The sequence below is a fragment of the Lactuca virosa genome, chromosome 4 (genome assembly GCF_052849685.1).
Source record: "Lactuca virosa cultivar CGN04683 chromosome 4, Lactuca_virosa_CGN04683_v6, whole genome shotgun sequence".
NCBI classification, from domain to species: domain Eukaryota; kingdom Viridiplantae; phylum Streptophyta; class Magnoliopsida; order Asterales; family Asteraceae; genus Lactuca; species Lactuca virosa.
In genome coordinates, this window is record NC_136429.1 from 361,509,645 (window position 1) to 361,581,733 (window position 72,089).

The following is a 72,089-nucleotide window of genomic DNA, read 5'->3' on the forward strand; positions in this document are numbered from 1 at the left end:
GAAAAAAAGGAAAAAAACCGGCCCGACCCACTACCACCCAAGAAAGGGTCCCATGGACAAAAGAAGAAGAAGAAAAGTTAGCGGAGGCATGGATGACGGCTTCCGAAGATCCAATTGTAGGAGATAGTCAGCCTTACGGAAGTTTTTGGGAGAAAGTCCTAGCCATTTTCTACGAGATAATGGAAAGTGAAACTCGAAATGCCGATCAAATTACGTCGAAATGGCAAGATATTCGACTAAAATGCACAGAGTTTGGAGGAATCTACAACAACCTCCTAAACATACGCAAAAGCGTCTCGAACGATATTGATGTTTTCAAGGCGACCATGGAGCAATTTGAAAAAACAACGTCAACACGCAAAGCTTTTCCATATATGAAACCGTGGCTAAAATTGAAAGACACTCCAAAATGGAAAGAGCAAACGGAAGGAAGTTCGCAATCTACCGGTTCAAAGCGTTCGAGAAACCCCGATGGAACTTCCCAATAATCGGACGACCGAACACACATCGACATCAACGACGATCCTCAAGATCTTGAAAACGACCAACCTCTTCGTCGGCCCGTTGGAAGAAATAAAGCAAAAAAAGCGGCTTCAACATCTTCGAACTCTAGTGTTATGGATATGTTTGGCGATAAATTTGATCGATATGTGCAACTTCAAGAAACGAAGGCCGAGGTGATGACTCGGATGGAGCAAAAAATAATTGAAGCACAAACATCATTTCAAGAGGCACAAACGACGATCCAAACAAAAACCGATATGAAAATCTTGAAAATGAAAGCGGACGACCTCGAGGGCGAAGACTTGGAACTTTTCCTCGCGATGAAAGAGTCGGTTCGAGCCCGACGTAGGCGTATGGGGTAGTTTATTTTATTTAGACAAAACTGCAAAAATGGTCCCTGTGGTATGCAAATTTTTGGGGTTTTAGTCCAAACCACGACTTTTTTGGATTGGTGGTCCTTTTGAGCTAGTTTCTTTGCGTTTTTTGGTCCCTCAATAAACTGAAAATACTATTATACCCTTCTGATATATTTTTTTATGCTTTTTCTATTTAATTTAAATGAGAAATAAAATAATTACCTAATTTGGGGCCCACCTCTCTCTCTCTCTCTCACACACACATGTAGCCATCGTCTCTTTTCTTCTCCTTTCTTTTTCCTATCTTCCTCTCCGACGAGATTATGCCGTTAACCACCATTAGCATCACCCTTCCTCACAATCTCCATCTCTTCGCTCACTCTTGTTCTTCTCAATTCTTTCTATAGAAATCATCGTCGATGGTTCAATCTTTAAGAAAATGGGTGAACGACTCCCACTCTAATACCATAAGCTCTGTTTCCCTCTTGTAGCAGTGCGCCGAGCACCAACCATACATTGAATCACCCCCTTCTGGTGAGCCTTGTATTGGTGAACACCACCACCATTCCAAACATTGCATCCTTCCATTCATTTCCTCACTGGTGCTCGCATCACCGACGACCAAATCCAAAATTCTCCCCGTCGACCTGAACCTATCCTCTACATTTTCATTAAAAAAACTCTCTTGATTTGCAAACGATTCAACAACTTTTATGGGTTAATTTGTGTGGCGACTTCCATGTAACGAGTGGGTTAATTTGAGAGTCAAGCTTTGACAGATTCATCAAGGCATCAGTGGGTCAATTTCAGTGGTACAACATCCGTCTCACCATTGCTTCCATTGAAAATCGTATGTTCACCCAATGATCGAAAACTGGCCTCTGATTGAAAATTAGACCTGAAAATCATAAATCTAGGGGGTGAATTGAGGAGTTGAAAAACAGATACAAACACCAAGAAACAAATTGTGTTTCGATGATCTACAAAAAAATCCAACGACAATCAAGAAGTCGACAACACCGTTGGGTTCAAGAATAGAAAAGGATAGGAAACATTGATTGACATTAAGCTGGTGAGGAGACTTACATGAGGTTGGAGTGATGGGAGTCTCACTAGAAGGTAGTTGTTGAAATCGACACACACATACACACCTGCAAATCTAGTTGAAATCGACATACTCACACACATTGGTTGGATGAGTAATTGAAGGAATGCTAGCTTCAGTAGTTCTCAAATCTGCAGATGTAAAACGGGATGAAAAGGGGAAAATGAAAAAAAGAAGAGAGAGAGAGAGCCCTTTTAATTTTTTTTAATTATTAAAATAAATAAATTAGTATTAGATTTAAAAGAAAATGAAAGAAAAATGGAAAATAAATACCCTAAGGGTATTACAGCCATTTCACTATTCGTAGGGACCAAAAACGCAACGAAACTAGCTCAAAAGGACCACCAATCTAAAAAGTCGTTGTTTGGACTAAAACCCCCAAAAAATGCATAACACAGAGACCATTTTTGCAATTTTGTCTTTTATTTATGGTTGAAATTTTTAGTTTTTTTTTAATGTTTTTTTTTTATTTTAAGTTATGTAATTTTTATTTTTATTGTTATTTTTTATTTTTTATTTCAATTAATGTAGTTTTTCTTTAATGTTATTTGGTCTTTTAATTTAATGGAAAACTAGTATTAAAAAATGATTTTAATGTAATTTTGAATATAATTTAAATAAAAAAATGAGGTGGAGTGGTGTGTTTAGTGGTAAATATTTCTTGGTTAGTGAGTGGTAGAAAATGTGGGGTTGATGTGACACCCACCACATATGTGGTATGTGGTGGGTACAACGGAACGGATGGTCTTAGAAGAGGTAGATTTATAAGGATATAAAAATAATATATTTATATGAATATATTTGTATTTTTTTTTTAAATATTTAACCTTAGGAAAAAAAAGCTATTGTTTTAGTTATTATTACTTTTTTTGATTTTTTTTGTCGGTACGGAGATTTATGTAGCAAAAGAGGTGTAAAGTGTAAACAGTGTTCGGTTCATTTTTTTTTTCAGCTCTGAAAATTTCAAAGTTGAACAAATTTGGAGGGATAAACCAAGGGCGGCAAACCAGTGCTATAGCCGGCCCCCTCTCCGTCAATCGCCACCTCCGCCCTATCAATGTCCTTCACTTCCAGATCTTCAAGGTCCTCCATCTCGCCTTTCAGGTCGAGAAAGTCATCGGAACCACCTGCCAAAGGCACCACTGCTCGCCCCACCAAGCCTCACTCACCGAAGCCACCTATTTCTCCGTCGACTCCCTCGATCTCCTCAACCAAACTCTCTGAACGTCCCATTTCGGCCAAAATCAAAGAAAATGTGACTGTCACCGTGAGGCTTCGGCCCCTAAAGTACGCTCATTTCATCCGTGTCGCTTGAAGTAATAATGAATTCGTTTTCTTCACTTAAAATTGTTTGTTTTGTTTACAGTTCAAGGGAAATCAGCAAAGGGGATGAGATAGCATGGTTCGCTGATGGAGATTATTCACTACAGAATGAGTTCAATCCCGCCCTTGCTTACGGCTTCGGTCAGTTTCGATAATCTCTATTTCAGTTTCAACTAAAGGTCTTATATGCTTCAATTGCTTTTATTTCAAAAACATCGAAACACCACAAATCTCCTTTTGGACGTTACACAGAAACGCAAATGTTTCTATGCCATTGGTATACATTTTAATTGTGATCGGGCGAAGGTCAAACAACTTTTAAAATAAGCGACAAAAGATCCAACCAACAACTCAATCTATATCAGTTATACACGTATTTTGTTGAAATAGTGTGATTAGTGCAAAACTTTCAACTAACCTTTTAGAAGCAGCTAGTTCCCTTGCAATAATGGATCAGTTGTGTTCATGAGACCAACTCAAATTTTGAAAGGGATGTTGGGAAGTGGGGTGGGATCTTAAGAACTAAAGCTGCAACTTTCTATGCATTTCATGAATGATTAATGAGAATACTCTTGATCAACTATATTCAAAACATTCTGCTACAAGCAATAGCTTCAATGTTTTTTTTTTCTCTCTTGATTTTTCATTCAATATCACACTCATATTGCAGACAGAGTGTTTGGACCAGCAACAACTACACGCCAAGTTTATGATGTTGCAGCCCATCATGTCGTCAATGGTGCCATGGAAGGAATTAATGGTAATTGCTCCTTTTCTTTTCTTGAAATATTCCAAATGAAACATTTGTTTTAAGTTAACATATAGAAGCTATAAGTTTCATGCATTATCTTTCTCAAACATGCTCAAAGAAATAAAAATCTCATAACACTTGATAATTATTTTTTTGTATCCTTTATCACTTTATGAGCCATTGGAAGCTTGGAGCATACAATTTCTCAAAAAACTGAAGCTTACAGATTTGCTGAATCTAAGATGTCATAAATTGGAATTGTTTTGTTTCCTTTAAGAAAGCTTAATACTTTTTTGTGGCCTATGAAATGCCAATTCATCATGAAGTAATTCTTAACTGATTTACGTGTAATCATTTTCATATAATTGGCTGGTACCTCTTTTCTATCTCTCTCTCAGTTATAGATAAGATCTTTTATTGCTTCATTCACATACAATCTATTGACCATGGTAAAAAGTAATGAGTGTCTACTTGGATATTGGAATACTTGCATATTTTCAATATACTTGTTTACATTTGTCTTATTATGCAGGCACAGTGTTTGCATATGGTGTGACAAGCAGTGGGAAGACTCATACGATGCATGTATGCTAATATAGTATAATGCTTTTGCATTTTCTTTCTTTTTGATTTGTTCCTTTCCCGATATGTGGGACAAAATACAAGGAGAGAAATTGATGTTATTACACCATTTTATAAGATAAATGATAATTAGTTGATGCTGCTTATCATGTTTGGCCAAAATTTAGATATAAGTTGTAGTTGCTAATAAGAATCTATTGCATGTTTAGGGTGAGCAAAAGTCACCTGGTATTATTCCATTGGCTGTGAAGGATGTGTTTGGAATTATACAAGAGGTAAATGCCTCTTCTCCATTAATCATTCCTTTTTTTTTTTTTTTTTTTATATATTTAGACACTTGATTGTGAAATGGGATATGTTTGTTTCACTGATACATTCTAAAATCACTACTGTATCAGACACCTGGAAGGGAGTTCCTACTTCGTGTATCTTATTTGGAGATCTATAATGAGGTACACGTCTTTTTTGTCCCTTAGTTTTCTTGAATTTCATATAAATTTGATTAGTTTAAGACTACCAGTATACAGCCATGTTTAAAAAGTTCTTCTAAACATGTAATAGATACTCCCTGTGACCTTATAAATTAATATTTTGCAAATGGTAGAGGCCTGAAACTTTAATAATGTTAATTAGTTAGTACTGTTTAGCTGCTGCTTATGATGTCAATGTCATTGCACTATGAATCTAATGTGTTTGTTTTCTCTAGGTCATAAATGACTTGCTTAATCCAACAGGGCAGAATCTAAGAATACGAGAAGATAACCAGGTTTATATGTTGAAATCGTTATGCTGTAACATTATTTTCTTCATCAGCTCTCTGTTTTTTTTATGTCACAAACTGGTAAAACACTTGTTTAAATTTCTGAAATTAAAAGGGAACGTATGTTGAGGGAATCAAGGAGGAAGTGGTCCTGTCACCTGCTCATGCTCTTTCACTAATAGCATCTGGGGAAGGTATGCTGGTTTGTACTTGTCTTTCTTCATTTAGAAACATTTTTGAAAAGATATTATCTGTAAGCAAGAACACATGGAAATTGTTTCTGTAGTCCTTAAATGCCTTTTGTTTTACTGGATATAGATATACTCCACATGATTCTTTCATGTCTGTAATTATTCCTCAAGTAAAATAAATGGACTCCATATGTTACTAGCATTTGCTACACAGAAATTTCTGCTTCTAAATTGTCTTTCTACTTGAACTTTTGAATTTTACATACTTATATTTATTGTTTTTATTTCTGCAGCACATAGACATGTTGGATCGAATAACTTCAACTTACTCAGTAGTCGTAGCCATACTATTTTTACCTTGGTAATTATATTTTTAAATATTGATGATCTTTGTATCTTGTTTGAATTGCATCTGAGTTATGTGTCTATTTCTGTACCAGATGATTGAAAGCAGTCCATGTGGGGACAATCAGGAAGAGGACGTGACCTTGTCACAGCTGGTATTCATATTTTATAAATTATACTAATTTATATGCTTTATCTTTATATCTATCGACCTATGTTGATTTGTTTGATGTGATTCGTTCAACTCTCTATTGTTGTAAACCTAATATTCATTCTCACACTTTTTCTTGTAGCACTTAATTGATCTGGCAGGATCTGAAAGTTCTAAGACAGAGACGACTGGAATGAGGAGAAAAGAGGGCTCATACATAAACAAGAGCTTGCTTACTCTTGGCACAGTAAGAGCCTTTTTTTTTTTCAATCAAGCACTGAATGAATAAACTGCTGTATGGATAAATGAAGTTTGTCTTTAGAAAGTGCTGTGTGAACGACTGTTCTTTTGGACAGAAATGAGAGCAAATGACCATTTTACCCTTCTGTCTAGAAGCGATGTGTTACCACTTGTCGATTAGTAGTGTAAATGACAAAAAAAAAATCGAATAATGAAAGTAATAGTGATACAGATGCAATTATATATTTAATAATAACTTAAATCTAAACATAATATTTAATCACAATGTTATTAATAGTTTAAACTTTTGTACTGAACATAACATTTAATAGGGATAATCACAAAAACAACCAAAATAGTGTGATCCATTTAATCTAATGATTAAAGACCAACTCTATGACTCTTTGCACAAATGACCACTGATGTTGAAATCGGTGCAATGCAAATAGAAAAATTGCTTTTTGAATGGTCCCCACCACAAAAAAAATATTTCAAAGAAAAATCATATTTTCACAAATCACAATATATGTATGTGTATTTTTGCAATCCTTTTTAAACAAAATAAAAATTGAAGGTTTATTTTTGGTTAAAAAAGCACTTTTGCAGTTCGCAGTGAGATCCATTGCGAAATTGTTGCAACTTGGTTATTATTTATGTTCAATTGGTCAGTCATACTATATTATGGTTGTTTTTGTGATTATCCCTGTTTAATAAGTTCTGTTAAACAAAAATCCTAAATGCCAACATTTGCTTTTTCTAGAGTTTATAAAAACATTATTAATGATTAACCGGGTAGATTTGGTAAAGTTTGTACTTGGGATGTTTGTATTTTCCTTGTGACTTGTGAGCAATGATTGGTAATATTCGATTTCCAGGTGATATCTAAACTTACAGATGGTAAGGCTGCTCACATTCCTTATCGAGATTCAAAGCTTACACGTCTCTTGCAATCTTCCCTTAGTGGTCATGGACGAGTTTCTGTAAGTTCAAATATTTTCTTCTTATTGGCTATTGCTTTCAATTTCATCAACAATGTTTCTTACAAAAGAGTCCCTGGATATATATATGCTCGAGTTACACTCTAATCTTTTTAACATTTTTCTTTCTATCAGCTTATATGCACTGTGACGCCTTCCTCAAGCAATTCAGAGGAAACACATAATACTCTCAAGTTTGCACATCGTAGTAAGCATGTGGAAATAAAGGCTTCTCAGAATAAGGTGATACTAACTGGGCAATCTTTCCTTTCTTTGGAAATTTTCTGTCCTTACCTGCTGATATGTTTGATGTTTAGATTATTGATGAGAAGTCACTTATCAAGAAGTATCAGAAGGAAATTTCCAGTTTGAAAGAAGAGCTTCAGCAATTAAAACGTGGTATGGGCATGGCACCCAACCAGGAGGATCTGGTTAACATGAAACTTCAGGTTTGTTAGTAGTACTAGAAGTTTTTCCAAATGATAGAGAAATGGAAATTTAATTATTTGTTAAATGTTATCGGTACCATGTGATGTGGCAGTTGGAAGCTGGACAGGTAAAATTACAGTCAAGATTGGAGGAGGAAGAGCAGGCGAAAGCGGCTTTGATGGGAAGGATTCAAAGATTGACAAAATTGATTTTGGTGTCCACCAAGAACACAATGGCACCAAATCTACCTGGAAACTCAGACCACCGAAGGAGGCATTCCTTTGGTGAAGATGAAGTATGTTTTTACAATTTCTTTTAGTTGTGAAATATAACATCCTACTTCTCTTTCTTTCTTTTATATCATTGCATTTACAATATATATATATATATATATATATATATATATATATATATATATATTATGACATTTTACTTTGAAAAACCTACATATTATAGCATTGTACGTTAAGTTTGTTTTTTATTAGGACATAATACTATAAAAATCTATTCAATCAACGCATTCAAATTGCTTTGTATTCAGATAAGATAACATTGCTATAATTGGGTATATTTTCAATGAAAGTACATTGCTATTTCTTGCATTTTACCCATTTAAATGTCACCTATTTGTTATGGGCCTACATTTCCAGCAGCTTTTAATATTTAATAGTTTGCACTTTTTCACAGCTAGTATACTTGCCAGAGAAAAAACGGGGGATCTTCATTGATGATGATGCTGGAAGCATTGATTCTGAGTTTTCAGGACAGGGGAAGGCTGATCTTGATGAGCTGGTCAAAGATTACAGAAAGAATAGAAGAAGAGGAATGCTTGGATGGTTCAAACTTAAAGTATGATTTTCTTGTTTCCTATTTGTTTATTTAACTACCAACAAAATGTCAAATAAATAATATTCTATAAATAATCACTCACTATCAGGTATTTAACTACTTCATTCTGTTTTGGTTGCTTTCCATGTATTATTGTACTTTCAGTTTTGTTTCATGAAGGCATTGCACTTTGAGAATCTACCCAATTAAACCATTGCACTTTCATTTATTTTCTTATTAGGACGTTATACTTTAAAAATTCTACTTAACTATAGCAATGAAAGTTGCTTTGTATTTGGCTGACATTGCTTTAATTGGGTAGCATTTTCAAACTACAATGTTGTAATTGAAAGAAATGAAAGTAGGATGCTACAATAAACTAATAAACGGAAGTATGTTGCTATTTCTTGCATTTAACCCAATTTCATTAAATGTTTCGACTTACTTTTTTGATCATAGTCAATGGCAGTTTGCTTATGAAGTTAAAAATATTTAGTAATTTTGCTCGTAGTGGTTCCATTTTAAGACTTTGGGTAGAAAATATTGCAACAACAATGGTAATCTAAATGCAGATTCCTACTGTAGTGACGTATATATGGATATTCTGAAATCTGATAACTATTATAAATTTGTTGTTATTCTACCTTTTTTCTTCAAATTTGTTGTCACTTCTAATATCATATGATTTGGATTATACTTCTACAAAAGAGGTGTGAAGTTTTTGTTATCAAGGTGGACAATCCAGTAGGCGTATATTGGGTTATGTCTTTCTATTACAACCTTGTACTTTGAAAAATCTAAATCATAGCATTATCAATGCAAATCTCACTGCTATAATTTGGTAGATTTCTTAAAACATAATGTCTTAATAGAACAATTTAAAAGTACAATGCTATAGTTGGGTAGATTTATTCAAAGTGCAATGCCTTAATAAGAAAAAAAACCGAAAGTAAAATGCTGTAATAAAAAGAACTGAAAAAATTGCTATAATGCACAAGTGAATCAAAGTACATTGCTGTTCCTTGCATTTAACCCACTTATAGAAATAATACAAATATAATAATTTGGTTATAATTTACGAGTTCTTTTTGGCAGAAACCTGATCATTTGGCTGGCTTATCACCATATACTGATCTTGAAAGCTCTGCAAGCGGTTCACCTGCATCCTCCAGATCATCAAACACAAGAATCATGCTTAGTGATATGAGGGAAGGAATGAGAAATTCAGTTGGAAGAAGAGGCGATGATGTGGCAGTTCCACAAAGAACACAAGCAGGTGATTTGTTTAGTGCAACTGTTGGAGGTCGCCATTTACCTCCGGTGAGAGAAATTCTACTGTTTCATGGCCTTATTTGTATTTTTTTTCCCCATTAAGTGCTTTCAGTGTAAATGATGTTTAAAAAGTATTTGAGTGAGAAAATAAAGGCACATGAGGACAAATTTGTAAATAGTTAGGAGTTAGGACTTAATGGGGAAAGCCTTCATTCCTTGACTTTCTCTATTAAGTCTTTTTTTTTTGTGCATTAAGTAAAAAACAAAGTCATTTGTTATTCAACCTCACTTCCATTACACACAAAAGGGTAAAATGGTCATTTACTATTTCAGACAGGAACTACTATTACTGACCAAATGGACCTTCTTCGTGAGCAAGTGAAAATGTTATCTGGTGAGGTGGCACTTTGCACCAGTTCTCTCAAGAGGCTCTCTGAGCAAGCAGCTAATAGACCCGACGACTCGCAACTCCAGGTCAGCTATTTTCCCACAGTCACAGTGTGTGTTTTTGATTATTAATAAAGCCGATCTTCCAACTGTGGCATTGATGGTTGGATTATTATGTTGATTAGGAACAAATGAAAAACTTGAAATATGAGATTAGAGGGAAGAAATTTCAGATGCATCTACTGGAGCAACGAATGATCAGTTCAGTTGAGATGAATACACATAATTTAAATAGCTTTGAGACATCTCAGGTAATATGTGAATCTACATAACATTTACGATCCATTTAACTAAAAACACCACTAATATTTAAAATATATGTAAAATGTTCTATATATGGTTATTAACTTTTTTTGTTATTTCTCCTTAATATATATTCTTATATACTGATTTATTGTCTCAATGTGCATATATGTGTCTATTTAGGTTCCCTCCGAGCTTGTTACTCAACTAAATGAAAAAATATTCGAACTTGAGGTATTTTTTGGTTAAATTCTTAATAACATGGTGTTAAATGGTGCTAACAAAATAGTTGTTTATTTTATGTATGGAAAAGATAAAAACAGCAGATAACAGGATTCTTCAGGAGCAGCTACAAGTGAAGGTAGTAGTGTACTAAAAATGCAAGAAACACCAACGTAAATTTGTGTATTATTGCATCCTACTTTCATTGCTTACTGTTAGAACATTGTACTTTGAAAACTCTATCTACCCAATTATAGCAATGGGAAGAAAGTTGAAGTACAATGCTATAATGATGGATATTTTTCAGAGTACAACGCGTCAATTAGAAAAAAAATTGAAAAGTACAATGCTGTAATAAAAAAGAAAGGGAAGTAGGATGCTAATAATAGAGAAATAAATGAAAGCACATCACTATTTCTTGCAATTAATCAGTTGCAGAAATATTAACCTTCATTGTTAAAATAACTAACAACCAAGTACTGCTGTTAAGGTATCTGAGAATGCTGAAATGCAACAAACCATTCTTTTGCTAAGGCAACAACTGGAGTCTCTAATGTCAGATAACATTTCGAGTCCTCAACAACAAAGTACAGATTGCAGAAGTGCCACACTTGATCCATGTTCTCAAGAATCATTTCAAATGAAAAATGGTGGACGAGATTGGGTTGTTCACCAAAATGAAGAAAAATACATGAATGAAAGTACACCAACTAGTGTTATGAGTTTAAATAAAGTATTCTCCCAAGATGAATTCATACAAGGCAGTAGTAGTGATGTATCTTTGAATTCTCAGCTTCTTATTCAGGTTTGACTAAATCCCTTTCCTCATTTTAGCCATTATCTGATGTAAACACCTGCTGTCTGTTATTTTCATTAACATCATCACGCAAATTATAAACTTAAACTTACTTCACTCTCGCTATCAATACAGGCAATGCACTTTCTTTTACCCATAATAGCAACACACTTCTGTTTTTACTCATTATAGCAACATACTTACATTTCTTTACTGGTGTATGAGACCTATAAAATGCATTTGATTTCTTACCCATGATGGCAATGTACTTGCATGCGTTTTTACTCATATTAGCAACATACTTATGTATCTTCACTCATAACAGTAAAGTGCTTAATCCTTTTACCAGTATTAAAAGTATATAATTTAAGATTTGTAAGCATTTCACACGTTTCAGGTTATACATGGCTACTATTATAAAGAAATGAGTGTGCGTTGCTATTATGGGTAAAAACAAAGTATCTTTACCATTAATAGCAATATACGTACATTTATTTACCCATATAGCAACGTACTTATATTTCTCTACCTTTGATAGCAACTTACTTAAGTCATTTACCAATAATAGCATTATTATGTGATTTTAATATTTGTAAGCGTTTTACAAGTTTCAGATTACATACTGTTATTATTCTTAATTATGTTGGCAATAATGGGTAAAAAATAAAGTACATTGTCAATTTGTGATGGTCCAGGCTGCAGAAATTGAGACATTGAAGAAAGAGAAAGTGCAAATGAGTGAAGAAAAGGATGGGCTTATGATTTGCAGCCAAAAACTAGCAGATGAAGGTTCATACGCAAAAGAGCTGGCTGCAGCTGCAGCTGTTGAGCTCAGAAACTTAGCTGCAGAAGTAACAAAACTTTCCTACCAAAATGCCAAACTCAATGCTGACCTGGCAGCAACAAAAGAGGCCTTATCTCAAAGATCCACGTCATTTCATTCACGAAAAAATATCGATACGTGTGTGAGAAAACCTGAAGAAGGTAATGGTATGCTTATAGAGGAGTTGCAACAAGAGCTTAATGCAAGACACCAAAGAGAAGCTTCTTTGATTGGTGCACTTTCTGAAAGAGATAAGTTAGAAATTGAGCTGAGAAAGAGACTAGATGCTGCAAAGCAACATGAGGAAGATTTGGAAACCGAGCTTGCTAAAATGTGGGGACTTGTTGCAAATTTACAAAAGTCTCATACTTGTGAGCCCAAGAACATCTTGTCTGAAAACAACAAAGTTATTGAAGATAATGTCTTTTCTGGTCTTGATGAGACAAGGTCACTGGATCTGGATGAATTAAGAGTTTTGTACCATAAAGAAACACAAAGGTGCCGGGAACTCGACACTTATGTTTCAAGATTGAAGGTACATACATTTACCTTTTTTTTTTTTTTTTTTTTTTTTTTTTCCCTTCAGATAATGCAGTTTTCTTACATTAACTTAATATTTTCATTTCAGGGTGATGATATTGCTGGTTTGGACATTACTTCACTGGAGGAGCTACAAAACTTACATGTTGAGGCAATAACCAAAATCTGCCATGCAAAGGTAACACACACACACACACACTTGAATTTAAGCAATGTCTTTTAAAGGAAATAAATCCCAATTGAACATTTCTTGTTAATGCTAAATTGTGATTAGTTTTTTTGGTTGTCAATGAAGCAGGCATTGTACCGGTGATTTGATGATGCCACATTCAGTTGGAGGAATTACAAATATAAAGAAAAAACGATAATGCGGGATTTGATTTAGATGTCTGTATTTCCTCAAAATTTCCATGTACTCAGTCAGAGAATGTACATTTGCCAGTACTAAAAAGTTACATCTTGTAACAATTAAACAAACATTATGTATTTACTGGCTAAATATATATAATATATAATATATATAATAATTGCACTTAGGTCCGGAATCTGGAAGCTCTCTTTATTTATGAATCAAACCAACTAACTAGGTGTCATGTCACTTTGCAGTACAATAGGGTGGTAAAATGCCCAAGTTGGACCCGTAGGGCTTGCAAAGGCTTGCACTATCTGGTTCTCCATCACCATCATCATCATCATCCATGCTGTTAATAAACAATAAAAAGTTCCTGTTTTAACAATTATTTTCCTCTATTATTATTATTTTTTTCTTTTATAAAGAAATTATTATAAGAGAAGGAGTCAGGACTTTGGGAGCCTGTTGCAGTTTGCAGGAGTCCATCCGATCTGCTGTTTCTCATTGTCATAAATGATGATTTTGTCTTGAAATGATATGTCTGCAAATACCAAGTAAGCAACTTTGTAATTCATAATCTACATCTACACAGGATTTAAATCAAGTAATAATTAATTATTTAACTTATTACCTCCAATTACATTAATGTTTCCCAGGCCAACTTCTGAACCGTTTAAAATCCCAAAGCAGGCGTTTCCGTTTTTCTGGAACAAGGTATGCAAATGTTAAAACTATATTCTGAAATGAATTTTTATTTTTTTTAAGAGTTCACATCACTTACACTGATGATGAGATATGATTCAGGGTTCAACTGCAACTTTGACTTTTTAAACTTCAAAATTATTGGCTCAAATAAGTTTTTGACATCATAAATTGACTTGAAAGGTTTTGACCCTTTCCAACATACTGGGAGGCTTTTATCTTCATTTGTTATATAAACCTTCTTTCCTTTCATATCGTTCATAAGCTGCAGTGCACCCATAGGTTTTGATATTAGTCCCCAACATCACAAAATGGTAAAAACAACCTAATCTCTAGGGCATTCACGTCTTTTGCACAGACAATAGATTGAAAACAAATTTTTGTTTGTTCCATGTTTTTGGGTGGAACTAAATTTACAGATATCTGTCAGTTAAAAAGAAGTCAAGAATATTTTTCCCTCACCATGGAATATAGAGCTTTATAAGCTTCTCCACTAAAGTAAGTGTAGGTACTTCCACTATCAAACACTATAGGAAGACCTTTCATCCTAGTTGTTTTTCCACCCAAAAAGAGCTCAGCAGTTCCCAAAGAGTAGTGTTTTCTGAAAAATAAATAAAAAAATGGTGAAAGTTAAGTGTAATATGCAGAAGAATGAATGATGCGATGCCAAATATTTTAAAAGTAGTTAGTAACTTACTCTATTTCGGTTGTGGACATGGGTGTCCAAACAACCCCTGAAGAAGGGACAAGTTGATCACCAAAAAAAAGATATCCTCCTCCTTTTGCACTAAGACAATGACCCACAACACTTCTTGTAACACCAAGTTCCCTCAGTTGATGTAAGATGCTCGCTTTGCCTAAACCCAAACCAAGGATTCCGTCCGTGTAAGGCGGATCCATCGAGGCCGGAACTTCCTGATTGTAACCGCATCTGAAACATAAAACTACAAGTCATTAAAAATTGCAATTTTTGTCCCATTGACATCGGTCTCAGTCCCAGTCCAATGCATGCCAAACACAGTACAAGTAGAATTTATTATGTCGTGTAACAAACGAGGTGAAAAGATGAAAGATGGTCTGACCCGAATGCTAGAACGGATTTGGCTACGGTTCCATTGATGTATTGTAAGGAAAAGGAGTCTTTAACCAACACACCAATAGACGATCCATCATCCGCGTATTGAACGGTGTAGTCACACTGCTCTTTAGGAGATTGACATTGGTGTGTTTCCGGCCAATGAACAGATTCGCAAAGTGGATCCATACATTCCACGAGTTCCTTGTTAGGCTTATAAGGCTTGTGAGGTGCCTACACAACCAACAACCAAATATTAATACAGAAAAACATAACTTTTTTTTTTTTATTTATATTTTTTTTTTATTAAGGGAAGAGTTACTTACCGGGGTGCATTTGGTGCAAGGTGCATCACATTGAAGCCAAGTCAGATCACTGCCTGTGTCTATATCTAAAAAATATGATTTTGGTGGATTTCCTATGCTCAATGTCGCATGATAGTATCTGCATACAAACATTTTTATTTAAAATAATAACCTACCAAAGCCTAAACCCATAATATGTAAAGGTAAAATGCAATAATAGACAAATCAAGTTATTTCTTGTATTTAACCCTACAATTATAAACTAGCTTTCACCTCTCTTTTTGTTTCTCGAAACTCAAAATGCTTGGGGAGAACTATTCTATATTTTCCTACTTTTGAGTTCCATAATATTTTTTTTTTCTTAACAGAACATCATACTTTATAGGTCTACCTAATTATGGCAGCATTATAATTTCAATTCTTTTTCAATTGTAATATTATATTTTAAAAAATACTCGATTATAACAGTTAACACCAATGCTATAGCTATAGATATATTAAACAAACTAATTGTTATTTCTTGTATTTAACCCTAGAATCATAAAAAAAAGTGGAACTGATTTGTAAGTCCTCACAGAAACCTCATTTTGAAGTCAGGCAAGGTATGTTTGTATGTATATAAATAGGAAAAAGATGCATTCGTGCTTCAAGTATATGAAAGATGAAAAGTGGGTAAGAAATTATTAATATTAACATTTAAGCAGGAGGTGTTTAAAAAGGTAATAAAGAAAAAAAAAAAAAGGAAAAAAGCGACATGGTGTAAAGGTACTAAAAGTTCAATTATTAAACAAACCGAGAGAAATTCATAACACATGTAACAGAGGAACATCAATTGATGAAAACATACATTCCACAAGCTTCGTAAATCGTAATCAATCCCACAATGAATTTGCATAAACAGATTTGAACTAAAATCAATAATCTATAGAAATTAAAATGAAGAAAATAGGTGTGAGGTCTGCGTACCCGGTAGGATAAACATTTCCGGTGACTGGAAGGACGACGGAGGAGGTGTGATCCCCGGGCGGAGTGGCTGCTGAATAGCATCCTTGGAATGGTGCATAGAAGAGAGGTAAGACGCAGAAGAAGAGGGTTGTGATGAAGTTCATTGTTGAATGTGATTAGCCAATCGAATTTCGATCAGATGACGGGACGGAAGAAAAATATTGACGAGAGTGGAGAGAGGACTTGGACTTGGACTTGGTCTGCTTGCTTCCTCTCTACGTGTCTGTGGACACTGGAGTGGAGTCTGGACACACTTGCTTCCTGGAACCTCCTTTATTTCCACCTAAACGCGCTAATTTATTACATACCACATACGGAAATCCTATTGCTTACAAATATATAACATTTCACATTTAAAATAAATAAATAAATAGAAAATAAAAAATTAACTAGAGAGTACATTATGTTTTGTACGCTAATCTGTTAATCAACTAGTAATAAAAATGCAATCGTGACCATAAAATTTTAAATTGGTTCGTTTAAATTATTATTTCGCAACTTGTATATCGAAGCTCTAAATTTTTAGAAAACATTGACAAGTAATTTTGTCACTTTGTTTTTTAGAAAACATTGACAAGTACTTTTGTCATATTGTGTACTCCAATTTCGAAATTATTATATGTCGTGTAATTGTGATTCTTTTTTGTTGTATATTTTCTAGTTTTATATCTTCATCTTCAATATCTTCGGACGTAATTTCCACAGTTTTTCAAACTAAATACAGTACAAATCAAAATGATTTATCCAATGAAGCATTTAGAGTACTATTGTGTGTATTGGAGGGTCTTCAAAGAAAATCAAAAAAGTTATGCAATGTATAACGTTACATTGGTCGAATTATTGTATGAATTGCCTTTAAGAATAAACTATTCTAATTTGGTGGCTAATAGGGCCGGTCCGGATGATTCAAATGCCCAGGACGAACCACAAAAAAAAGGTCCTTAGGCCTAATGTCCGACAAATTAAATTATATAAACCCAAGTTTTTTTTTATTATTTTTATTATTTTTATTTTTTTATAAATGACGATAAGTTTCAGAAATCTGCTTTTCTCGTGTGAAAGTACTATTTTTTTTTTGAGAAAATCGGGTTGAATCAAAATGGTCAGCTTCAACCTCTCCGAGACTACAAGTATAATTTTTTCGAAAAAAATGCAATTTAAAACATAAGTACTTGGTGAATTAGCAATCAATTACTTTAATGAATCTAACTTTGACAATATAAGTACTTGGTGAAATAGAAAACCAATACAAATACTAGAATAAAGTTCATTCTCCGGTTTAAATTTTGTATTATATATAAATGTAACATCTTGTTCAAGATCATTCTGTGATTCAGGGCCATGGGTCGGAAGTCGATTGTGTAAAGGCTTTGAGCCTTAATGAGGTGATGTTTAGACATTTTTAAAGGAGGCAATGATGGTTATGAGATCTAAACCTTTCAATTGTGTTTTGGAGTCAAAGGGTAAAATGGGAAAAGTCATAGGCCTCTTGCATGAAATATGGATTTTTATTCGAGAAGTTTTTAGTCCAATATATTTAGATAATATTGTAGCGCTCTTCAATACATTTCCGTGGATATAAAAATCGTCGAAAACGGAGTTGGAACGAAGAAGTTATGACCGTTTGAAGTTAGGGCGGTTTTGGGTTAACCGCATACGCTGGGCGTATAGGGCGAAGTATGTTGGGCGTACTAGGGTATCCTAAGTACGTTGGGCGTATGCGATCAGTGCCCAAACCTTATTTTCGTGGTTTGAGCCTTATTTAAGCTCCTTAACTTCCCCAAACCCATTCTATTCTCAGCCTTCATCTCTCCACCACCCTTTCTTGAAACCCTAACCCTAGTTTGAGCCTTGTGAGCAAAAAGAAGGTGTTTTTAAGTGCTTTGGAGTGTTCTTGGTGCACATTGGAGATGAAGGAACTCATTGAAGAAGTGTTGGTTGCATTAGAGCTTGTAGATCTAGGCTTTGTTCATCTTGATCTTTCTTTTAGAGGTAAAAAGCTTGAATCTTGATGATGCATTTGTTAGATCTAGCTAGTTTTGGATGTTATGAGCTTTTGGTCACTCTAGTGCATAAAGTTTAGATCTTGAAAGTTTGTGACCTTGTTATAGATAAATTTGGAAACTTTATCCATCTAAACATCATATTGATTCAGATCTAAAGGTTGGAGACTTGGACTTAATGTATTAAGTTGAAAAAGATGCACTTTTGGTCCCTTTGAGACTTAAAGACTAGATCTTGGATGTTTGGACCATTCTAATGGATAAAGTTGGAAACTTTATCCATTATGGAGTCATTAGGAACCATAAAAATGTGACCTTGGTCCCTAGTTTTCCTCCATGCTTGGTCTTGGATGTCTTAATGGGTTAAGAAGTTAGGGTTTTTTGATCTTGAAGACTTAATAGCCATGCAAGACCATAAAGTTGGAAACTTTATGGTTAAGGATATCATTTGAGGGTTAGATCTGGATTTTGGACGAAAGAGCTTAAAGGATTAAGCTCTTAATGGATTGGGAGGATGTCAGTCGCGTATGTTGGGCATACCAAAGGGTACGCTGCGCGCATGTGGTCAGCCCCTCGACTTTTGGTCAAGGCGTAGTACGCCCCACGTATATGTTGAGTACGCCCAACATACTCAACCGAGTTAACCCGGTCGACTCGATTGACTTTTTACTTTGACCTAGTTTGACCTAATGACATTTTGGGTAATTTGATTTATAGTTTGAGATTTGGGTTCGTGTTAATTGTATAGATGATTGGTAGAGATAACTTTTAGAGCAGTGATCAGTGCAACTATTCTTTCAGACTGTGAGATGAGTTTTCTCACTATATCCATGGGCCGAAGACACCAATGCCGACCCATTACGTGGAATGCTAGTTGTCTCTGTGATGCTTACATGAAAGACCAGGATATGGTCCCTGACAATTGTACGAAAGACCAGGACCTGGCCCCTGACAGTTGTATGAAAGACCAGGATCTGGCCCTAGACAATTGTACGAAAGACCAGGATCTGGCCCCTGGCAGTTGTATGAAAGACCAGGATCTGGCCCTTGACACTTATATGTAATACTGGGATTTGGCCCTCGACATTGCAAGGAAAGACCGCAGGGGTAGCTCATGACACGTGTATGTTTTGGTATGTGGTATTTTGGGGAACTCACTAAGCTTTGTGCTTACGGTTTCATATTTACGGTTTCAGGTACTTTCGGTCCGAAAGGGAAGGGCACGACATGACTGCACAACATCCCCTAAAGTTTTCCGCATTGAATATATATTTCCAACCAAACAAGTAGATTAAATAACTTCATTAGACTAATGATGGAATTCTCTATCCTTATCTAAAAGGTATAGAGTTATGGAGCTTATGTTAGACAATAAACTTAACTAAACATGAGATCTATTAATTGCATTTACGTAGACTATCCTAAATGATTGTTTAGGATGAAGCTTTTACAATCCCTTTGATTGTCATTCCAGAAGACATACACTTAGAAAGTTCTTTTTCTAAGTGGGAGCAATATGGAACTGTAAGGGTTAAAGAACCATAAACTAAATACATCATAGTTTAGAGCTAGCAAGTTTTTCAATAATTATTTAACTTCTTCAAATAGTTGATCAGAAACTAATAGAACACATAGAGATGTATTTATGTATGATAATCAAGTATAGATTGATTAATCTTCCTCGATATAGTAAACTACAAAGAGTAAGAGAGTTTTCAAAAGAGAACACATACATAGATGAAAATCTCTTTGGGTTTAAAGCCAACATCTCTAAGTAAGAATCTTCTTTATTATAATAAATTGCATAGTGTGATTTGTTTATAAATCAAGACGACTCTTGTGTTTACTAGAAAACTAGTAAGAGCGCAGTAACATTTCTAGTCTTGTATTTAGTCAAATACAAATTCTTGGAACAAAGATCTATATAGATAGATCATAGAAACTTAAAAGATTTAGTAAAACTGCATTAATTGTCAAGATCTTGAAGAGTTTAAGATATAAGACTCTAAGAATACCACATGACATGATTTTGAGCATACGTCATAATACTTGTATAATGGTTGAGCTAGATAGTATGAATGTATTCCATGTTACGCATGAAGGCCAGATAAGTCGTATTCCTTGTAGCATGATGAATAAATACCAGTATAACTCAAGAATTAGTCATCATATGACTGATAGGAGCATTCTAAAGTACTTACAAAGAACTAGAGAAATATTGCTAATCTACAGAGTATTTTAAAGAAAGTTGAGTGCAATCTATTAGATATATGTAAACATCCAAATAGATTGACATGATCCTCGTGAAAGGTCTAGTATACTCAAGAGTCATATTAAAGTGATATTGCTAATTAACATATGATACTAATGGGTCACTAACAACAACTTGATATAATTGATTATTTATTAGAAATTGATTTTAATAAATATTCAATAAAACTCTTATAATTAAATTGGAAATTATTTATTTCATGGAAATAACAATTTTTATTAGCAAGTAATATTACATAATTCATATGGTATGAATTAATAAGTTGTGTACAACTTTTTGGACTAGTTGAAACCCTTTTGCCTTTTACTCAAAAGACAAAGTCTATACTTTATAAAACGTGAGTTTATAAAATTTAAACTAACTCTTCTTTTTTTATATATAATTCCGAAAATTAGAGGAAAAGAAAGGAGTCACGAGCTTTCCATTAGTTTATTCAAAAGAAATGAAACATAGGAGTCATGTTTATGACATAAGGACATATGTGCTTAAAGTGTTAAGACCTAATGGTTAATACTTTCACTTTATATATATATATATATATATATATATATATATATATATATATATATATAAATAAGAGGCTTGCATTCTTGAATGACTTGCTCCATTCCTCCATCTTAAAACCGTAACATGCTTAGAGCATGTTACTCTCTCCCTTTTGTTCTTTTCTTCAAGAATACTTGCATCTTCATGCCTTCTTTAAGTCCATATTGGTTATGAACTTAAAGCTTAAGAGTTTAAGAGTTTTGGACTAGCATCTATATCAAGTTGAGTCATTGTTGGTGTCTCAAAGGTTCTACATTCTTCATCAACTTCCAAGTCTCCCAAGAGGACCCAAAGAACTACAAAGGTTGTTATTTCTTCATCCTTTCTATGGTTGATGTTTTTAATTTTTCTGTAACTTGCAAGAAGATCCTTGGTGGGTATAAAATGTTTATGTTATTTCAAAATTAAAGTCTTCCGTTGCCATATTTTTTTAGTTTATGAAACTATTTTTGAACTAAAACCCAACAATTGGTATCAGAGCCACCTTGCAAGTTTGGTTAGATTTTTTTTTTATTTTTGGAAATCTTAGTTTTTGGAGAATATGGATAACTTGTTTTTTTTCTATAAAAATAAGTTCATACATATTTTCTATGACAACTTTATATTTGTTATTTTATATGACAAAAGTTTCATGCATCTTTTGTCATTTAAAGTTGTCTTAGAAAAACAAAGGTTGTTTTATGTGTATGTTGATGTGTATAATGTGCATAAACTAGCCAATGACCATTATGTTTGTTATGTTGTTGTGTTGGTTGTTTTTTAAAAATGCTTGTAATAATTTATTTATTCATATGGTATGTAATAAATTAAATAGATTAGTTTTCTTGTTTATTTTTGTAAAGTAATAGGTTAGTTTTTAGAAATAATTTATTTATACAAAAATGTAACAAAAAATGAAGTTGGAACCATTTTTGAAGACAAAAGAGCAATTTTCGAGTCTAAAAAGTGTGCAGGATTTTCAGTGACATTTTCTGAAAAGTGTCACTAATGCTGTTAACAAAGGGCTGTTGGACTTTTAGCGACAGTTGCTGAATTTTAGCATTCATGAAGTTTTTCCAATCTTTTGCAAGCAATAGGTGTTTACTCAAGTGGGAGCTTCTTCAACAACATTACAATAATATTTTTGGTCCCCTTAAATGTCCCTTTAGGAATGGACTTGACATTTTTATATTGGCTCACAAAAATGTTATTAGTTGGTTATGTTTATGCACATATCTTTTTTATGCATGTCTGTGTTGTTTATTTTATGCATTATTTTGTGTGGTTGATAAAATTAGTTTTTCACATGCTAAAATAATTTTGGAAAAAATAAACATCACATGGAGTTTGGTTTTTCAAAATTAGACATAAGATGTAACAAGTTATTAGTTTTAAAAATAAAACCCGGTTTTATAAAATCGTTAATAACGGCAAATTTTGAAATACTCCATTATAAGTTTTAAAATGATGATTTTTGTAACTTATACAAACTCCATATATATATATATATATATATATATATATATATATATATATATATATATATATATATATATATATATATATACAAGGTTGTAGAACTCGTTACTCGGTACCTGTTCGGCCGACTACTGAGTAGCGAGTACTCGCCGAGTACTCGGATTCGGTAATTCATGTAAAAATATTTTTAGGGAAATTATATATGTCAAAATCATAGGTTAAAATAATAAGTTGATTGAAATATATAACAAAATTAGAGACATCTGAATACACAAAAACTGAAAAACACATAATGGTCTCACTTCATGAATAATTACTGAAAATTTAAGATATATATGTAGTAATAATCACATGTGTGTGTGTGTGTTAAATAATAAATCATTAAGTATATTATACATATTAATCACTGAGTTGATCGGGTTTACAACACTGCTCAGTTCAGTAAGGGCCGATCCGGGAGTACTCGGGATTCTGTAAGTCGCCTCGGTAAGGGGCCGAGTAGCGAGTACTCGGAGGAGTAATCGGCTAACTCGGCGAGTTTTACAACACTGTATATATATATATATATATATATATATATATATATATATATATATATATATATATATATATATAAGTAATAAAATGAAGTTTTATTAAAGATATAAAAGGTTCAAATGCACTCAAACTTAATATCGGTTATTAAAATTGAATTGCGTCAAATTATATAAAAACTAGCTTTTTATATAGAACCTTTAAAAATGTAATTTTCTTTTGAAAATTGATACCATGGTTTATTATATGCATGTAATAACCATGATATCATATGTTTTTAAACTAGAATTATAAAACATATAAAGACCCTTATTTTACAAACATCAAATCTGTGCAATCATTTTGAAGAACACTCATACATCTCTTGTATGCATTAGTGTGATAAATGATATTTAACCTCTTAGTGTTGTCTTTTGATGACCGAGGTGTCTTCGTGATTTCTATAACCAAGTTATAGGCCGGTTACACAAGTTTTCAAATTGGATGATTTGATCAGAAATCTTTTGTGATAAAGGATACCGAAGCAAGAGAAATCTGAGGCATAGATGAGATCAAACATGACTAATTAAATTTGTTATTAGAGATCTCATAAATCTAGGAATTATATAGAAATATATAACTGATAATCGATATCTACTGGGTTGAATTCAAATGGATGAGATAAATGATACCTAACCATTTATTTGTTTTGCAACTTGGATCCTAGATTTGAGTAATTAATGTTTTTGGAAACTAAAAAGGTATTAATTATTAAAGATTAAATATTGAAAATACCAAATGAATTTTGTTAAAATTTTGTAGTTAAATAATCCATTCTCATTATCATGAATTGTCATTTTCTTTAATGACTTAATGAAACAATAACATTCAGTAGATACAACTTCAATGAATGTGTTCATGTCTTAAGAAACAATCTCGTAAGAGATATGAAATTGTATGCACTTAAAGGTCCTAGTCCTAAACTATTTGCTTTGAGCAATAAACCTGAAAATGATACATAGTAAAGGCATCACTGTGATGCTAAAGATGCTTCTAACATCAAGCTAGGAATAGTTATTCATGACTTCTAGGAAGTCTAGGATAACTTAAACATATATTTGATGATATAAAAGGTCAAACAATATTCCAATAAATACAATGATATTTTATTTAAAGCTAGTTTAAACATTGGAATAATGCAAGGCTAAAAGAATCACATTGTGTGATCCAGTAGGCCCATGTTTTATGGACTGAACACCTTTAAACCCAAGAAATCTACTAAGGCCCACATAGATGGATCTTGTTTCTTTTGAGAAGAAACTGAACACTGGAAGAGGATTTACTCCTCTTATTTGGAAAGAAAGTTTGGAAGAGACTAGTACTTTTTGTATCTACTAGATAGAATTCATACTTTTCATGTAACACTTAGGTACTTGGTACGTAAATGTTAATATAATATTTGTAAATAGCTTGCAGATATTTATTGAAGATTAACCAGCCGAGCACAACCAAGTTGGAACTACACTCTCGGACTTTAGTTTATTATTTATGCTTATAACATAAATTACTTGTAATGTAAAACAATATTTGTTTTGGAACAATGTATGTTTTAATTTAGCATGTCTAAATTTATGTCTCAGTTAGTTTATTCAAATGTTTGATAATTTACTCAATCGTTTTTCATAATGATGATATTCATATTCTGAACTGATTAACTTCTATCTATGAGACTAGATCTCTTAATAGAATTGTGAAGTAAATATCAACATTTTGTGAATAAAATTAAGTTCTATATGCAAACACTTTTGACTTAAACTTGTTTTAAATCAATGTAATGCCCGGTTCCTGGTATGTATTTTAAATAAGATTTATTTATTTTTGTACAGGAACTCGACGCGTTGGAGGCCCCAAACTCGTCGAGTAGGAATGGATTTTGGAGGCGGAACTTAAAGTCTACTCGACGAGTAGGGCTGACAGAATGAAACCCTATTTTTCAGGGTTTGGCACCCTATTTAAACACCTTAACCTCCAAAGGTTGGTCTCATTTACAGCCTCCATCGTCCCAAACCCTAGCCACGAAACCCTAATACATTTTTGTGAGTTTTGAGCCATTCTTGGTGCTTTATTGAGGTTTTGAAGAAGAAGAGACTTGAAGAAGGAGCAAGGAAGTGAAGGAGAAGAGTAGGTCCAGAAGTTGAGCTCCATTTCTGGTTCATTGGAGGTATAAAGTTCCTATCTTGTCTATTCAATGTTTAGATCTAGTTTTGGAGTGATTTCTCCATGTTTTGGTCCAAGATTGCTAGCTTTTGAGACTTGGACATCCCAAGTGATTACTCTTTCAGATCTGGGTTCTAGAAGGGGTTTCATGGCATAAAGGTGCAAACTTTATGGCCATGGAAGCCCCATGCAAGCTTTAAGGTGTCATTTTGGCCTTTTAAGCTCCAAAAGGCCATGCATGGTGGGAAAGTCAGGGACTTTACGTATTCATATGGTGTCTAGGGCCTAGATCTCAATTGTTATGCTTTAGTGTGAAGTATTATGGCTTTTGGGTCAAGATTTAGGTCTTAAAGAGTTAGGGTTTGAGCTAAACCCATTAAGAAGGGTTATCAACGGATAAAATTGGAAACTTTACCCTCAAAAGGACGCTTTCGGTATGTAGATGAAGTATGGGGCTTAGATTTGAGGGATAAGAGCTTAATCTATTAAGATGGCTCAATAGAACTTGTCGAATCCATAGAGGAATTCGACGAGTTGAGTCAAAGAATTCTGAGTATGTAAAGGGTGAAAACTCGATGAGTTGATTTGAGAAGTCCCGATTCTATGGATAGGAGGAACTCGAAGAGTTGTGAAAGAAATCGACGAGTTGGATCGCGATTTCAAGGTTTTATGATTCATGGAACTCAACGAGTTGATGGACTAACTCGGCGAGTTGAGTCAACCAGGATGTTGACTTTAAACAAAATGTTGACTTTGACTAGGATGTTGACTTTGACTTTGACTTTGACCAAAGTTGACCCTTAAGGGGTCATGAGTACGGAAGGATAATTAAAGGAAATGTTTATGTGTAGGAGTCTGAGAGGGGTTGATTTCAGAGCAGGAGTCCTTGCAGCTATTCCCAGTTATCGAGGTGAGTTACCTTCCAGTAGGAGTGGGTCGAAGGCACCAATGCAGACCCACTAGTATTGATTATAGTTGAGATGATTGTCTTTGTAATAGTTGTCTGGTATGCCACTATCTGTTATGCTTTATGTGCTAGTATGTCATGTTATTATGTGATAGTGGTAGGAGGTGAAATAGTCCCCGATTACCGGTTGAAAGAGACCGAAGGGGAGGCCAGCACCCAGATATGCTAGGCTGTATATGATTTATATGTTTATGCTAGGGTATTATGTGGTAGTGGTAGGGGGTGAAAAATCCCCCGGTTATCGGTTGAAAGAGACCGAAGGGGAGGCCAACACCCAGATATGCTAGGCAGTTACCGGTTGAAAGAGACCGAAGGGGAGGCTAGCACTCAGATATGCTAGGCGTTATATGATTATATGGTATGTGGTATAATGGGGGAACTCACTAAACTTTGTGCTTACAGTTTTCAGTTTTGGTTTCAGGTACTTCTTCTTCGAAGGGAAAGGAGCCGACATGACTGCAGCACATCACACCACTATTTTCCGCACTATGATGATCTTGGGATTTGTACTCTGACATTATTATGACTTGTTTTGAGACATATGACTTATGGGTTTTTATGATATGGGATAACTCAATGATGTTTTTGATAATCTGTTTTATGAATTATTAAATTAAAAATGAAATTTTTGGTCTTGGATTTTGGGATGTTACAATCAAACTCATCTTTGACATTGTTATCTTTATTATATAAATGGAATTCACATATTCCAACTTCAAGATAGAGATCTTTGAAGGAAAATAATGTAGTTTATTTGACATATGTGAACTTTATTTATATGTAAAGGATTCCTAGTGATATTTTCACTAAGGTGTAGAGAAAATAATTAAGGAACTATACACTTTGGTGTATGACTTTCTTTCTAATGAATGTCTGAGATTAAGAAAAAGATACCAAATCAACTTTATTAACAACTATATTAGTTTTAATTATATTTTACGTGGTAAAGCATCATTGTGAAATCTTGTTGAAGGTTTCAAAAGTTGAGATACAAACCGGTAAGAACCATCTAAGGCCTTAATGATAATAAAGGATGAATTAAATCTTACTTGGTATGATTTACTTTCGAATTGATAGAAATATCCTCCTTTAATCTCTGTAGGATAATACTTCAATCACTATTAATTGTATCTTGAATACAAATACCAACTAATAAGTAGATTAAACACTTTATAAGATTTAGTATGGAAGGGCTCCATCCTCATCTTACTTAATGTTTTGTGGATTTGAAGCTGATGTTGGACCAAAGCTTCTAAACCCATAATCTACTAAATACATATTTGTATAATACTCTAAATGTGGCTTAGATTATCATATGCAACCCCACCAAGAATAACTTCTCTTATTCTTGTGAAATCTAAGTTAGTAGAAATCAAACTTCTAATGACAAAGTAAGTGGGAGGTACATGGAACTTGAAGCACCTCAAGAACCATAACCTTACGTAGTAATAGTTGACACTAGTTTTAACATGGATTGTTAAACTTGAATAATAGCTATTCACAAACACAAATTGTTCGCATTAATGGTAGAAATCATCTATGACTTGAGAAATGTGGAATCTCTCATTGATGAGCTTTTATTGACGGTTTTTGGAAAATCCATCAAATACCAAGATGCTATGTCAGATCTCGAATCTGATAAATGACTTAGAGTCATGAACATGAGATGTAATCCATGTATGAGAATCAAGTATGAGCTTGATTAAATTTATCCCTATAACAAGGCTAGAAGGAGTAAATAATGCTTCTAGAAAGAATAAATTACATGGATAACCATACACATTTAAAGCAAGACTTGTAGTAAAAGGATTCTCTCATACTCATGTCATTGACTATGGTCCTCATCATACTCATGACATTGATTGTGATCAAACCTTTTTCACAAGTAGCTATGACTAGATCAACAAGGATATTATTTACTATAAATTCATATTCTTAATATGAGATAGCAAATATATTTCAAGAAACACCGCTTTTCTTAATAGACATGTACTAGAAGATATCTATATAGCTTAGCTTGGATGTTTTCTTAATCCATGTTATCCTAAACAAAATGTGTAGAGCTTAAGATCCACTTGTGGATATAAAGCAAACATCTAAATGTTGTAATCATCACTTTAATGTAAAACCACAAGGTATGTTTTTACATCAAAATGAATAGAACATGTGTGTTTACTAAGAACTAGTGGGAGCATATTAAAATTCCTAATCTCGTATGAATGAGACATACTTAATCATTTGAAATCACATTCTGACTAAGCAAGGTCGTTTTCACCTTGACTCGGAAAGTGTTTTTAAAATGAAAGACTTAGGAAGGAGAAGATACATTCTTGGAATGTAAAATCTATAAGGGATGAATAAAATGAATTTTAAAAGTTTCATGTCCTTATGCGTATATTTGCAATATCTTGAAAGGGATCAAGACACAAGATTCTTTTGGAGAATTCTTGGCATTGTCATATGGCACAATTTTGAGCTAGCCTCAAAAATACATAGCTCATAATCTTGAACTAGATGAAATGATTTATATTCTATTTGCTTGGAAAATGAATTCATCATTTACGCCATATTATACATAGGACATGGTATTTGATCATGCACTGGATGACTAAGAAAACATTCTAAGAGTACTTTAGAAGAACTAAGAGAATGTATATGAGACAATCAGTTTAGAAAGGATCTTTATGGAAAGAGCTACACAAGATGTTAATTTCTAAACATATGATAACTAATTATGAATTATATTTGGATTTTGACTTCATTATGGAATGAAGGGTAAGTCTTGTTGGAATGAGGTCCAAGCAAAACATAATGACACAATCTACTCCAAAATAAGAATACACTACTTTAGAAGTTGAATTCAAATATGATTGGATGAATGAGATCATTGAAAAAAAACTATGTTGATTTCTGCCATTCAAGGATCACATAGAAATCTTTGTGACTTCGAGAGTATACTTAATCTAGCTAAGAGACTCTCTGTCACGAAAGAACACCAATCATATTCTCCAAGACATTTAACCATACTTAGAGTAAAGTTAAGTATGGGATTGATAGTATTCACAGAATTCACACAAATTAATTTTTGTCAGATCCATTGATAAAGTCATTCTTTTGAGCTAAGTATGAATGGTCACATTTCAGCTATAAGACTTTATTATTCTAGAAATGGGCTTTTGATTTGGATTTGATATTTGGATATTGGAACATTATAACAACAACTATTAGATAATGTTATGATATATTGGGATATAGTTATCACATTAATACTTGTTGTGTTATATATTAACATGTTTAATCCATGAATAATGTAATTATTCTAAAGGTTCATAGTTGGTTATAATTGTGGGAGCAATTATAAAGTAAGACTAATATGAATTAGATTGGTTGACTCTCACTAGATGAAAGTAGGCAAGTGGTTGTAATCAAGTTTCATAGATACTTGTTTGAGAACTAGTATTGAATTGACCCGCATCAAGATCATCTTATGGATCGCTATCATGAATGATACTTGATTAAAAGGCACTATCTTTGTATCTGTAACACCTGAGATACATATTGGGACTTAAGTGTAGGGAGTATTATGCTTTGATATGGTCAAATGTTGTTCCTTAACCGGGCAGATATAAAATCCATTTTTAGGTATGGTGTGAACTCTACAAGAGTCTTATGTAGTCAATATGGGATTTGTTCCTCTTATGTGTTGACAGTTAGACATCTATGGCGCCTTACCAAAAGTTGAACAACTAATGAGATTGATCGCGATCCGTATCTCATGTTCAACATGATGTCTGTAGCAAATGGATAACTGATAAACTTACCTTATATACTAATTGTAGCTTTGACCTTTTTGGGAATTGGGCATTGATAGAATGGCAAAAATTCGTATGTTGTTGGGGGCAATGAAATATTGCTAGACGTTCACCATTGTCTATATCAGTCTTACATGAGTCTTACGCAAGTGGGAGATTGAAAGGTCTAGTATGCTCAAGAGTCATATTAAAGTGAAATTGCTAATCAACATATGATACTAATGGGTCACACTAACAACAACTTGATATAATTGATTATTTATTAGAAATTAATTTTAATAAATATTCAATAAAACTCTTATAATTAAATTGGAAATTATTTATTTCATGGAAATAATAATTTTTATTAGCAAGTAATATTACATAATTCATATGGTATGAATTAATAAGTTGTGTACAACTTTTTGGACTAGTTGAAACCCTTTTGTCTTTTACTCAAAAGACAAAGTCTACATTTTATAAAATGTGAGTTTATAAAATTTAAACTAACTCTTCTTTTTATATATATAATTCCGAAAATTAGAGGAAAAGAAAGGAGTCATGGGCTTTCCATTAGTTTATTCAAAAGAAATGAAGCATGGGAGTCATGTTTATGACATAAGGACATATGTGCTTAAAGTGTTAAGACCTAATGGTTAATACTTTCAATTTATATATATATATATATATATATATATATATATATATATATATATATATATATATATATATATATATAAGAGGCTTGCATTCTTGAATGGTTTGCTCCATTCCTCCATCTTAAAACCGTAACATGCTTAGATCATGTTACTCTCTCCCTTTTGTTCTTTTCTTCAAGAATACTTGCATCCTCATGCCTTCTTTAAGTTCATATTGGTTATGAACTTAAAGCTTAAGAGTTTAAGAGTTTTGGACTAGCATCTATATCAAGTTGAGTCATTGTTGTTGTCTCAACGATTCCACATTCTTCATCAACTTCCAAGCCTCCCAAGAGGACCCAAAGAACTACAAAGGTTGTTATTTTTTAATCCTTTCTATGGTTGGTGTTTTTAATCTTTCTATAACTTGCAAGAAGATCCTTGGTGGGTATAAAATGTTTATGTTATTTCAAAATTAAAGTCTTCCGTTGCCATATTTTTTTAGTTTATAAAGCTATTTTTGAACTAAAGCCCAACATCTCGATCGCAATAGGGTGTATCCTCATTATGAATAAAGAAAAAGTTACATGGATAGGAGTTCCATGTTGATTTTAATTATAGTTACACTATAGGGTCATGATACATTGTTTTTCGGGGAACCACATATGAAGATGCTTAAATGATTAGTTCATTTATGACTATGAGTAATCCCATTACGTGATACTAGTATCTAACTCATGTTTAAGCATCTAAAACATTCTTAAGTGTTTTCTTTACATACGGGACATATATATATATATATATATATATATATATATATATATATATATATATATATATATATATGAAAAAAAATGTTAATATACAAATATTATACAAATCAAGTTTGTCAAATCTACTTAACAAATTTCCTTCATTAGTAAAAGCATGAATGTCACGCTGGTACTATAGGAACTTGTTGTTCTAAGTGGATATATTTGATTGAAATGTAGTATTTGGATATTGGAACGATATAAACAACATATTTTGTAATGACTTGATATACTAGATATAGTCTTTTCATTAAATAATCATTGTGTTCTATATTAGCATGTTTAATCCTTAAATAACATGGTTATATAGTCGTTCTTTATTGTGGGAGCATCTATGAAGTAAGACTAATATGAATGGATTGGTTGATTTTCACTGTTATGAAAATAGCAAAGAGTTTCTACCAACTTCATAGATACTTGATTAGGGAATAAGTATTGGACATGACCCATATCAAGATCACTTCATGGATAGTAGTCATGAGTGATGTTTTAATAAAGATGGTATCTTTGTATTCTTCGACTTGAGATACATATTATGGAATTAAGTATAAGGAAATATTGTGCTTTGACATGGTTCAACATTGTTCGTAACCGTACAACTATAAAGACCATCATTGGGTACAAACAAACTATGAAAAAGGTGTATGTCGTCAAGAAAATATTTGTTTCTCTTATTCGTTGAGAGTTAGACATCTAAGGCCTTACTAAAAGTTAAACACCATAAAATATTGATTGCGATTCATGTCTCATGTTCAACATGATGTATATGGCAAAGGAATAACTGACACCACACCTTACAACCAATTATGTCTTTGGAGCACTTGGAAATTGGTATTTGCTAGATGGAACCTCTTCGTGCATTGTTGGGGGAATTGGTCTATTGTTAGACGTCAACCAATGTCTATGTCAATCTACAATGAGTCTTGTGCAAGTGGGAGATTATTGAATCTATATGCTCAAGAATGATCTTTGTCAATAACATATGATTCTATAGGGTCACACCTTTAGCAAGTTGTCACTTATTGAATATTTATTATTAATTTGATTATTATTAAATAAATATAACTCTTGTATTTAATTAGGAAATAAATATTATTTTATGAAAATAATGTTTTCTAAGGAAGCTACTAACTATTATTTCATATGATATGATTTAATATGTCATGTACAAAGTTTTGGAATCTTTAGAGTTCATTAAATAAAATAATTATACTTTGTACATGTATTAAATAAGTATAAGTGTAATACAGTCAAAATGGTCCCACTCCTGTCCTTATGGATGAAATCTTGGGTGAGAGGTGAAGCTTGCTTGCAAGCTTCCCTCTTACACACTCCATACAGTCTAAACACCTTACCTTTGACTTATGTAAGGGTATGATTCTTAGTAGTTGTGTGTAAAAACATAAAGAGACCAAAGGCTTCTCTTTTGAAGTTAGTTTTTGAATCTTTTTCTCTCTTCCTTTCTAGAAGTCGTAGCTACTTCTCCCTCCCCTTCCCTTGCTATCTTTTGAAGTATAGTGAGAAAATAGTGCTTAGAAGTGCTTCTTCTTTAGTACTTCATTGTGATAAGTACTTAAAGGCTTACGAAGTACTTCATATAAGATGAGAACTAGCATTCTTGGAGACTTATACTTGTCAGTGGATACATTATAGAGAAACTCTATTTTTGAGTTTTTGCCATCTTATTAACTCCCCAAAACCAAGTGGGATCAAAGTCTTCAAAGGTTATATTTTTTAAATCATATGGTTGTCATAATCTTTCTAGTTCATGTAATTGGATTCTCTTGGTGGTATTGTTAAAATGGTCTAAAAATAAACTAGTTGTTTTTAAAGTTTTCCGTTTACCGCTTAAAATTGTTTTATAAAAAAGATCGGTTTTTAGCTTCACAAAACCCATTACAACATACATATCATAAATAATTTCTCATAATAAACATTTACTCCTTAAAACATTTAGTATGAATTAATATCACACTCTTATCATTTTTCAATTTCACATAAGCACACATTACTTACTCTTATAAAGAGTATCTTTAAGCATAATTCTTAATAACATCATCCATGTATCCCTAAGAAAAGTTACATATAACTCACATTAATAGTAGTGAAAACTAACTATCACCTTGGTTTCTCGCCTTCACGTGGTGCACTTGATCAATTCCCTTGCCAAAAACTATTCAAGTGGCACATTAAGCCCTTTAACAACATGTCTTAATCCATAAATAACTTATTTCCAACCCATATTCAATATAATAATTCACTTGATCACATAAACTTTTCATTTATATATTGTTTCAACAAAACTAATTATGCTCCATGAAATATCTCATATATATGACTTATTTCATTAAGTCATAAGCTTAATTTCAAGTTTCCAACAATTTCAATAAGTTAGGGTTTGAGCCTTTCACATTAAAATCCACAAATTTCATTAAGTAATAAGTTTAATTTCACTATGGCTTCACCATACAAACTTGAAATCACAACCTCCATACCTTTTACAACATCATATAAGAAACTCTAGGAATTTAGACTAAGTTCTAACATGTAACATCCCAAAAATTCAACAAATTTAAAACTTTTCAGACAACCCTTTTGTCTAATAGAAGTTTTACAAAACCATTGTTTTCAAAACATTATTTAAAATTAGAGTCTCCCAAGATCAAATCAGTTGAAAATCAAGGATGTGTACGGTCATGCCTTCGCCTTGCCACGGTCCACTGAAGTACCTGAAACCATAAACCAAAACTGTAAGCACAAAGCTTAGTGAGTTCCCCCCAAAATACCACCACACAACAGATAACATATACAAACAACAACATGCATACAGAGCCTTCAGCCTGACTGGAACGCCCCACCGACCTATAGTATATCTAGTACGCTCACATAACCTTCAACATGACTGGTACGCCTCATCAGCCCTTCAGTCTATCTGGAACGTTCTCCGGGCCTTCGGCCTAACTGGTACGCCCCTCAGGAATGCAGTCTATCCGGGATGCCCTGGTTCTCTTGGACTTCAGTCTAAATTGGTCCGCCTCAACACAACCACACACACCATGTCAGCATATACATATCCAATACACATATAAGCCCAGTAAACCATAACAAGATTTCGATATAAACATTAACGAGTTTGCTGACTGTCAGCACAAAGCAACACAGTCTCAACCCACCCACACTACGACTACATATACCACAGATAAACATATACTTAGGAAGCGGATTAGAAGAAGATCTACCGATCAGTAAGCATGGAATCATCCTATATAATAGGGTACAGATCTAACAGATCACTACAACATACCAACATGCGATAAACCATGATAACAATCCAATGGGCCAGCCTTGGTGCCTTCGACCCACAAGCACAATGAGGAAAACTCACATCTCGATCTGATCCATAGCTGATGAGGTCCCGACTCCGAATCTCAGCTCCAACCAACACCTATCCATCCAAGTGATCAATATCCATCAAAATCCCAAAGTACCAAAATACCCTTGAGGTAAAACTTGGTCAAAGTCCATAAGTAAACTGAGTCAACCCAACCGAGTCAACCTAATTGAGCCAACTCGACCGAGTCAACCCAAACTGTGTACGCGGGGCAGAGGTACACTGGGTGTACACGAGGCATCACAGGTTGACCACCATCGGGGTGGTTGACCTCGTGCGCAGTACGTACTCCGAGTACGTGGGACGTACCCTCGCAAGCCTAAAATCCATTTTAAGAGCTTAATGGCTTAAGCTCTTATGTCCAAACTTCAGATCCATGGCCAAAATACTCTTAGGAGTCATAAAGTCTCCAACTTTATGACTTAACATGTCCATTAAGTGCTTAACACAAGGTATTATTCCATTAATACATCCCACAAGATGCATGAATCAAAACTAACCACTTGGAACCCATTTTTATGACTTAAGACCCCTCCTAGGGTCTGAAAGGACAACTCAAAGGTCAAGAACATGCCATATTCAAGATCTAACATTTTAGGACCCAAAAAGCTTCATAAAACCACCAAAAATAGATCTATGAGATAAAGAGATAAAGTTGCAAGATTTTTACCTTATAATGGTTGCAAATGATGTAGGAATCCCAGATCCAAATGTTCTACTCCTTCAAGATGAGCTTGTCTCCCTTCCTTCTTCTTCTAAGGCACCAAAAACATACTTCTAACCTTGAAAAGGCTCCTCAAGGTGGTTCTAGGGTTGCACAAACAAATGAGAGGGATGGAGGCAACTAAAGTGGGTGAAATGAGGCCATAAGAGTGCTTAAATACCAGCCAAACCCTAAAAATTAGGGTTTCCTCATTTAGCAGGTATGTCCAGCGTACTAGGGCGTGCCCTAGTCCGCTCAGCGTACACCACGCACGCATGGCGTACTCCGAAGACCCAATATTACAACAATGCCACTAGGGCTCCTTTTGCATACTTTATTGAACTTAGGGACCAAAACGCTATAATCCTCAATATAAGAATCAACAATGGAAGTTCTTCAAAACTAGATGTTACATAACAATTCCTCCAAACCCCACCATCAAAGTTTGTTTAAGCTTAAAAAGGAGTATATTACCTTGAGTTCAAAGTGGGGGAAGCTTAATCTTTGATCCCCTTGAAATCCCTTCAAGAGTTTAGCTCCACAACATTAAAATCGCCATTTAGAAGCCCCAGAGCTCAAGGGATTTCTTTAGAATAATGAGGCCAAATGACGTACCTTATCTTATTAAAGATCTTATCTTGTTGTAAACCGTGTTACTCACGTGCGTTCGTCATATCTCCCTTCTTAGATTACCATTATACTTTGAACATGTCACGTAATACCCTTATTACATGTCACATTTTACTTAGTATGATGCCAATTTCAGATATACCACTGTACTTTGCCATTTTCATCAAAAGGCCATTATATGTCGTGTACCTGTAACCTTATGCGACACATTCTACATTCTTTGGTGTCTTAGTCTAACATCATACTTTTGAACACGAAACGTTTCTCCCAAAGTACACATCGCGTTCACATTATACAATGCCTTTTTATATAATAGCAACATATATCACCGTGTGAAGTCAAAACAACCTCTATGATACACTTAACTCCATATTACATGTTGTGTAACCTGGGATTAAGTTTTGGTACCTAACCAAGTTTCCATCTTCACCCAACAATCCATAGTACACAACTAAATGACTCGAATCAATTCCTAACAATTCTAATAACAACTTCTAAATATCATTTTAACATATAATAAGGTAATAACCAAACCATTTCATAATTTTTTGTCAATTGGAATAAATTACCCTTTTACATCAAAATTTAATGCAACACTTAAAATTAAAATTTTAGGTATGTTACATTTTCTAATCTCCTTATTGCTAGATCAAGCATTATAACAACATGCTTTCACCTTTTATAAGGGTTTATTTTTCAAATTATGAACAAAACCATATTGCCTTATATGGAACACACACAAAGGGACTTAATGGGGCCATATAAGGACTGTTATTGTAATACCCATTTGGTAAGGATGTATTATTAACCGTGTGTGCACGTAATACAACTATTAGGATGTGTCTGCGAATAATGAGCCTTGGAAATACCCATGAGAAAATGGTAAAGGTTGAAGCGTGAAAGTAGGTTGCTATAATGGTGAATGCAAAGCATATATTGCGTGTTGTTTTGAAGATGGATGATGTATACTCTTTGGTATATGGAAGTATAAATAAAAATATAATCATTTTAGCGTAAATATTGTGAAAGAAAGTTGTAGACTTAAATACGAATGCATGAATATAAAGATTGTCAAAGTCCGAGTTCTTATGAAGTAGTTATGGTTGTTTGAAGTTGAGGTAAGAATCTATGCGGGAACGCAAAGTCACGGAGCGACCACGCTGCAAACTTAAAAAATAGAAAAATGAGTTATGTTTTGTCATTTATGATTTCTCTCTAAAAAATACACACATTAAGGTGAAATTACACGTATTAGAGCTAGAACAAGGCTTGTAGCAAGGGGATTTCAAGTGCATGTGCATTATTCCTTTAAATCAAGGTAAGAACTCATAATCTTAGCATCTAGCTCTTGATTTTATGGTGAAATGTTGTGGTTTTGTTGAATCTAAGAGATAATTATGAAAATGTTAGATGGAGATTATGTTCATAGGTATTATAACAACCACTATAACCTTAAGATCATGCATGCATGTAGTTTTTATGATAAGCCCAATGTGGTAATCTCTTGCATATATGGATTAAGATCATAGAATGATAGATTAAGTGATTGTAACATGTCAAAAGTTGTTATAATGACTGAATGTAGAAGTTATTAAGAAGTTTAAGGGCTGAATGAAATCAGAATCGAAGGTTCTATGTTCGTCGCCTTCACGACGCGATGGTTGAATGTTAACGACGCGAATAACCAACTGGGCAGAACCATGTTTTCTGATTAGAATGTACATATGACAAATATATGGGAACTGATTAATGGAGTTCTAATATATATATATATATATATATATATATATATATATATATATATATATATATATATATATTTCAAAATACCATTTCAAGAAGCTTGGTGTAGCAAATAGTTATGTCCGACTAACACGGGAGTAATAAACAATTATGTTTGATATTTTATGGTGTAACAGATTGTAGGGTTATAAAGTTGCAGTATGATCATTGGTTATGGTTACTAAAGGATGATACGAGAGACCAAAAACGATGAATAGATGGGTACCCACCTATCAATGTGCTTCCATCCATATAGAAACAACAAAATGAGAAATGGATGGATGGATATCACCAATATAGATGGAAATAGATATACATTGGGTGATTTTTTGGTGACATCACCTAATATGGTAGTTAGGGATACTACTCATTTCATATAGATGAGTCGCAAGACAAGTACGTAGTGATGGTAGAATACATTAATTATATAGTATGGTAGTTGTAGTATCACAAGTCGTATGTGGATTGTGTGATAAACGTGGTAGCATAGTATCACAAGTCATATGTGAAATGTGTGCTAGACATGGTGATGTGGTATCATAGGCCGAATGCAGCCTGTGTGATAGATGTAGCATAGTATCATAGGTCGGGTGTAGATTATGTGATAAACGTTGTAGTGTTGTATCCAGATGTAGAGTGTGGTAAAACATGGTAGCGTAGTATCACATGTCGGATGTGGACTGTTGTTATAGATGTGGTAGTATAGTATCACAAGGTTGGATGTGGACTGTGTGAAAGACATTGTATCATAGTATCACGTCGGATGTGGACTTTTGTGATAAACGTGGTGGCATAATATCATATGTCGGATGTGGATTGTTGTGATAGACGTGGCGGCATAGTATCATGTCGGATGTGGACTACATGTCCGATTTGGACTGTGTGATAGACGTGGTAGTTGTCGTATCATTAGTTAGATGTTGACTATAGTGATAGATTTTGTGTAGTACTACTACTAGTGGTTGGGGGTTAACCATTGTAGTAGCTTTGGTAAAAGGGCACTTGGGGGATTGGATTGAAAATGCATTCATGTATTTTGCACAGACAAGGGACCAATAGCACATTTTCGTCCCATCCTTTTTTGATGTTTCAGGCCCAAACCAAGATATACAAAGTACAAGGCTATCATGTTAGTCAAAACCAATATCATGAACCAAAACCATTCAAGAACTCAGGACCAATCTGTCACTTGTTCAAAGTATGTTTCCATCCACAAATATAATGTAATTGCCTCTTATAGAAAAGAACAAATCTTGGGCATTCAATAACTTCAAAGAGAGACACAACCCTTATTAGAAAAAACAAGGCAAAGGAAAACTTGAAAGATTGACTATGATACAAAAACCTGTGTGTTTCAATTGGATGCCTCACGGCTGTAGAAGGCATCAAGGGTTTTGGCGGGTATACGGTGAAGAAGTTCACGGGGGAAGATCCGCAGAAGTGTCCATGCTAAATCAAGCGACTGGAAGATGTTCCGGGTGTCGTACGCCCCTTGAGCCACAAATTTCCTCTCAAATTTGTCCAGAAACTCCAAATATAGCTGTGTTCCATTTATACAAACAATTTGTTATAATTCTATATATATTATCTAAACGTAAATGTGTGTGTGTGTGTGAGAGAGAGAGAGAGACCAAATCCTCAGAAGAGAGAGCCTCTTCTCCAACCACAGCTTTCATCGCCTGGACATCTTTTCCAATGGCATAATTTGCATATAGCTGAATATACATAAAAGTAACAAACGATTAATACAAAGTTTATTTGAGTATTTTTAGCAGGGAGAAAACATGGGGAATTTAATTCTGTAATAAATTGAAGTAGCAAACCAAATTCCAAATGCAGGATTGGAATGGAATTGTAGGGGGTGGTTTGTATACATTACATACATAACAAAGAGTGAGAAATTTCACCTGATTAGAGACATCAGAATGGTCTCGACGAGTCATACCCTCACCAATAGCACTCTACAAGAATACAAACTTGATTTAATAGAATCCTATAAATTAAATTCTTAAGTAAGAAGATAATATCATATATGAGGTAAAAACTTTGACCTTACCTTCATCAATCGAGATAGGGATGGAAGCACATTGATAGGTGGGTAAATCTACAGATACAATTTACAAACAAGTAAATTTTAATCTTAAAAAACAAGTGCAGGAACAGAAAGTTGAGTTTAGAATCTGACTGACCTGTCTGTTATGGAGCTGTCGGTCGATGTATATCTGTCCCTCAGTAATGTAACCCGTAAGATCCGGGGTGGGATGTGTAATATCTAATGATGACCAAAAAGTTTAAAGAAAGCAGTGAGAAGTGAAAAAACAAACAAACAAACAAGGCTAAAAAGGTCAAAATAATAATAAGAAATTAGGACCATCATTGGGCATAGTCAGAATTGGGATTTGAGTGATGGAGCCTTTTCTGCCTTCAATACGTCCAGCACGCTCGTATATTGTTGCCAAATCCGTATACATATACCCAGGATACCCTCGCCTACCAGGTACTTCCTCTCTAGCGGCAGAGACCTGCAATTGACAGACAGAACAAGGGTATAATGGTCATTAAATGCTTTCAGAACACCTAAATGAAAATGCATATTTGCAAAAATAATACCTCTCGAAGGGCATCGGCATAGGAACTCATGTCAGTTAAGATAACAAGAACATGTTTCCCGCATTCATACGCCAAATATTCGGCTGTGGTAAGAGCAATACGGGGAGTAATGATGCGCTCAATCGTAGGATCATTGGCCTGTAAATGTAAATGCAAAACAATTAAAAAAAAAATCAATCTTATCTTGTAATTGCAAATTAACAAATAGTTACTTACCAGGTTCAAAAAAAGAGTCACTCTCTCCATTGATCCGTTTTCCTCAAAATCACGTTTGAAGAATTGTGCAGTTTCCATGTTCACTCCCATAGCTGCAAACACAATAGCAAAGTTGTCCTCTTCTCCCCCACCCTGTCATTGTAACACCCCAAAACAGCGGAATCAAATGTCGAATGAGAATGCCCTCCTTTAGGCTATTTTATTTTTTGCTGATGAGGGAGGACGAGGAGGGTATTCATGTCTTTTGCAGAGAAAAGATATAGGAGAATATTTGAAAGTAAGTATTACCTCAAGCAAATTTTGTGTTTTCTCCAAGCGTTTGACCAAACCAGCTTGACGACAGATTTGTGCAGCTATTTCATTGTGGGGAAGTCCAGCAGCAGAAAACAGAGGAATCTTTTGTCCTCTAGCAATTGAATTCATCACATCAATTGTTGAGATACCAGTCTGTATCATTTCTTCTGGATATGTTCTCTCACTAGGATTGATAGAACTTCCTGAAACAATATAAAAGTGTTCATAAATTCAACAAGCAACCCTAGTTTACTTTACACACACCAATGGAATTTTTACAAAAAAAAAAAAAAAAAAAAAAATGCTACCAGAAATATCGAGGTAGGCCTCTGGCAAAATAGGAGGACCATTATCAATTGGTTTCCCAGAGCCATTAAATATACGCCCAAGCATATCCATGGAAACAGGAGTTTTCAAAACCTGCACATCTCAGAATCACTTTATTAATAAAAAGAACAAAATGCATTTTTTCATCAACAACTGATTTAATGTACCTCCCCAGTGAACTGAACAGTGGTGAATTTATTGTCAATTCCAGATGTTCCTTCAAAAACCTGCTCAAGATAACAATGAAATATGCATTTGGTGGGAATTTAACAATAAAGTGTAAATGATGGGATGTCAAGTCAAACATACTATACCCTTGCTTATATATATATAATAATGGACAAAATAATTTCCATATTGTAATGACAATTCTCCTCAAAGAGAAGACAGATAGATTACCTGAACAACAGCCTTTTCTCCATCAACTTCCAAGACTTGACCACGCCTAGTTGATCCATCTCCTAAACGGATATTCACAATTTCTTGATACTTTGGTCCCTGTAAATATAGAAACAGAAATGCAACTATCACTTAATCACATGGCTTACCCGTATAAACATTCTCATATTGGGTTAATAATCACAATTTCAACTGAAATTTTAATAATATAAAGAGAATAATAATGAGTATAAAAAAAAAAGATACACAGAAACCAACCTTCACTTTATCAAGGATGACCAGAGGTCCAGCAACTCCAGAGACAGTTCTATATTCTGTAGAAACATTAGAAAGTTGAGACATCATCTAAGGCATATAATAATAATTGTACTTAAAGAAAAGCCAGGTATGTTGCCATAATAATGCAAGCTTACCCATTCCAATCTCAAGTGTTGCCTCCTCCATGCCATTACTTTTTTGTGCAACTCCCATATTCAACTAAGAAACATAAAAACATGCAAAGAGATTACTTCAAAGAAAACGTGTAAGATTGGGCACTTGACAAGGTTCAGTTAAAGGTACTAGACTACAATAACTATGCATAGATTTTGCGCCACACCATTTTTAGTCTAAAATACGGGTTTAACTTTAACTGCCCGAGGAACATAAATTAGGCGATTTGCAGATTGACTGATCAATCAAAGAAACAAAAAGTGAAAACTGATTTCAGAGAGAGAACAAGACCATGAGAGTGACTTTTATATACGATGATTCGATGATTTAGATTTACATCGACAGTTTGATCTAATTTTTGGAATACGACACTAAACACTGATTGATTGATCCGATCATAGAAAAATCAAGATTAAAACACGGAGACCTAAATTTTGATTATTCACAATCAATAAACGGAATTCAAATAATAAAATACATAAACCCAACAGAGATCAAATGATTAGATGGATCTGGATGCCACTACGGATTGATAGAATGCAATATAACAATATTATGACGAGGAACAATAAAAAAGAAAATCGCAGCAGTAAGTTTACTTGTTGTTTCTTCGGTAGTTCACCTTGTTAGATCCGATGGGGGTTTGATTGTTTCTGTGCTTTAGATCAAAGAGAGATTCATGTGACTGGGAGGGAGCACGTCTGTCTGAAATCTTGAATAGATAATAAAAATGTTTTCGTCGTGTTGAAAACAATCACGCTACACGAAATAGTAAGTTACAAAAATGACCATATTTTGTTTAGAATAAATATATTTGACCTATTATTTTTAGTTTTTTACATTTTACCGAAATAAAATAACCATCGACTCGTGAACAAGCTATTCCGGATTTCATGTGTTTATTTTTCCACCAAATATTTATTAAAAACTCTTTATATCTATTTTTGAAATACAAAATTATATAAATGGTCCTTATGATTTAGCAAAAGTTACAAAGTTAGTCTATTTTAATTTTTTTATGCAATTGGTCCATATGCTTTTCAAATCTTACATGAATAATCCTTTAGCCACATTGACATTTTAATTTCTTTTATTTTTTTTTAAAAACCAGTTATTAAAAGACAAATAAATAAAAGACACCCACCCTATTCCTTTCGTCCGTTTACTCTCTTCTTTTTTACATCTCATTCGGTTCCAACACCACTAAATCCAACACCACTAAAATCCCTAAACACTTCTTCCTCCCCTTTTACATCTTTAGCTCCTCATCACAATTATTATTTCTCATTGTGTCATCATCGGTGATTACATCATCTGATATCCGAGGGAAACATATCTTTTTCGTACCTATAATAGCAATCTACTTATATTTTTTATTGATAATGAGAGTGCACTTTATTTTTACCTATAATGAAAAATATGTCAAAATATAATGTTACATTTTCACTTAAAAAGTAGTTTATTTATTTTATCGTACATATAAATACAATTGTTTAAAAAAAAAGTCTCAAACAATATACTCTTTTCATGGATGTTTGGTTCCATTATGTATAAAAAGTTTTACATTTGGTCCAAATGTTTAATAAAATTCCTATTGGGGGTTGTTTTAGTCAAAGGAAATATGCCTTGAGCTTTTACATGATTACGGTTTACTCGGATGCAAACCATAACACTCCTCTACATTTATATAGTGTTATTAGTAATGAGGGTGTTGATAATAAAGATGATTTACCGACTAATTTTATTGGTTATCAATAACTTAACTTATAGGAAAATTAATTTAGTTAACAAATACAAGACATGATTTGTCTTTTACAGTATAAACTTTGAATCAATTTATGCATGCACCAAGGAAGTCTCATATGAGACTTATAATTAGGGTTTTGAGATACTTAAACACAGTGTCATAGTAAAGGTATAACTATAAACAACTCTGAATCAGTTCAGTTAATTGCCTATGCTGATGCTGATTGGGGAATGCGTGTTAGTACCAGACGTTCTCTATAACATGTTTTTTGTTTATTTCTTGGTAATTCTCTTGTATTTTGGAGAAGCAAGAAACAAGCAAATGTATCTCGATCCTCTACCGAGGTTGGGTATAAAGGGTTTGCTTTTGTAACCTGTGAAATCTTGTGGTTTATAAATTGTTTAAGGGATTTGAAGATTAAATGTAAATTTCCTATTGAAATAATGTGTGATAATAAATCAGCTATTCAATTGAATCTAAACCTACTGTTTCATGAAAGGACCAAGCACATTAAGATGGATGTGTCTTTGGTTAGAGAAAAAGTATTGGATGGAATTTGTTGTTATTTGATCCCTTCTAGAGTTGAGATTAAGGGAGGGGATTAAAAGCCTCATGAGAAAGTTCAACACTTATCATCTAACCTAATTTTATTATTAAGTTCAACTAATAAAATACTTTAGTTGTTTTATTGTTTAAAATGGTTTGATAAAATTGTTATATTAAAACTATAGGAAATTTGAGTGTTTATGGGGTAAGAGTATTGGGCTAAGATAATGATGGATTGATGTGGTGGGGACTGAAGCTGTAAATGTTATCAAGATGTGGAATGCAACTCATTCTTCCAAACTTTGTAAAGTAAAAGTGTGGAGCTTTTGTACCCGACACATCATTCGGGTTTACCCGACATATATAATCCTATTTATTTGCAGAAGCGGACATTATACATATCTTGTAATTCTAGCTACTTTCTCTCCATATCTCTCTCTCTCTCTCTCTCTCTCTCTCAAGCATTAATAGTTTTTAGTGTTTTTTTCGTTTTTTTATTCAGAGCAATAATGCACCATTACATGTTGTAATCTTGAAATGTATCTAGTTTACTTATTATTTTTCAATAGTGTATGTTGACAGAAGTTTGTTATTCAAAACTTATTAATTTTATGTTGGTTTTTTAGTAAATTGTTATAACCCCAGTCAGCGGTGAAAACACCGGGTTGTGTGGCTTATTCATTGATCACAGTTATTGAACATACATTGAACAGTACAAAAATGACAACATAAAGAAAATACATACTTCTATTAATACTGAAATAGAAATTACATTGATTATGTTCTAATAGTACATCATTACATAATAAACAAAAGTGTGGTACATGCCTTAATAGACATGAAACAAATACATAAAGGGTGGAACTGTGATTAATAACAAAGATCCTCATACGAAACCATGTGTGTGTGTGGCATTCCTGCTTCTTATGTTCCTGAAAATACATACGTTTTGAAAATACGTCAACATAAAGTTGGTGAGCTCACTGTTTTGACTATGTGTACTTTTATAACAACAGTATATATATATATATATATATATATATATATATATATATATATATATATGACATTTCTAATGAAAATCGGGCAATATAGCTGTAACATCCATAAAAATCATGAACAATTCAAACTTTTAAAAACCAATCCACAGTCATCATTGTTTACAAACTAGTTTTCAAAACATTTTTAGTATCAGAGTTTTCCCAAAATCATAAATCAAAACACGAGGAGGTGCACGACCACGCCTTCGCCTTTCCACTATCATCTGAGGTACCTGAAACATAACCCAAAACTGTAAGCCCAAAGCTTAGTGAGGTCCCCCAAAGTACCAACACACAACAAATAACACATACAATAATAGCATACTATGGGCCCAATCAACCATCGGGTTGGAATACCCCAGGCCCCTTAACCATCGGGTTGGAATGCCAGCATACTATAGGTCCAATCAACCATCGGGTTTGGAATACCCTAGGCCCTCAACCATCGGGTTGGAATGCCAACATACTATGAGTCCAATCATCCTCGGGATAGAATACCCTTGGGCCCATTCAACCATCAGGTTGGTATGCCCCGGTCTGTTGGCTTACGCACGAAGTAGTGAAGCCTCAGCCACCAACCAAACATGTGCACATATAACAGATAATTATATAACAGTCTACAGCCAGTCATATAGATCTACATATCCCTAAGCATAATATCATCCTGTATACCAGGATACCAATCTAACAGATCACTATAGTACAATAACATGCATAACAGGATATCAACCCAGTGGGCCGACATTGGTGCCTTCGACCCGCATGTACAGTGAGGAAAACTCACCTCACAAACTGAACAGAAGGCAAAGATCCCAGATCCACAAGCTTGCTTCCACTTCAAGGCTCCTGAATGCAACTTATTCATCCTTCAACACACCAAGAACACACTTTTGAGCTCAAAACACACACTAAGGGGGCTAGGGTTTGCAAAAACGTCTCAAAAGATGTGGAGGCTGAAAAGGTGGAGAGAAATGAGCCATAATGTTGCTTAAATACCACCCAAACCCTAAAAATTAGGGTTTCCTCCTGATGCTAGTACGCCCCACGTACATAAGTGTACGCCCAGCGTACTTGGGCGCGCCCTAGTACGCTCCGTGTACACACATGTACGCATGGCATACTCTCCTGCCATATTTATGAAATTGCCACTAGGGCTTCAAAGCATAACCTCTTGGACTTAGGGCCCAATTCAACATGAAATAGAAATATAGGGATAAATTTAGAAGTACCTGAACATCGGGATGTTACAATTCTCCACCACTTAAACTACACTTCGTCCTCGAAGTCTGCTGCAGTGAAAAAATTTGGATAATGCTCCCGCATCTCAGCCTCTGGCTCCCAGCTCACTCGGAGCCCCTACGGTGCTGCCACCATACCTTTACCAAATGTACTTCCTTGTTACGCAAAACCTTCATCTTCCTTTCTAGGATAGCTACCGGCCTCTCAACATAGTTCAGGCGCTCATCGACTTGAATATCATCCAAGGAAACCACTGCATCTTCATCCAATACGTACTTTCGCAACTGCGAAGCATGGAAAGTGTTGTGAATCTGACTGAGCTCCTCAAGAAGATCCAATTTGTAAGCAACCTTGCCAACCCTGGAAATAACCTGAAAAGGCCCAATATACTGGGGGCCCAACTTCCCCCTCTTCCAAAAGCGTAGAGACCTTCAATTATACCATTTCGCCGACTTGAAATTCCAACTCGGATCGATGCCGATCGACATAGCTCTTCTGCCGACTCTAAGAAGTTTGCAGTCTCTGCCTGATCTGTTGAATTAGCTTTGTGGTCTGAAGGACCACTTTGGTCCACCCCATAAGCCTGTGACCAACCTCGCCCCAACAAACCAGGGTACGACATCTCCGCCCATACAAAAGCTCGAAAGGCGGCGCACCAATGCTGGAGTGATAACTGTTGTTGTAGGAAAAATCCGCAAGAGGTAGGTAGGAGTCCCAACTCCCATCGAAATCAATAAAACAAGCCCACAACATATCCTCAAGGGTTTGTATCCTCCGCTCACTTTGGCCGTCAGTCTGTGGATGATAAGCAGTGCTGAAGTGCAACCTTGTGCCCAGTTCCTCATGGAACTTCTGCCAGAGACGCGAGGTGAACCGAACATCACGGTCTGAAATAATGGAGACCAGAACCCCATGGAGAGCAATGATCTCGTGAACATACACATCTGCCAACTTCTCGGCCGAAGAACTCTCCCGAATCGCCAGAAAGTGGCACTCTTAGTCAATCGATCCACGATGAACCATATAACATCAAAACCCTTTGCCGTCTTCAGGAACTTGGTGATAAAATCCATCGATATTTGCTCCCATTTCGACATGGGAACCTCCAGAGGCTGCATCTTGCCATGTGGCCTCTAATGCTTAGCCTTGACCATCCTGCATGTCAAGCATCTCTCCACATACCAAGCTATTTCCCTCTTCATACATGGCCACCAATAGCTCAATCTCAAATATTGACACATATTGGTGGCCCCTGAATGAATAGAAAAACGAGACTTATGAGCCTCCTTTAATACAACCCGCCTGATCACACCATAAACTAGAACCTAGACCCGACTGCACCGGGTCAAAAGCCCTCGACTATCCGTGACAAATCTGTCAATCTCACCTCTGATCCTCTTTTTCTTCCAGTTCTCCTTCCGAACTCCCTTGGCCTGACCCACCCTGATCAATCCCAAAAGCGGGGAATCCACTAATATCCTCATACACATATCCCTATCTAAAGATCCAGCCAACTTGCGGCTCAAAGCATCCGCCACCATATCGCTTTACTCGGATCGTAAATGATCTCGCAGTCATAATCCTTGACTACATCCAGCCACCTGCGTTGCCTCATGTTCAGGTTCGGCTGATCCATAATATGCCTCAGACTCTTGTGATCCATGTAGATAGTACAACGGACCCCATAAAGATAGTGTCTCCAAATCTTGAGGGAAAAAACCACTGCCCCCAACTCCAGATCATGAGTGGGATATCGCGTCTCATGCGGCTTCAGCTGCCACGAAGCATAAGTAAAGTAATCACTTGTCCTCTTTGCATGAGAACTGACCCCAAACCAGTGATGGAAGCATCACAAAATACCACGAAATCCCCAACTCCCTCTCGGAGGGTCAATATCGGGGCCTCACATAACCTCTGTCGAAGGGTCTCAAATGTCGACTGGTGCTCAGGGCCCCATCGGAAATCCACCCCTTTCTCGTCAGACAAGTGAGGGGTAACACAATCTTGGAGAAATATTGAATGAATCTCCGATAGTACCCAGCCAAACCCAAGAAACTCCTAATATCCGTGGGAGATTTTAGAACATCCCACTGCATCACGACCTCGATTTTGGCCGAACCGACAAAAATCCCATCCTGGTTAATGAGGTGCCCTAAGAAATGGAACTCTCGCAACCAAAAATCGCACTTCAAGAACTTGACATAAATCCGTTCTTGCCTCAAAACCTCCAGGAGCTCTCAAAGATGCTCATCATGCTGCTCCCTGGACTTAGAATACACCAAGATATCATCAACAAACATAATGACAAAATGATCGAGCATCGGCCTGCATACTTGATTCATCAAATCCATAAACACCGCAAGCGCATTATTGAACCCAAATAGCATCACCACGAACTTGTAATGCCCATAACGAGTCCAGAACGCGGTCTTCTCCACGTCCTCCTCTCTCACTCTAACCTGATGATACCCAGACCTCATATCTATCTTAGAGAACCAAGATGCACCCTGCAACTGATCAAAGAGGTCATCAATCCATGGAAGGGGATAACGGTTATTCATCGTTAACTTGTTCAACTCCCGGTAATCAATGCACATCCGGTATGAACCATCCTTCATCTTGACGAACAAAATCGGCGCTCCCCACGGAGAACTGCTCAGTCTAATGAACTGCTTGCCTAACAGCTCCTGCAGCTGAGATGATAACTCCTGCATCTCAGGCGGTGCCAAGCGGTACTACGCCTTGGCAGTCGGGGTCGCACCTGGCACAAGGTTAATCCTGAACTCAACCTGCCTCTCGGGAGGCACATCGGGCAACTCCTCCGGGAATACATCGGCAAACTCCGTGACCACTAGGGCCTTTGAAACTAAAATATGGTCCCCAACCCGAGTGTCAACCACATAAGCCAAATAACCTGCACACCAGTGCTAAATATACTGACGAGCCCTGGCTACTGAACAAATCCTGAACTGACGTTGGTGCCCGCTCTATAAATAACCAGTTCTCCCCCACTTGGGGTTCGAACTATCACTCATTGGCCCTCGCAATCTATCATGACACCAAACTGACTCAGCCAGTCCATACCAATAATCACGCAGACATCCCCCATGGGAATAGGGATCATATAGATCGGATAAGGCACTCCGAAGATCTCCAAAACACAACCCTGATACACAGATGACACAGAAACCCCATATTCGTTAGCGATGGAAACCCGCAACGGACACTCTAACTCCCCAATAGTCATATCAAACTCTCTACTGAACGAACGAGATACAAAGGACCGATTTGCACCCGAGTCAAACAACACAAGATCAGAAAAAGAGTTCACTAGGAACGTACCTAACAGAGGCACATATATAAGCATAACACAAAACATAGACAACATAATAATGAATAGTAACATACCAATCACAACATCAGGAGCTGCTCTGGCCTCCTCGGCAGTGAGCTGGAAATCTCGAGCCCTCGGGGGCTCAACCCTGCCCTGACTCCCATCCGTGATCCTCAAAGTAGTCGGCGATGGAGCCTGCGCCGGCCTGGCAGTAAGCAAAGGACACTGGACCTTCATATGGCCCACCTGATCACAATGATAACAAAGTATGATGCCATAAGTTGGAGCCTACTGTCAGTAGTCCCTCGCAATGTGACCCTACTTGCCACATTTGTGGCATCCTGAAGAAGATCGACAAGCTCGATCATGTACCTTACCGCAGTTCCCACAAGTGTGGCCTCTCTGACTCCCCGACCTAGAATCAATGGTCCTAAACTTCTTCTGCGCAGGCTACGACTGTGCCGGGGATGGTCTCTGCTCCCTCGTATGCAACTCAATCTCAATCTCACGCCGCCTGGCGGCCTCCTGCAAATCCAGCAAAGAACCATAGAGTTGCGTTGATACAAACTGTTGAATCTCCGTCTTGAGCATACTCAAGTAACGGGTCATCTGAGCCTGCTCAGAAGCAGAAAACTCAGGACAAAACATGACCCTATCCGTGAACATCTTGGTGGTATCCATCACCGTCTCTGTCCCCTGCCTCAAATCCAGGTACTCCTAAGCGAACCTCTCACGCTCCACCAGCGACACATATCTAGAGCGGAAGATCTATGAGAACTGCTCCCAAGACACAACAACTCTCTGCTCAGCATAAAATGAACTAGTAGCAAGTCTCCACCAATCCTTCGCTCCGGACCTCAGAAGGTTCAGAGTGCACCTGACCTTCGGGTCAGCTCGGAAAGAGCAGGTGAAAAAGCATCCCTCAAAATCAGACATCCACCTCATGGCTATGATCAGGTCCTAAACTCCGTCAAAAGTCAGGGGTTTCGTATTTTCGAAGTCCCAATACTGAAAAACCCGACCCGCACCAACCCCTGCAGCTGCAACGGCTGCAGAAGCTCCAGCATCAGCAGTCTCAACAATAGCTACATATCTGTCATCAAAGAAGTCCATCATCGCGGTCTTGATAGACCCAAAAAGCTCCAGTATCTGCCCCCGGACAATAGTCACAACCTCATCGTGGATAATCTCTCTGATACAGTCCTCAGTCACAGTTGGCCCATCCTGGCTGCCAGCTCCTGATCCTGACCCGGATCCTGTCTCGAAACGTCTCGTCACCACCATACTGAAAATAAATCAGGGAGACATCAGATAACACACATATCATCAGGGGAACCGACTCCCAATAAAGCCCTAGGGGTTGTGACTTCCATGTTATGCGTACCGGTCCTGTGCTTTCAGTAGTACGGGCCCATACTACCTTCCACACCTACCTGTATTTGTCTCAGAGGATCATCACAACAACCCTAACAATACACACTAACATACTCATATACTCACTTTTCACTCCTTAAAGGAAAGCTAAACATCACGAGACTGACCGCCTAACCCCACACAACTCATCTATGAAACTTCCACCAACCCTGCAACACTCGTGTATGCTAATCATACATAACATTGGACCCTATAGACAATCGAATATCTGATCCTACTCTAAGCCCTTCATCAAACAAGAACAGGAAATAAGGCCAAACTACACATTCTCAGGCTATAGAATCTTAGTTATGTATAACCTTGATGCATACACTAAGCAACTACAGTAATAATGTCAATTCCTTTGAAGAAGAATCCTAGCCTATCAGGCATCATATAATCGGGCAATTCTATCATGCAAATTCCTGAAGATCCCTAGCCTATCACTAGCATGTTGTTCTAACATATCACAATATCAAATATCAATGTGGTAATTTGGGGTCTACTTACTGGCTTCGGCTGATCGTACACATCGTATCCTCCTTGATTATTTTGAAAACCATTTTAAAATTGTTTTAAAAATCTTTTTCCTTAGTTTGAGACTGGATTCACACGAGTGTTCCTCCAATTCACTCAAACCAAGGCTCTGATACCAACTTGTAACACCCATAAAAATCATGAAAAATTTAAACTTTTGAAAACCAATCCACAGTCATCATTGTTAACAAACTAATTTTCAAAACATATTAAATATTAGAGTTTTCTCAAAATCATAAATCAAAACACGAGGATGTGCACGATCGCGCCTTCGCCTTTCTGCGATCATATGAGGTACCTGAAACATAACCCAAAACTGTAAGCCCAAAGCTTAGTGAGTTCCCCCAAAGTACCAACATACAAAAAATAACACATATATAATAACAGCATACTATGGGGCCAATCAACCATCGGGTTGGACCCCACGCCCCTCAACCATCAGGTTGGAATGCCAACATACTATAGGTCCAATCAACCATCGGGTTGGAATACCCCAGGCCCTCAACCATCGGGTTGGAATACCCCAGGCCCTCAACCATCGGGTTGGAATGCCAACATACTATGGTTGTAATCATCCTGAATACCCTCGGGCTCATTCAACCATCGGGTTGGTATGCCCCGGCCTGTTGGCTTACGCACAATGCAGTGAAGCCTCAACCACCGACCAAACATGTGCACATATAACAGATAATCATATAACAGTCTATAGCCAGTCAAACCGATCTACAAATCCCTAAGCATAATATCATCCTATATACCAGGATACCGATCAAACAAATCACTATAGTACAATAGCATGCATAACAGGATATCAACCCAATGGACCAGCATTGTTGCCTTCAACCCGCAAGTACAGTGAGGAAAACTCACCTTGCAAACTAAACAGAACTGATGAGGTCCAACTCCGAATCACAACTCTCTAACCGATACCTATTTCCACCAAGTGACCATTTCCATAAAAATCCCAAAATACCCTCAAGTTCAAACTTGGTCAAAGTCAACTGGTCAAGCCTACTAAGTCAACCGAGTCAACTCAATAAGGCTGACCCATGCGAGTACGTGGGGCGTACTCCGGAGGTACGCTTAGTGTACTACAATCCTCACAGAAGACCACCATCGGGGTGGTTGACCGAGTACGCGGGGGCGTACCCTCGCAACCCCAAAAGCTTCATTAAGTGTTTAATGACTTAAGCACTCAAGCCCATACTTTAGATCTACAGTCCAAATGCACCCTAGAGTCATAAAGTTTCCAACTTTATGACTTTACAACTCCACAAAGTGCTTAACACAAGGTCTTAATGATGGGTTTTGAGCATTCTAACACTTCCTAAGTGTACATGCAACCCTAATAACCTTGGATCTATGTTTGTCTAATTATCATGCAAAGTTGAATTCCAAGGTTATATTCCTATCTAGCATACATGGGGAACAAATTTTAGCTTGCATGAAAGATAGAATAACTTACCTTGTTGTTGCTTATGATCCTTGAAACCTTGTGAGCCTAGCACCCCAAGTGTGATGCCTCAAATGCTTCACACAACACCAAATGCTTTTGGAATGACTTTAGAGAGAATACACACTTTTAAAATCGGCCTAGCCCTCTTGTTTCTTATTGTCGCCGATTTTGGTGGAGAATGGGTTTCTTATATAGTGTTGACACATCTAGGGTTACACCATGTAAACCCTAATGTGTCATGACTCTTCATTTCCATGACCCATGGGTTTGTAACTCCCATGGAGCATCCTATGGGTGGAACCCAACTTAATAATCCATGGAGCCTCTTAGCCCACTATATAAGATATGGAAGATTTACATAATCTACCCATATATTTAATTAGTTATCTTTTGATCACTTAATTAATTCTAAATTAATTCTTGATCAAACTAATTAAATAATATTATTAATATATTAGTACTTATAATATATTAATAAACCATAAGTGTTATTTCTCTCATTTTAGTTTATCCAATTGCATGGTGCCATGCAACCCAAATGGACCATGCCGGGTCGGGTCAAGTACATGCCATAAATAGTTATGGACTTATACACCTTATCCAACAGTCTCCCACTTGGATAAGTCTAATAACTATAACTGCAATACTTCAGGAACCGATCGGCAATCGTAGCTCTTTCAAGGTCTCTCGGAACTGAGAAGATGATGATACGCCATTTAAGATAAGTGATCATATAATCCTCTGTTCTAGATATCAGCCGAACAAATACATGGAACAATGTCTTACTTATTGTCCAGCAGTTTGTTTCCCGATTTCCGATTTGTTTGACAAAGAACTTAATTGAACACATCAATTTAGTTCTGACCGGGCCCGGTACATAGGTCAAAACAAAATCATCGAGGGGCCCAGATATCAGCTTCTAATCCAAGAAGGAACAGATAAACTTCGACTCATATGTTTGTTCTACTACTCATTGAATTATACACAAGAGCACGTTTTATAACATCGAGTTACCAATGCGTTTTTGTACAATCAATGCATAACCAACTCATAAGTAACAAATCATATATCTAGGTTTGAAGACTTATATGATATTACCGTCTCACGATCCCTCGAGATAAATTCCATGAAGTGATTCCAGTGAGCGTGGGTTGAGTCCAATGCTCAGAACTTATGAGCACTCATGAGTGTTGTAGCCATGTCCAACAACTTAGACCTCTGCAACCAATCATGACAGTCTTGATTCATACCTACTTCCGATATATGACCGACTATGGAGGTTCGAATAATATGATATACCAAACATAATTATTCTGGAAGTCAAAACATGCAAAAGAAATATAGTAAACGATCGACAAGAGATAGCAACACTTTACTCATAAATAAAACACCTTTTATTCATCATCTAATGTCAATTACACTTTACAAATTTCAAGGTTATCTAACTACTAAATCTAATATCATCCTTCAGCCCTATGCTCCGAGCATGCTGGAGATGCTTAACCCGAGTCAGTCCCTTCGTGAGGGGATCTGCTGGATTCTCATCTGATGATACCCTCTTTGCCACGTGGAGTCCTTCTTCTATTCGATGTCTGATGAAATGGTATTTTCTGTCGATGTGTCTGGATCTCCCGTGATCCCTTGGTTCCTTGGCTAAGGCAACTGCACTTTCACTATCACAAAAAATTTCCATTGGCTCTTTAATAGCTGGTACAACTCCAAGGTCTCCAATGAAGTTCTTCAGCCATATCGCCTCCTTTGATGCCTCGCTAGCTGCTATATACTCTGATTCGCAAGTTGAATCAGCCACTGTCTCTTGCTTGGAACTCTTCCAAGAAATTGCTCCTCCATTTAAGGTAAAGACCCAGCCTGACTGAGAGCGGAAATTATCCCTATCAGTCTGAAAGCTAGCATCACTATACCCTACAACTCTCAAGTCTTCACTCCCACCGAGGGTAAGGACCCAGTCCTTAGTCCTCCGTAGGTACTTGAGGATATTCTTTACCTCAGTCCAGTGTGCCTTGCCAGGGTTCCCCTGATACCTGCTAACCATGCTCAAAGCAAAGGCTACATCAGGTCGAGTACACGTCATAGCATACATGATCGATCCTACAGCCGAAGCATAAGGTATTTGACTCATTTCTGCTATCTCAGCCTCATTACTAGGGCTTTGTGTCTTACTCAATCTGGCATTACTCTGGATGGGTAACTCTCCTTTCTTGGAGTCCTGCATGCCGAATCTCTTCAACACCTTATCCAAGTAAGTACTCTGACTAAGTCCAATTAGTCTTTTACTCCGGTCTCTCAAGATCCTTATCCCTAGAATATAGGCAGCTTCTCCTAGGTCCTTCATAGAGAAACACTTCCCAAGCCAGGACTTAACTTCCTGCAGAGTTGGGATGTCATTTCCTATGAGTAGTATGTCATCCACATACAATACCAAAAAGCTAACTATACTCCCACTAGCCTTGACATATACACAAGATTCATCTTCACTCCTAGAAAAGCCAAATTCCTTGACTTTCTCATCAAAGCAAAGATTCCATCTGCGAGGTGCTTGCTTTAACCCATAAATGGATTTCTCAAGCTTACACACTCTATTAGGGTACTCTGTGTTGACAAAACCCTCTGGCTGACTCATGTAAACATCCTCAGCCAACTTTCCATTAAGGAAAGCGGTTTTGACAACCATTTGCCATATTTCATAGTCATGAAATGCAGGTATGGCTAACAGAACCCTAATAGACTTAATCTTGGCCACTGGAGAAAAGGTCTCATCATAATCAACTCCCGGAGTTTGTGAGAAACCCTTTGCAACCAGTCGTGCCTTATAAGTGTGTACATTACCATCCATGTCGGTCTTCTTCTTGAAGATCCATTTTCACCCTATAGTCTTACGACCTGGTACATTCTCAACCAAGTTCCAAACTTGATTGTCATATATGGACTGTATCTCGCTGTCCATTGCCTCTTTCCACTTGGCTGACTCAGGGCCTGCCATGGCTTCCGCGTAACTGTTAGGTTCATCCATACCTATTAGTGTCTCATCACTGATAAGTGTATCACCTTCCGCAGTAATATGGAATCCATAGTAATGCTCAGGTGCATTCCTAACCCTTGTGGAACGCCTCAGAGGTACAGACTTGTCAATTGGCTCAACAGGAGTTTCCTCCTCAAGTTGAGTGCCAGGGTTTGAAGTTCCTTCACCACTTGACTCTTGAATTTCTTCAAGGTCAACTTGCCTCCCACTGTCTCCTTGGCTTATGAACTCTCTCTCTCGAAAGAAAGCCCTCCTAGCTACAAAGACCACATTCTCACTAGGTCTGTAGAAGAGGTAACCAAAGGATTTTTGTGGGTAGCCGATGAAAATACACCTCTCACTTCGAGGTTCGAGCTTATCATGAGTCTCGCGTCTCACGAAAGCCTCGCAACCCCAAATCTTAATGTGGTCTAGTTTGGGTACTTTACCAGTCCACATCTCATGAGGAGTTTTGGCAACTTTCTTTGTGGGAACTAGATTAAGGATATGGGCGGCAGTCTCTAAGGCATACCCCCAAAATGAGATTGGTAGCGAAGCTCGACTCATCATGGAACGAACCATATCCAACAAGGTTCGATTACGTCTCTCAGCTATACCATTCAACTGCGGTGTCCTGGGAGGTGTCAATTGTGAGACAATCCCACATTCCCTAAGATAGTCGAGGAACTCTGAACTAAGATACTCACCACCTCGATCGGATCGAAGCATCTTAATGTTCCTGCCCAATTGATTCTCGACTTCCTGTTTAAACTCATTAAACCTCTCAAAAGTCTCTGACTTATGCTTGATTAAGTAGACATATCCATATCTACTGTAATCATCAGTAAAAGTCAAATAATAACGATTAGCATCCCTTGTGGCATGTTTGAAGGGCCCACACACATCTGTGTGTATAAGATCCAACAAACCTTCACCCCTCTCACAAGAACCTGTGAAGGGTGACTTTGTCATTTTTCCAAGTAAGCATGATTTGCAACTATCATCTGACTTTAGGTCAAATGACTCCAATACTCCATCCTTTTGGAGTTGGCCTATGCGTTTCTTGCTTATATGTCCAAGACGACAATGCCATAATGATGCTTTATCCAAGTTATTATCATTAACAGAATCAATACACAATACATTATTTCCTAAGTTATCAACCACAGATACAGTTTCATACACACCATCACAAGGTAATGCTTTAAAATAAAGAACATTATTAAAGAAAACATTAATCGAACCAACTTCATTATCAAATGAAAAGGTGAAACCTTGTTTATACAATGCATGAAAGGAAATAATATTTCTTGCCATTTCTGGCGAATAACAACATTTATTCAAATCTAAACTAAACCCACTAATTAGCGATAAAGTATAAACTCTAATCTTGGTGACAGGTAAAGCTTTCCTATTCCCCATGATTAAGTTTATTCTTCCATGCTCCACATTCTCACTTCTTCTTAGTCCCTGCAAATCAGAACAAATATGAATACCACAACCGGTATCAAGGACCCAAGAGTTAGAATGGGGTGAGTTATTAGATAAGATAGTGTAAATACCTGCATGGTTGGGTTTAACTTTCCCATCCTTCACATCTTGCTGGTACTTTGGGCAGTTCCGCTTCCAATGTGACTTTTCATGGCAATAGAAGCATTCAGCCTCTTTAGGGTCAGAAGAAGGAGTGACAAAACCTTTCTTGGTTCCACTTGAAGAAGAGCCATCAAGGGTCCTAGCCTTGGAACCCTTCGAAGAGCTCTTCCTCTTCTTCCCTCTACCTTTCCCGATTGCCAAAACCGGGGCGGAGTTTGGAGTAGGAGTGTTAACAACCGTAAATCGCAACATACCTTTGCATTTTCTGTATGTGGCTCGTGACGGATTCCCCGTCCTTCATCATGGTTGTTATGATAGAGCATATGATTTCATACCTCTCTTGTCGTGCACTTTGATGGTATCTTTCCATCAGATCTTGGTGCATTTCAAAAGGGTAGAAGTCCTCATAGGACTTTTGGAGTTCCGCTGTCATGGTGGCCAACATGATGCATGCCACTTTTGTAGCATCCCTTTCATGTGCCCGGAAGTCAACGATCTCCCGGGGAGTTGCAGTGGTCTCATCAATCTCCTTAAGCTCCTTGTCAAGGACATATTCTTTGTCCTCGTAGCGGGTAATCATCCTGATGTTTCTGATCCATTCATTGAAGTTGGATCCATCAAAAGTGACTTTCCCACACAAGTTCATAAGGGTAAAGGAGCCATTAGGATTAGAGCCAGAAGCAGCATTGTTTGAAGACATCTGAAAGAAGAGAACAAGATTAGTTTAGATATTAAGAGAGTCCTTAATAAAACACCCAAATGTAATATTAAGGCTAGGATCCAATCACAATATATTATAACTTAGAAATGCATTACCAAGTATCCAGTTGGATCGGATTTTGGATATCATTTGGCCTCGAGTCTTATGATAAATGAAAATCTTATTTATCAAGATAGATGATGAATACGTCACTGGGTGATGTGAGTATCTGTTGGAATTAGTTCACACTAATCGACCGTTCAGATTAACCGCAATACATGGTGAGACCAACTTCGTATGAATGTGAGTCTAGAACCTTTCAGGTGTTCAGAGCTCTCATAAAGCGAGGTTAAGAATCAACTGGGCAATAGGATGAGACACTCATAGTGAGAATCTCAGTCCAAACTTTATTGATCATCTAAGGAATTGTGAAAGAGTTTCACGATCTATCTCCACCCATAACACTACTGCTAGGAAGTGTTAGTTGGATAGAGAAACAAATCATTAATTGATTTTGTGCCAGGTGAGTCGCGCTATGTTTGCTAACAATTCGTGGATTGTACCATGAATAGTGTTACAAGAAGTCCTTTGGTCTTGTGCCAACTAAGTAGGTTCCTGAAACGCTCTATGATATGTGAAGTGGGATTCTAACCTCACTGCCATATATGTAAGTCTACGATTATGAGGCTTACGCTTGTCGTGAAGCGCTCGACAATCTAGGACTTTGATTAAAGATGTGTTATCTCGTTGGAGAGCCCATCAAGCATTTTGGATAATTGTTTAACAACCTTCTGAGAACAAAGTGCATGTTGCTCAAAAGGCAGTCTTCCAAGAGAGGGAGCTGATTTCTAAAAGGGCTAGTGGGAGCCACATTGATCTTGGTAAGATTCAAGAGTCAACCAACGAAGAGCCTAAAGTTGGACATAGCATTCAATTTGGAATTGAAAGAGCTATTAAGGAAACTGACATATTTCCATTTTTCCATATAGATATGATAGAAGACCTCATGGACCTAGTTATATAAGAGTTTATATTGCTAAGGTATTTGAGTCACTGGTAGATAGAAATCAGAGTGTACCAGTTATCGGAAGCTATGGTAGGCCCTAAAGGCTACAACATAGAAAGAGGAATTGGAAAGCGAGATTCAATCCATGTATGTTGTTATTTGGTAGATCTAGCACTTGACCTTAACCCTAAGGTGCAAGTGGATCTTTAAGTAGAGACAATCATGGATAGGAACAAACACATAATTAAACTAAGATAGGTTTTGAAGGATGTGTAAGCTTAACAAGTTCATTTATGGAACGAAATAAGCATCTCGCAAGATGGATCATTATTTCAGTGAGAAAGTTCAAAGAGTTTGAATTTCGAGAAATAAAGATAAGTCATATATATGTCAAAGCTAGTGGGAGTAATTGAAATCTTTGTTTCAATGAGAAAAGTTCAAGGAGTTTGAATTTCGAGAAACATAGATAAGCCATATATATGTCAGTGCTAGTGGGAGCATTGTAGTCACCCTTGTATTGTACATAGACAATGTACGATTTATAGGAAACTATATTCTAACTTAGCAGGTGTAAAAGCATGGCTTGGTATGAGAACTGTTTCACTATGATATACATGGGAGATACAAGACACGTGCATAATAAGGATCTATGGAGATAGATCAAAGTGATTTATTGGATTAAGCCAAAGTACATTGAATGTTGAGGAAACTCGACATGCAGAACTCAAAAAGGAGTTTAGGCTGGCATGACATTGAGCAATGCTAATGTCCTAGTTCTACTATTGAGCTAAAGCAAATGAGTCGTGTCCCACATGCTTCTGCTATGGGATCGATCATAAATGCCATGACATGTACTTGATCTAATGACTCGTATGCCTTGAACATGACAAGTTTGATTAGATCAATTTGGCAAGAATCAATGAATCAAGATCAAGAACATTCTTAAGTGTCCTTGGAGGACAGAAGAGATGATCTTGACAGTATGGAAGAGATCATTGTAAGAGTTACATTGATGCTAAGTTCCGCACTAATAAAGGCAATTCCGTTCGCAGTCGGAATTCGTGCTTTTACTGAATGGTGATATATTAGCTTGAAAGAGTACCAGGTAATACACCATAGTGGATTTAACATACTTAGAGTATATTGTAGTTGGTTAAATTGCAAAGTGGACAATGTGACTGAAAGAGATTCATTAGTGACATCTTTGTTGAAATTCAATCATTGATGGTCCTTATGAAGTTTCTTGTGACTTTGGGTGAACTTACCTCGAGTATGGATCCCAAGTCATACGAGCTCACATGAAACATACTCAGTAAGTACCAACACATTTGATAGTAAGTCAAATGTAAAGACATCATAGTCAATGATTCATATCGAAAGATAATCTTGTCGATCCATTCCATAAGCCGATGTCATTGACCAAGTCTGACAGTCAGACATAGTCGAGAGACATTAAATTTGCAAGTGAATTGGCTTAAAAAACTCTTAGTTTGGTTTGTTTTAAAACCCGAGAACTGTAAGCGGTATAAGTTTTAATTTGATTTGGCGATTATTAAGTGGTGATCTTAATATATGATGGATTTCGGTCATTTCAATTAGCCTATCACTGCGTTCTCACTTTTGCATGTTTGGAACCCACTTCCCGAGTATTAATTTACTCAAACGTCCACAGTCGGTCATACTCTTGGAAGTAAGTAGTGATTCAAGACTGTCATGAGTATTAGTGGATTGTCTATATTGATCGGACATAACATAGTGATTGCGCTAACACTCATGAGTGCTTAATAGAGATTTAAGTATTGGACCAACCCACACTTAGAGATTACTTCATGGATTCAGTCACGAGTAATTCTAAGACGATAATATCTTCTATTCTTCAAACCTAGATACATGTGGGGTTTTGCTCTATGATTTTGTTATGCATTGGTCTACTTCAACGCTAACCGTAACTGGTAGTTATAAAGGGTATGTCCATGTGTGACATGATGAAATAGACAAAAACTATGTAGTCGAAGTTTATTCGTTCCTTCTGCCTTAATAGGAGAAGCGATATCTATGGGCCCCTCGATGATTTGGTGCTGACATCTAAAGTGCTTGGCCGAGCCCTGACTGGAATTGATGTGTTCAATTTAGTAGTCAGATGCAGTCGTCACAAATCTATATCGGGAAACATAATATTGAATTCTTGAGATTGACCATTATACATGTCTCGAATTCATACAGATATCATAGAACGAAGGGATAGTTGATCACTTATCTAAGGGCTGAATCTGGATTAGATCAAGAGTTCGGTAGTTGCATTGGATGGCTAACTCTCTGTTGATTATTGAGAAATATTGGTCCTCATATAGTTGATGACTTGTCCAAGTGGGAGACTGTTGGAATAGTGTCCAAGGTCATTAACTATTGCTAATATTTCTAATAATAGCAGGGTCCTTTTGGGTTGCCCTCAAGACCCAAATTGAGTAGAATAAATAAAGGAGAAATTGGTTTATTAATTATTATGGTTAATAATTAATTAGAAACTAATTGGAAATATATTTTGGAAATATATTTTGGGAATTAATTAACAGTTTAATTAATTAAAGGGTTGAATGTTCATTAATCGATAGTTGGTTAATCAGGAATGTTCCAGAACCTTATGGAATTAGGGTTGGATGAAAATCACTCCATCCCACATGGGAAAGGAGTGAAATTTCGTGGTTAGGCCTCCATCCCACATGGGAAGGAGTACTAAACCCTAGGAGGCATCCAAGGCTATAAATAGGGCCTTAGGGATTTCATTCCTCCTTGCACCTTGGCTTGAAGTTTCGCCATCCCTTCTTCCTCCCCCTCTTAGGGACGATTTCTAACCCCTTTGGGTTTGTGAAATTGACCATTCTCCTAGTTATTTTTATTCCACTCTTTGGTGTCATTGGGTGTGATACCATTAGAGGGATTCTGGTTTGGATCCTTTCATCCAAGCAACTTCATGGAGGTTCAAGATCTCAAGCATGGAGATCAAGGGCTACATAAGAGGTATGTTTTCTTACTTATGTTTTAGTTTTCTAGGGTTAATGTAATTAGCATGAAGCCATAGATCCATAGGTTGCATGCACACTTAGGTATATCGTTGTTTCGATTTTTCCGCTACCTAGTTTTAGAGTGTATTTGATGCGTAGAAAACCCAACAATATATATATATATATATATATATATATATATATATATATATATATATATATATATATATATATATATATATATATATATATATATGCATATTGCGGGAAGAATTTCGGTGCACAATATGGTATCTGTGCTATCCACGATGTAGCGGGTGCGCGATTCGTGATGCGATTTAAATTAAATTATATGGTGAGATATTAGTAGGAAAATTGTTTGAATAGTTAGAATTTTGCAAAATATCGATTCGTAATTGTCGGGACCTTTTTCCCTGTCAATTAAAATCAATCGCCATTGGGAGGCTGAACATTGGATGATATCGTGTACGAGAAGATGAGTGGTATTGCAGCGGATGGCATGGTGTATATGGTACATTGCGATTTACGGTTGCGAGGCGTGACAATTTGAAGTATCTGGTGTAACGATTACGATGTGTGATATAGTCGAAATGAAGAACAACAACATACTTTGATCTCACAACGTGATCATGGTGCTATCACGACGTTAGCATTAAGTAGACTGCTATAACTGAATTGTGCAAATCACAACGCGAGGAATGTAGATCACGACGTGAGGAAGGTAGGGTCACGATGTGGCAGATGTAAGACCACAACTTAAAAAAAGGGGTCACAAGGTGAAGAATGATCATGGTCACGACGTGATTATAGATAGACGAAAATGTAAGGATTAAATTTTGTCTAGGGTTGGCTTTCAGCTAAATGACTGGTTTTGGAAGATATGCCATGAGATTACTATGTACTGTTGATTGATGTTTAGTATCTATCTTTCAACTGTGTGAGCTGTAATTATTGACCGTGTTGTGATACGAGATTAGAGAGACAATGTGGCTGGAAATTATGAAGTTAAAAGTGTGATCTGGATTGAAAGTAGGATACTTAAGATTAGTCATGATGAATTTGGGAGACGTGAGGAGAAATATTTTTGGGATATGATCCCTGGTAGAAAGATACTAATACTTCATATATGGATTTTGGAGGTAGTAACATTTTTTATATGAGTAGGGAATATGAGTAAACTTTTTTTACTTATAAAATGTGGATTCATTTGTTTGTCATAAAATGGTAATGACATGAAAGTTATGTTGGTGTTTGAAGTATCCTGAGAAAAATATGGAAGTCAATGTAAGGATAACCTCGATATTAGAGTTATCATGTGAAATGAAAGGAAATATAGTGGTATCTTGGATTGGAGATACCACAGAAACGGAAATACATACACATACATACATATTTTTGATTTGGTGGTTATCTTGGTTTGGAGATACTACTGGTACATATATGATTTGGTGGTTATCTTGGTTTAGAGATACCACTAGTACGTGTTTGATTTGGTGGTTATCTTAGTTAGAGATACCACTGGTACGGGTATAATTTGGTGGTTATCTTGGTTTGGAGATGCCACTTGTACATGTACAATATGGTGGATATCCTGGATTGGAGATGCCACTGGAATGTAACATGTATGACATGATAGTTATCGTGTATTGGGGATACTATTGGGACATGAAACGATATGGTGGTAATCTCGGATTGGAGATACCATAGGAATTGAAAATATATGTATGTGTATAAGTGTATGTATGGTAATCTTGGTATTAGAGTTACCATGAGAATAAGGATGAATTAGTAATGTCACTAGTTGACATGATGCCATAAAGGTTGACTTTAAAATGTCACATTTTGACAACATAGTAAGAGATTGCTAGAGTGAGAATGAAATCACATCTTCGTAGTGTGAATATATTGAGGAGTAGGTGTTTGATTGACCTATTGTATGTATAGAAGATACAAGTATGGGTGGATTTACTGTGTATCTGATTTACATTATGATATTAAAAACCATAATGAATTGAGCGAATTCGAGAAATTTTGATGTAATAAATTCATGTGAGTGATGAGATGTGGAAATTTGGTATTCACCGATATGATATTCGGTAATAACTGATAATTAATGATATGTGTGATCTCGGATTGGAGATCATGGTGCGTGGTTGACTGACTTGGTAATAGTGAAATACTTGTGACTTGGAAGGAGTCGTAAATCGAGTACCTGGTGATAGTTGAGAATGGTAAATAGAAATAGTTAATTTTAATTAAGTAGTAAGTGAGTACTACTTGTTGCAAAGAATACGATGATAGTAAATAAAATTTGTGATTAAGTAGAATTATTTAGGGATAGTGAATATGTTCATATCCTTATTATGTGAGATTTTTCTGTGTTATGATCTTCTCACGAAGAAATGTTAGTCGATTGAGAGGCTTGAGGAAAAGTGTTAATAATCGAAAGAAAGTTTAAAATGAGATATAGAAATTTGATGGTAATTGATAGCTCATAACCATTTTGTATTGAAAATGGTTATCATTGTTGATAAAGTTATATGTGTATTGTAGTGTAAATGTATGAGGCATTTATGCTAAGAAAATAATAGTAAATTGTGATAGTATAATGTATAACCATGCATTTTTATGCAATTGCAGTGGAGGATGTGATACAATAGTTCTTCTTGAAAGGACTATAAGTTATTGGAATTCTTGATTATAACACGAGACTTCAGGAGATTCCAGGGACAAAATCTTTTGAAGGAGGGAAGACTTGTGACACCCAGTTTTTCGTAACAGGTGTTATTTTATGAAATATAGATATTATGAAAGCGATAGGTGAGATAAACCCTAGAAAGGGTTAATTTTTAGAAATCTTAATTATTAAAATATTATTGAAGAATATTGTAGTTCATGTGATGACGATTCCGTGGATATAAGGTTTGCTGAAAACAGAGTCCGTATGAGAAGGTTATGGCTATTTGAAGTTAAGATGAAAGTAGGATGCTATTATGAGAAAGTCAACTGAAGTCAAGTCAAAGGTCAACCTTTGACCACCACGACGTGAATCATGATTGTCACTACGTGTAAGTCCCAAATCTACTTGTGTATCAATCAGATGCAATTGATGGTGCAGAATCCCAATCAATTGGATGATGCTAGATCAAAATAGAGAAGAAGGAGAAGAAGAAGAAGATGAATCTATGATGTATTCAATAAGATTGATGCTCCAACACATAAGATTCTCTCACACACACTCTTCTTCTCTCTAACTTTCTCTCTCTACAATATGCTCTCCACTCTATCTTTTTTCTAGGCCCTCCGTGTCTATCCATGTACACATAACACTATGGCATCTATTTATATGGAACAACCAGCCGTAAACACCACCTGGCCGTGAACACACCCAACCGTAAACACTACATGGACTGTAAACTATTAAAGCCTAGAAAAGTAAAGTATAAACCATATTTTTGACCCAACAATCCTCCCTTGGTTTATAGCTTTCTTTTATAATTGACCCAACAAACTCCTCCTAAAAATGTAGCTGGATTTTCTTGTCAATCTTCATTTGGAGTGTGGCTTCAGCTTTAATCTTCGATTTCTTCACAGCTTCAAGATGAACTTGATGAATCTTCAGTAAATGACTTCATCTTGAGCAGTTGGTCTTTTCTTCAAAATTTGACTCTGAACGCACATTGGGTGAGGAGGCTTGATGTACAGATTCTTGAAAATTAGCGCTTTCAGCTTGAGAATCTTCAGAGAGAATGATAGAGAGAACTAATCTTCTGGATCACTTCAGCAGGTGCAAGATAGCAGCAACTTGATTGAGGAGGCTTCAATGCAATCTGTCACATAATCTTCAAGTCAGCTTCACCTTGCTTCTGGGGTTGAAAGATTGAATGTTGAAAGAATATTCTTCATTTATAGTTCCTTCGAATGAAAGTTCTTGAATGATCACTGATGCGTCTTGAGAAGTAACCGTGACTAAAAAGTCTCTGTGGATCACAGAAAGAATCATAAAGACCCTTCTCACCACAGTTGTTCAAAGGATGAATCATTGGCTCAGAAAGAGACTTCTCGCAGTATCTGTGTGAACTCGGAGGAACGCACTGCGATTTGTTGAGTATCGGATAACTACTCGTGGATAGTTTTGATGTTAGCCCATGTATATCCTTGATCATAGATTTCAATACAGTTATCAAGTTAACGAGTTAACTTGGCCCTTGGTGAGACGTTCAGCGATACCTGTTTCCCTGTTGGGTGAATCACCTTGATGTCGTGACAGTTCTTAGGTAAAGAAAGCTGACAAGACCAATCTGACAATTTGTACCGTTTCAGACTTTCAATTCCTTAGATGCTAAAGTTCTTTTAGAAAGAAGCTGCCTGAATGGCATTTTGTACAATGTCACACCAGGTATGAGCCATTATCCGTCAATTCATGGGTGAAATCTAGAACATTGAAAATGTTCACCGTCAATTCAGAATTAAATGGTTTTGGATTTTGGGTTTCACTTAGAGTTATGGTGACAACGACATCTAAGATCATAAACACAAACTTTTTGGCAACCGCCAGCCGAGTTGTTTTATACTCGAACCTCAAGGGGTACCGGTACGTGGAAATGATTTGATGGAGAAAATTTTAGATATGGGTGAAGAATTGTTGGGTGTTTCACATTGGTCATGGTGAAAATGACCTTTGATCATTAACATTTGATGCGAAGACTCCTATTAAGACTGGTATATGTCTCAATATGAAAGAGTCTATCACTCGCATTTGAATCATCCGTCAATTCCTTGTGAAAGTAGTGTGAAGTGTAATGACCGTCAATTCCTTTTCAATTTCAGGTTTCTTCTCCTTGCTCAGAATATTTCGATACATACTCCTTGAGTCTTATCTTCTCTTGAATTCACTTTTCAAGACAAATGAAATTTTTTGAGATAAACATAAAAATAAAAGTAAACTTAGCACACTAAGAAATAAAAATAAAAGTAAAATACGCTCAAAAACACTATTTTTGGATTTTTGATTTTTCTGAAAAAGAAATAAAAACATAAATGAAAATATTTTTGTATTTTTGAAATTTTATAAATTTTTTGTTTTGTTTTTTTTAATTCTCCCCCTAAATTTGTGCATATAAGAAAATATGAACAAATTTAACCAAAAACAAAAGTAAAATACAAAATGTAATTTTTTTTTTAATTTTTGATTTTTTTAATTTTTTTGTATTTTGATTTCTCCCTCTTAAATTGAGCACGAGGAAGAAATAAAATAAATACGCAAAATTAAAAGAAATTTGTCTTTGAAACGAACCATTTTAAGAAAAACTCAGGAGCATCGGAAGAATTCAAACCGAAAGTCAGCAATTGAAGACGCAAACAACAATGAATTCAGCCTTAGCTGTGTTTCAATCTCGGAACAGATCCAAAAATTCTTCACATCATTAAGCACAAACCCCATGTGTGATTCTCTCATTTCTTCTTTTCCCGCAAAGGACACATACTCTCACTGAAAGTTCTAAATGTTGTACAGTTGAGAGATGTCCCCTACCATGTGCTTGGAACAGCCACTATAAACAAACCGAAGTCTGATGATATTCATCCATAGCTGCTCCGGCACAGAGAGTGGGATTAGTTGGTCTTTGGAACCCAATCCATTTTAAAACTGGGTTGACCTTTGTCGTCTACGCAAAGTACTCTCTCCCAAGACATGTCCTGCTTATCACAAACAAAAGATGTAGAAATATTAGAATCATTAGAAGACTTGGGAGATTGAACCTTTGGTACCCATCTGTAATTGGGTTTAACCCATTTATGGTTCGATCCGATGGGTGCCTTGTCACTTTCTTTTGAACTTAAGGTCTGCTGTCGAGATGACTTTGACCTAGCCGGTTTTGGTTTCGTTGGAGCATTTCTTGAAATTGGATTCTTGGTCGGCATTCCCTTCTTATTGTTAGGAGTTGATTTCTTGGCCTTGTGAGTTGAACTCTTACCCTTCGTGGCATTCCAGTCGCCATTGTCTGAACGTGACCTTGAGGGATTTCTTTTGGAAAATCTCCCTATTGGTGCGTTCTGCCAGCCATGTGCGTAGTAGGGAACATATGCGCGATTCGGACAATTTCTGGCAATGTGTCCATGTGTTTCACAGTGAAAACATGTCTTTTTCTTCACTGGGAAGTTGTTTCTTCCTGCCCCTGGTGGCGTTCCCATGCCTCGTTTCTGATTGTTCCCACAAGCACACTTGCAACAAGCACTCTGTTTAACTTAAATTGGTGGCCTGTATTTCTCAACATTATGTTTGTTAGGAGTAACAATTAGAAGCAACAGATTCTGAGTTCAAGGAATCATTGGTTTGTTCAGTAGTGTTCTCCTTGTTCTCATCTTCCGCTACTTTGCCTTCACAGGAAGTGGAAACATCAGCATTCTTTATCCCAAAGTTGGCCCTAATTGTTCAGTTTTAACTGAAGTTGGAGCTGTTTCAGGGAGTGGGCCAAACTGAGCAGGTGTCTCTTCCTTATTGGTTTCAAGAGGTGGGTTATAATTGTCATTAAAGGGAGGTGATACACTGTGATACCCTAACCCCTTAGATTGATTATCTTTGAATGTTAATTGTTTTTCAATCATCGTTGCCACTTTTTCACTTGACACATTGAATTTCTTGAAGTTAAAATCAGCATTTTGAAAACGGATCTTCAATGTGTCAAGTTCCTCAGTGACAGCAGCAAGTTCTTTCTGAAGGTATTTATAGTTGACACACTTGTTGCTGTAATCCTCTTGCAATTTTCTAAAGTCCTTAGTCTTGTCCTCTAACTGTTCTTTCAATGGTTTCTAGCCTTTCCTAAGGGTGTACCGCTCATACTTAAGTTCCTCATTCTCCCTCTTTATTAATTCAATTTGCTCACGAAGAAATTTAATTGTAGCTTTACAAGATGGAGTACATGAAACTTCATTGATCGGAGTGCTTGAAGAACTCATTGTTTACCAAAAATGCCTTTTGACTAAAAACTTAAAAGTCAACTTTAAAAGTCAAATTTAAAAAATCAAACTTAAAAGTCAAACTTAAAAAGTGAAACTTAAAAGTCAAACCGAAAAGCTAAATTTGAAATTGAAAGTTAAACGAGAAGGTCAAAGTTTAAAGTCAAAGGTCAAACTTGGAAGTCAAAGTCAAAAATTTTTTTTAAGTCAAAAGTCAAAAATAAAAGTCAAAAATTAAAAGTTAAAAACTTTGGGTAGAAAATGAAATTTAAAAATAAAAGAAATTGATTTTTGGGCTGAAAGTGTTAAAATTGCGAAAATAGGGTTGAAGTAGCGAAGCTTTATGAATTAAATTGGGAAGGAATGTAGCGTGTGGCAAGCTAGATCAACTGGAAAGGACGTTGGACTGATGAGGTAGAAGACCCGGGTTCGATTCCAGGCAACCCCAAAATTTTTTTAGTAAGCGCTGAATGAGACTGCTGAATGAGAAGGAGGTTGCTGAACGAGCAAGTGGGCCGTGAACCTGCTGGGTCGTGAACTGTCCGAGGGCTGCAAACGAGTTGGGCCGTGAACCCTTCTTAGGCCGTGAACCCTTCTTCGACAGTGAACCCTTCTTCGGCCGTGAACTCTTCAACAATTACGAAAAAAACGACGTTTTTCACCTTTTTAGGCCCAAAACTCGATCAAAAACTCGTTTTTATGGAAAATGCAAAGAACAAACCCCATATTTTGCCAAGAACTATCCAAAAACGAAAAAATCCTTCAAGAAAAGGATCAAATACGCTCCGATCTGGCCAAAATGATTGATACAATCCAAGCTCTGATACCAATTGTAAGTCCCAAATCTGCTTGTGTATCAATCAGATCCAATTGATGGTGCGGAATCCCAATCAATTGGATGATGCTAGATCAAAATAGAGAAGAAGGAGAAGAAGAAGAAGATGAATCAATGATGTATTCAATAAGATTGATGCTCCAACTGTAACATCTATTTCGAGGATTGGCTGGAGTTTACCGTTTAAGGGGAATTTTATGCATGGACTCGGCGAGTTGGGAGTCCCACTCGTCGAGTAGGGTCGTGACATCTTGGACGCGGGTCGGAACTGACTCGGCAAGTTGGAAGGCCTGACTCGACGAGTCAGAACTGTTGAGAGAAAACCCTAGTTTCGGGGTTTGCCCCCTATATAAACATCATTATAAACCCTTATGGTCTCCCTTAACACCATAAAAGACCGTTTACGGCTGCAAACTCGCTGCAGTGTGAAGTGGGAGCATTGGGGAGTTTATCTTTGGGATTTTGGGGAGATTTCCAAGCCTTAAGAGGAATTAACGAGGGAGAAGTACTAGATTGAGCATCTATTTCGTGTTGGGCAGCAGATTGAGGTACTAATCTGTTACTTTCAGCCTTAGATCCTTAGAGTTCTTGAGGAAGATTATGGCCATTCTTGAGGGAAATGTAAGCAAGCTTAGATCTGGACCTATCACAAGGATATGGTTCCAGATCTGGACCTTCTTAGGTCCCAAATATCATAAAGTTGCATCTTTTATTAATCTTATTCCCTTTTCATGCATGAAAACCTTATTTGAGGGTTAGTTTTGGTGATTATCGCCATCTGAGGCCTTCCATGCATGTAAAGTTTGCAACTTTACGTATTATCTACACTAGTAGAGGATAGATCTGAAGTTTGGGACCTTGAGTCCCACTGGAAAGGGCCGTAAACATGATGGACTAAGGGAACTCGACGAGTCGTGCAAGTGACTCGGCGAGTCGAGAGGGTTTTCTCATTCACGGTTAAGGGTTCACGACCAAGGGTTCACGTTCACGGGTTTTCGGTTGGGAGTTTACGGTCGTGAACATCAAGTAACTCGACGAGTTACTCAAGTGACTCGGCGAGTTGACGAGATAAGCAAGGAACTCGACGAGTAGCTGGTTAGACTCGATGACTTGAGGTCAACATGGACTGTTGACCTTGATTGTAGACCTTGACTCAGACCAGGGTTGATCCGGAGGGCGGTTGTGGTATTTCAAGGTCGTGACAGGTTAAGCACATGATGATTGCAGGCAGTTGAGTTGGAGTAGTACGTCGGGACTTACTGGGTCTTACCCTTTTATTCCAACAACTGAAGTTTTGATTGCGGGATTTCGGCAGTGCG

General features: G+C 36.2%; 3 protein-coding genes across 6 annotated transcripts; 1 reads left to right on the forward strand and 2 right to left on the reverse strand.

The window, feature by feature from the left end:
* The first annotated feature begins 2,909 nt into the window (after positions 1-2,909).
* LOC145108682 (P-loop containing nucleoside triphosphate hydrolases superfamily protein) lies at positions 2,910-13,315 on the forward strand. Of its 2 annotated transcripts, none has more exons than XM_079045752.1 (25): positions 2,910-3,252; positions 3,332-3,429; positions 3,959-4,048; positions 4,572-4,624; positions 4,831-4,896; positions 5,020-5,073; positions 5,328-5,387; positions 5,497-5,575; positions 5,866-5,933; positions 6,013-6,072; positions 6,211-6,315; positions 7,184-7,288; positions 7,421-7,528; positions 7,603-7,734; positions 7,827-8,009; positions 8,402-8,563; positions 9,638-9,862; positions 10,148-10,288; positions 10,387-10,512; positions 10,688-10,738; positions 10,818-10,865; positions 11,217-11,531; positions 12,218-12,880; positions 12,974-13,063; positions 13,181-13,278. In XM_079045752.1, exons 1-25 carry the CDS (start codon positions 3,023-3,025, stop codon positions 13,196-13,198), a joined length of 3,330 nt encoding a protein of 1,109 aa, XP_078901878.1. In that variant the 5' UTR covers positions 2,910-3,022; the 3' UTR covers positions 13,199-13,278. The 2 variants fall into 2 exon arrangements, with proteins under 2 accessions (XP_078901878.1, XP_078901879.1); XM_079045753.1 differs by having other exon boundaries at positions 2,911-3,252; positions 13,184-13,315.
* LOC145108683 (aspartic proteinase Asp1-like) lies at positions 13,249-16,617 on the reverse strand. Of its 2 annotated transcripts, none has more exons than XM_079045754.1 (9): positions 16,286-16,617; positions 15,341-15,458; positions 15,022-15,248; positions 14,637-14,870; positions 14,402-14,540; positions 14,019-14,204; positions 13,869-13,941; positions 13,691-13,778; positions 13,249-13,610 (listed from the first exon to the last, which is right to left on the reverse strand). In XM_079045754.1, the coding sequence occupies exons 1-9, from the start codon at positions 16,426-16,428 to the stop codon at positions 13,481-13,483; spliced, it is 1,338 nt and encodes a 445-aa protein (XP_078901880.1). In that variant the 5' UTR covers positions 16,429-16,617; the 3' UTR covers positions 13,249-13,480. The 2 variants fall into 2 exon arrangements, with proteins under 2 accessions (XP_078901880.1, XP_078901881.1); XM_079045755.1 differs by having other exon boundaries at positions 13,249-13,586; positions 16,286-16,616.
* A 22,560-nt stretch (positions 16,618-39,177) lies between these two features.
* LOC145108685 (V-type proton ATPase subunit B 2-like) lies at positions 39,178-43,104 on the reverse strand. Of its 2 annotated transcripts, none has more exons than XM_079045757.1 (15): positions 42,948-43,104; positions 42,307-42,370; positions 42,152-42,207; positions 41,894-41,992; positions 41,662-41,721; positions 41,476-41,587; positions 41,162-41,370; positions 40,874-41,005; positions 40,658-40,795; positions 40,419-40,569; positions 40,237-40,319; positions 40,104-40,151; positions 39,955-40,008; positions 39,679-39,762; positions 39,178-39,587 (listed from the first exon to the last, which is right to left on the reverse strand). In XM_079045757.1, the coding sequence occupies exons 2-15, from the start codon at positions 42,362-42,364 to the stop codon at positions 39,402-39,404; spliced, it is 1,470 nt and encodes a 489-aa protein (XP_078901883.1). In that variant the 5' UTR covers positions 42,365-42,370; positions 42,948-43,104; the 3' UTR covers positions 39,178-39,401. The 2 variants fall into 2 exon arrangements, with proteins under 2 accessions (XP_078901883.1, XP_078901882.1); XM_079045756.1 differs by having other exon boundaries at positions 42,925-43,092.
* Between the last annotated feature and the right edge of the window lie 28,985 nt (positions 43,105-72,089).

Excerpts from the sequence above, each read along its gene's own strand:
- LOC145108682 (XM_079045752.1), top strand. The coding sequence starts at position 3,023 with ATGTCCTTCACTTCCAGATCTTCAAGGTCCTCCATCTCGCCTTTCAGG. Across the intron at positions 10,513-10,687 it reads ATAGCTTTGAGACATCTCAG|GTTCCCTCCGAGCTTGTTAC; the intron begins GTAATATGTGAA and ends GTGTCTATTTAG. Across the intron at positions 12,881-12,973 it reads CTTATGTTTCAAGATTGAAG|GGTGATGATATTGCTGGTTT; the intron begins GTACATACATTT and ends TTTTCATTTCAG.
- LOC145108683 (XM_079045754.1), bottom strand. The coding sequence starts at position 16,428 with ATGAACTTCATCACAACCCTCTTCTTCTGCGTCTTACCTCTCTTCTAT. Across the intron at positions 14,541-14,636 it reads ATGTCCACAACCGAAATAGA|AAAACACTACTCTTTGGGAA; the intron begins GTAAGTTACTAA and ends TTTATTTTTCAG. Across the intron at positions 13,611-13,690 it reads AACTGCAACAGGCTCCCAAA|GAACTTTTTATTGTTTATTA; the intron begins GTCCTGACTCCT and ends TTGTTAAAACAG.
- LOC145108685 (XM_079045757.1), bottom strand. The coding sequence starts at position 42,364 with ATGGGAGTTGCACAAAAAAGTAATGGCATGGAGGAGGCAACACTTGAG. Across the intron at positions 40,570-40,657 it reads ATGCCGATGCCCTTCGAGAG|GTCTCTGCCGCTAGAGAGGA; the intron begins GTATTATTTTTG and ends TGTCAATTGCAG. Across the intron at positions 39,763-39,954 it reads ATTCTGATGTCTCTAATCAG|CTATATGCAAATTATGCCAT; the intron begins GTGAAATTTCTC and ends ATGTATATTCAG.